Source organism: Miscanthus floridulus, chromosome 19 (genome assembly GCF_019320115.1).
Source record: "Miscanthus floridulus cultivar M001 chromosome 19, ASM1932011v1, whole genome shotgun sequence".
NCBI classification, from domain to species: Eukaryota; Viridiplantae; Streptophyta; class Magnoliopsida; order Poales; family Poaceae; genus Miscanthus; species Miscanthus floridulus.
In genome coordinates this window covers 13,481,317-13,553,405 of record NC_089598.1, presented here as the reverse complement: position 1 = coordinate 13,553,405, position 72,089 = coordinate 13,481,317, and the positions used below count along the sequence as shown (strand labels likewise).

General features: G+C 47.8%; 1 protein-coding gene, 1 non-coding gene and 1 pseudogene across 2 annotated transcripts in view; 2 read left to right on the top strand and 1 right to left on the bottom strand.

The window, feature by feature from the left end:
* LOC136527581 (translation factor GUF1 homolog, mitochondrial) overlaps positions 1-3,944 on the top strand; it is a 6,731-nt gene extending 2,787 nt beyond the window's left edge. The window contains exons 5-12 of the mRNA XM_066520363.1: positions 420-487; positions 562-666; positions 768-839; positions 928-1,041; positions 1,492-1,632; positions 1,908-1,967; positions 3,200-3,471; positions 3,559-3,944. Of these exons, the coding sequence (XP_066376460.1) occupies positions 420-487; positions 562-666; positions 768-839; positions 928-1,041; positions 1,492-1,632; positions 1,908-1,967; positions 3,200-3,374 (735 nt within the window). The 3' untranslated portion in view covers positions 3,375-3,471; positions 3,559-3,944. The remainder of the gene's footprint in view (positions 1-419; positions 488-561; positions 667-767; positions 840-927; positions 1,042-1,491; positions 1,633-1,907; positions 1,968-3,199; positions 3,472-3,558) is intronic.
* Positions 3,945-4,087: 143 nt separating this feature from the next.
* TRNAG-GCC (transfer RNA glycine (anticodon GCC)) lies at positions 4,088-4,158 on the bottom strand. The gene has a single exon. It is a non-coding gene; the product is annotated as a tRNA-Gly (tRNA).
* A 20,909-nt stretch (positions 4,159-25,067) lies between these two features.
* On the top strand, positions 25,068-36,359 carry LOC136529126 (carboxypeptidase SOL1-like; annotated as a pseudogene).
* The last annotated feature ends 35,730 nt before the right edge of the window (positions 36,360-72,089 follow it).

Here is a 72,089-nt window from a genome sequence, read left to right as displayed (position 1 = left end):
TCTTGATATGTTGATTTTTTACTGTTGCATAATTTGTACTCAGGACACACAATACATCAATTGATGTTGAAAAATTAATTAAAGAGCTTCATTCCTAATTATTATGCTAGTATCTCAAGGAAATTTGTAACTTTGAGGTGCTGCTTTTAGAAGGATGAAATATTTTTTGCAGAAAAAACTAGAGAATATCTTTTTTCATAAGGTTAACGGTCCTATATATTTTACTATTTTTAAGTAGGTTGGTTACCTGTGTCAGCCTAGAAACTCTTCCATTCATTTGAACATATGGGGGGGGGGGCGGGGGGAGGGATTGGAATATGATGGCAAAAAAGAGGAAGTTATAAGATGTGATATAGTGTACAAAATTTGTGTGACCTTTAAATTGCCTTGAGGTTCTGATTGTCACTGCGTTTATTTAGGAATATGGAGCTCAAGTCATATCGACCATACCAACAGTACCTTATATTTTTGAATATGGTGATGGAAGGTGTGCACTCACAATTGTATTTGCTACCTCCGTTTTCTAGTAGGATACTAAAACTTTTTAGGTTATTTTATCAGCAAGGTGCAAGTTGAGAACCCTGCTGCTTTGGCTTCGAATCCTGGAAAGCGTGTAGCAGCCTGTTGGGAGCCCACAGTTATTGCAACAATCATTATCCCTAGTGAGTAAGACCCGCTTCCTTTATCACCTGTTTTCTACAAAAAAAAATTTCAATATTTGAGCATTACAAGTAGAAATTTGTTATCATGCTCAATCACCTTTTCAGGTATGTTGGGCCTGTCATTATGCTTTGTTCAGAAAGAAGGGGCGAACAGCTAGAATATACATTTATCGATGCGTAAACCTTTTTTGCTTTCAAATCTCTCAGTTTTGTTAAGTGCTCGTCAATTCTTGGCTTTTTATTCATATGGCTATTTTTGATGCAGCCAAAGGGCTCTGTTGAAGTACCGGTTACCATTGAAGGAGATAATTGTGGACTTCTACAATGAGTTGAAGGGCATTACGTCGGGCTATGCTACTTTTGACTATGAAGATTCTGAGTAAGTCCTATTGTGAATGCAATAACAAGGCATGGTCGGGCTACACCTTTTTTTATTTCTGGAATTTACACATGAGAAAAATATCATGTTTTTATTTCACTTCCTCATATGCTTTCGTCATTATTATTATTATTTATTTCCAGTCCTTTATATTCTGAAGGTGTTAGTACACCTTCCTGAATGTTTCTTTTTCGAATCTAGCCTATGACTAGTAATTACATACACAGAGAGCACTTGTCTTGTGTGTACAAGGTTTTCGAAACATTCTTTTGATCAGACCTGGGATTGTTTGACTTATTAAGTAATGCATCCATCATCAATTTTGTGAAAATTACTCTTTAAGTGGCTTGCAAAAATCTGTTCCAAAGTATAATCGATGATATGAAGAGAAAAATATACCATAAATTTATGTAGCTTATCATTAGTTTATTCCCCTTTTCTCTTTGACAGATACCAACAATCTGAGCTAGTTAAGATGGACATCCTTCTTAATGGTCAACCTGTTGATGCTATGGCAACTATAGTGCATAACCAGAAGGCTCAGCGGGTTGGAAAGGAATTAGTGGAGAAGCTCAAGAAATTTATAGAAAGGTATTCATCAACCTCCTTTTCTTGAACATGTGTACTGTGCTTGAGATATGAGCATCTGTTTAAGTACATTACTTTTGGGTCAATATTAGTTACACTACAAAAGTGCAATTAGCTGCAAAGGGAATGGACTTGCAAACGAGAATAAACATTAGAGCAGTTTTTTTGGTGACTTTTGCAAGGCTTAGAGCAGAATTTTGCTATAGGCTCATGTTGAATTGCGACATGATTTACATTTGGTGCCGCGTAACATAATTTATTTCATTCTTTTCATGCAGGCAAATGTTTGAGATCACAATACAAGCAGCAATTGGTTCAAAGGTTATTGCAAGGGAAACGTAAGATCTTCGAAGCTGCTATTAGTTTTCTGAAGTATATTCTACTTTTGGCATTGTTATTTGGTTGAAGATTATTCTTTATACCAAACTGCTTTGAAATTGTTATGTACATTTAACTGAATCTACGACAGCACTGCTATCCATTCATCCAGAACATTTAAGACAGTAGTCTTGACTCTTGAGCAATCATTGCTCTTGAGCATTTTCTGTAATAAACTAACTAAATTTCTAGCAACTAAGGGCCTGTTTGGATGGACTAGGACTAGTTGTTAGTCTGGACTGGGACTAGACCTAGTTATTAGTTGGCTAATAGTTAGCTGGCTAAAAATTAGTCCTGTGCTGTTTGGATCCTAGGACTAATGTATGGTACTATTACTACGCAAAGACCTTTGTGCCCCTTGCCTACCTGCTGTTATTCCCAAGCAAAGACTAAGGAGGGGTATTTTTGACTTTTTTGAGGTTGGTTGCACCTATTAGTCCCAATTAGCTTGGTTTTGCCAACTAGTTGTGGGATGAGCTAAAGTTTAGTCCACCCATTGGCTCACCTGTTTGGATCCTTATGGACGATAAATTTGTCAAAAGGCCCTGTTTGGATGGACTAGGACTAACAATAGTCCTATTAGCTCCTATCTATGGACTAATGGATTAACAACTAAGTCTGACTAGTGGACTGGCAATTAGTCTGCTTGTTTGGATCCTTAGAGACTAAAAATTAGTTAACTAGTTGTTAGTCGTATGGATCCAAACAGGGCCAGGTGGAAAGGGTTTCAAAACTTTCCAACTAAACCTTTCTGTTGGCCTAAAAGATGTACCTGTTCAGTTAATATAAAATATTAAAATTACTACCAATCAGCCTTGGGAAATTGCGCATTTGAGAAAAAGAAAGCCTTGGGAAATCATCTCCAGTCTTACCCTATCTGGTTGCAGCATATCTGAAAGGTTTAGCTTTCAACCTGCAGGAAGTTGGAAGCTGTCCTAGTTTTAGCGGCATTGTCCTTCGGCACAGTATGAATAAATAAATACATTGTTCATTATCAGGTTAACTAACTGTATCTGAAAAGCCATGTAGATGGGAGGTAAAGAGTTGAATAATATGTAAATCCATTGTTCGTTATCAGGCTAACTAAGTAACTAACTGTATCTGAAAAGCCATGTAGATGGGAGGTAAAGAGTTGAATAATATGTTGCTGTCACACAGGTTTTGCTTATATGCTCTCTTTAACCATTTTCAGCCTGTCAGCAATGAGGAAGAATGTTCTGGCCAAGTGCTATGGTGGTGATATTACTCGGAAGAAGAAGTTGCTAGAGAAGCAAAAGGAAGGCAAAAAGCGCATGAAACGTGTGGGATCTGTCGACATTCCTCAGGAAGCATTTCATGAGCTACTGAAGGTCTCCAATTCAAAATAGATGGGATCCACTGCAATGGTAGTTTTGGTAGCTGTCCTAATTTTAAAAGTAGCTGTGTGGTGATGGCTAGCAGCCTCTTCTAGTCGTCTTCTGACAGGTGAGTTATTTATCTGTTCTGCAAATCATTATGTTAAACCGTCAGTAGTTTCTAGAGTTGAATCTCATGAGTTATCTCCTGTCACAGGCCCTGACAGAATTATTCCATTGAGTACATAATGGCACCTGCGCCTGCTAAATTTTTTTCCTGCTGACCTATGAGCCTTGTGCTGGAAGTTGTTCCTCCTGTGGACTGTGGTGATATACACAAGGCTTCTCAGCTGGTGCCAACGAATTTCCCATAGCAACACAGTAGAGCCGCCATCATTGTATTTGTTTATTGATTGATGGAGAACCATCCTTGAGCACCTTGCTGAACACAGTTTTCGCTGCTGACTTGATAATCTGCCGTGTCACGTTACACCCCATTTTGTCTTAGATAATGTTTTGGAGCAAAAACAATAGATCATACACCTCAATTGGTCACTGAAACAGTGTGGTACATGTAATAAAAGGAGTTGAATTGAATAAAGATATCTCATGTTTTTGGAGTTTCGGGAGATCGTGCCCGCCTTGTAGTCTGGTTGTCCTTTTCATCCTGAAATGAACGCGCCCCTTGTGGCTGAGAGCATTGTTTAGCTCCAGACACACAAGTTGAGAAAAAAAAATAAAAAAAATGCACCAGCCGGGAATCGAACCCGGGTCTGTACCGTGGCAGGGTACTATTCTACCACTAGACCACTGGTGCTATTATGTTTTGTTTTGACGTGACACATCTGTGTGTTATCGCAAAAGTGCAAAACAGGCTAGAGGCCATCATAACCAGCGACTACAATTTATAAGACATGTCCAGCAACATTATCTAAAACTCTATTTGGGCCATCCATTTTCATACTCCCTGAATTTTGGTCTCAACTTTCGTCCTCTAGAGAATGACATGTGTGTCCTACATGTCGTCCTCTTCCAAGTGCCGGTCTTAGGATTATAAGGGCCCTCCGGCGATCTCGTCGTAACGCCCCATCTTCACCATGTATAAAATCTTATAATATATATGCGCTAATTTTACTTGCAAAACGAAAGCAAATTCAATAACATATTTTTAATTTAACATGTATGATAATTATCGAGGAACAATATAGATTAAGGAATATATTTGTAGATGTATGATAATTATCGAGAAATAATGTAGATTAAAAAAATAATATATTCATTTTCTTTTCTCACCCATGACAAATGTTTCTTATGTAACATTATAAAATTCTAACATGTAAATTAGAAGAAAAATATGACTATATGGGTATAAAGTACTAGAAGTCTGGAATACTATACAAATAATTAATTTGAATTAAAAATAAAAAGAAAAAAATACATTAGGCCTAAACAACAAATCGGTGATCGCAATTCATAAGAAGAAAAGAATCAAGATGTCGTCGTTGTGGAGCCCTGTCTGGTCGCCGTCCTCGTGCGCCGTGTCCGTGTCTTCAGTAGTCTAGCTCTTCACGGCGGCGCGGCTCGCCAGCTCCGCGCGTGTAAGGCGCACGTCCCGAACTCACGATCAGAGTGTGTTGTGTGCAGCGTGACTCCTCGCCTCCTCTCTACCCGAGGGCCATGGGGAAAGAAAACTAGAAAAGAAATGCTAATTTTGTCTTTTTAGACCGTCTAGCCAGTTCTATGTCTCTCTTCTTATTAGTTTGCTAATGCTTAATGGACTATAGGACCTGAAGATTTATATATCTGGGCTTGGGCTCCTCCTCCGCTTGGCCCTCGGCCGTCGCACCTCGTGGCCTACCTTTAGGGCCGGCACTGCCTCTTTCCTATCTCCCCATCATAGATGAACTCGGCCATGGCGGAGGAGGGGCACCTGCAGGGGAGGGGCGCGTCGGACGGGGTCGCACAGGCCGCCGCCGATGTACGGGGAGATTCCGGCCCGCCGAAGCGGATCTGGTTGGCACGCCAAGGTGGAGATGCGCTCGGTGGATGGCGCATTCGTGGCTGCTCCATGAGCCGTCTGCAGTGGGGCGCTTCGGGTCGGTGTTGGCGTCGAGGCTCGGCGCAGGCTCCCGACAGCGGACGGTGCGGCGGCTCGGACGGCAGGTTGGAGAGGTGGCTCGACCGCAGATCCGGCGGAGAAGGGCCGACGATGGCGGCGGGCTACCTTGTGGCGCGTTGGACTTCCTGCGCCGGCGTCGGGCTCTCCTACGGCGCGGCCACGGCGGCGGCGGGCTCCCTGCGTCGGGCTCAGGCGCGCGGGGAAGAAACAAGCGAACGAGAAATAAGTAGTCTCTGGTGGTTCAACAGGAATGGGTAGTGGGAGGGGGATTTGGGTAGCCAACAAATTTGTTGGATCTAGGGAGCCTGCTGGAGTTGATTTTTTCACCGGCACTACATAAATTAGGGATAGATAGTCTGGAGATGCTTAAGGCACTTGACTTGACTCCAGTTCACTTTCTTGCCGATTCACGTCTGTGTAGACCCACTCCGAAGACTGAACGCCCAACAACTCCAATCTTGATTACGCCTTCGGAACTCGGCCGATTCTTGGTGGTTGATTCGCCCACTCGTCCAGCTTTTGTATAATAATCTCTATCTTCACTTCCAACTCTTGATTGAACGTTGGCCTCCAATCTTCTGAGAGTCTTGACAATCCAAATCATCACATCTCTCTCTCCCATCCATTCCATGCCCTGAAAATAAATTTTATTAGCGAGAGAAGCTACCGACTCAAAAGTCCAAACACAACTATTCCATTGAGTACATAATGATTGCACCTGCTAAAAAGATTTCCAGAGACCGAAGCACTGCAGCCTTGTCTTGCTGACCTATGTGAGCTGAGCAGTGCTGTTGAGCCCTGTGCTTGAAGTTATTCCTGTGGTGACATGCACAAGCTAAGGCTTCTCATCTGGTACAGACGAATTCCTGTAGCAACCCAGAGCTGCCATCTTTTTGCATTTGGTGATTGATGGTAAACCATCCTGGAGTTTGGAGTACCTTGCTGAACGCCTGAACCCATTCTTAGTTGCTACCTTTGTTCCGAGTTATGACTTGGAGCATCTGTCGTGCCATGGTTACACCTCATTTTTGTTTTTTGGGTTTATTTGAGCGAAAACAATGGATCATATTCATACACCTCAACTGGTCACTGAAACAATGTGGTACATGTAAAATGCAGCGAGTTGAATAAAAATATTCCATGCTCTTTTTTTTTTTGCAGAATGACGTGCGATCGAGCCTGGTTGGACTTTTTCCGTCGTGAATTGAATACACGAGAAAATGTGTCGGGTTCATAAACCCAGGGTTCCTTGGGGACCGGCTTCCACGCCAAGACTCGGCCCAAGCAGGCAGCACACAACTCATGGGCCGGTCCAAGGATCTAAAACAACAGACCGAAAGAGCGGTCCAGTCACCGACCGAAAGGTCTGGCCGAAGAGGAACAACACCCGCTTGTCGACTACTTCGGCCCACCTCTCCGACCGGAGCTCTCGCTTCGGACTCCAGCCGCCTCCGGACGGCCTCTCCGATCGGAATGCTGCCCAAAGCGCTACTTCTGACTCCGACCCTGCGTCTCCGACCGGGGTTCGCAGAAACCCTGCTCACCACTCTTCTCCGACTGGCGCGACCAGGACCGACTGGGGCCATCCGACTAGGAACGCCCGCTCGGAAGGAACCAGGAGACGAACGGAAAAAGCAAGCCAGGGCGCACATAGTCAAACCACGATACCAGGGACCATATCCTGTACAGTACTCTGCAACCACCCTGACACGAACAGTATTGTAGGCGTCGACATTTCCTTCTACAGTATTGTAGGCGCCGTTAACTCCTATACGGTAAGGCCCTCCACATGCCTCTGGACATCGATAGTGTTGTGGACGCTGGGATTTACCGTACCAGGTGAACGTGGTGAAACTCCTCACATGCCTCTAGGCATCAACAGTGTTTTGCAGGTACCAACATCTGCCATTTCTGAAGAAGGCAACGCAACCTCCCACGTACATCTGACACTCTACAGTGACGACCAACAGTGTTGTAGGCGCCGACCATTATCTTATACCCGTCGGCATGGGCGACAGAGCCCAGTAGCATACGTACCCTCATCCTCTTACTTATAAAGCCATCCCTTTTATCTATAAAAGAGGATGCGCTCCCTCCAACAAAGGAGAGCTTCTTTAGTCCTTTTGAGAAAACCAACATCGATCGAGTTCATCAGCTCACAAGCACAGAACCGCCGGGTTCGTACCCCAAGCACACGCTTGAACACTTAGCTCATAGCGTAGCTCCTAACCGGAGCCGACCGGACCTCTTGTACACCCCATCTTTCTCCTTCTCGTTTGTAACCCCACTGCAAACTTCGAGCACCTGGGCTTAGGAATAAAGTCACTGACCGACCCGAACTGGACGTAGGGCACGTTGCCTGAACCAGTATAAACCCTGTGTCATTGAGTGCTAGGCCACCTCCGATCACAACGTATGGCAAAACTACAAAGATTTACTAGTTGGTCACATTCTGCACCGACAGTTGGCGCCGTCCATGGGGAAGACGCTGAACGTTCAACACTTTTTGGTCATCGGATGGCCCACTTTTCCGCCACCTCACCGTGGCCGGCTCGGGTGATACTATTCGCTTTGGCTCGTTGGAGTTTCCCGCGCTCTCGTTGGTCATCGAACTGCACCTCCGCAAGGAGGCTCACGTCCCGGCACCCATCGGAGGGGCGCCCTCCATCAACTCCGGGACACACGACTTCGACGACGCGGCATCTGCGCTTCTTTTCGAGCAAACTCTCTGCTCAAACCCCACTGTAAGTAATATGCGTACTATTATTTACTCTTCATTTACTATCCCCCACCGATCACCCGGAGGGACTGTATCGCCCACGCCACAAACACCGTACGATCGATTCCCCTATGGCCTTGCGTCCACCGCGGATGCATACGCTCAGGGGCTCCGAAGGATGCTGGCGCCATCCCCCCTCGCAACCGAATCTGTGGGAACGGCAGGCTACGCTCCTGCCGTTTTCCACGAACTCATGGATGACGAGGGCGAGAGCGACGGTTCCAGCATCGGCGACATGGCACCCCGCCACTGTCCGTCCCGGGAGTGCGCTATGGCGGACGCTCCAGAACAGCCGCCGGTGGTTGTGGAGTCTGCGCAGACTCACACCCCTCTAGACCCATGCGCATGGGCCCTCGTGTCTACACGAGCGCACGCTGAGGAATTACGACAACGGCGGCAGAACTAGCCGCCGCCTGCGCCGGCGCATTCGGTGCAGCACGTTGCGCCGTATGCACATCACCCGGCGGGTGGCGCCCGGGGCCGCGCCCGCCAGGTCCAAACACGACATCGTGAATGATGGGGAACGATCCCCCACAGTTCGCTCAGGCTAGCCAGAACATTGCCGATGTGGCGATGCTTCTGCATGGCGTTTCCCGAGCCCGTCGACCCTCGAGAGCGGGAGGTCTACTGGAACCTCTGGGTTCTGGTAGAAGCTACCACCGTTCAATAGGCGGAAAAGCTCCGCCATCGTGACTCCGACACACGCCCTCCCTCCCCACCGGGGGAATGGGGACACGTCAGACGGATCGCTCCATTCGCTCACCGCTATAGCCGCCAGGTGCGGCCCAAGGGGCGGCAGCCGCATCACGGTCTGACCTGGCGCCTGCCCCGCATCGACCGCCGGTGCACGAATGGACTTGTTCGCACCAGGATGCTCGCAGCATCGTCAGCAATCGGCATCAAGTCCGGCACGATGATGACACCCGCTGGGCGGCGGTAGGAGCAGACAACATAGGTCCCGGACGGACCATCGAGGGGAGCGGTGAAACACGCCCTAGGCGCGGTCGCCGACCGAACGACCGGAGTCCTAGCCTTGAGGGCCCGGGACCATGGGCCTTCGCCCGATGCATCCGAAGAGCACCGTTCCCACAGCATTTCCGACCGCCCACCAACATCACCAAATACTCCGGGGAGACAAACCCAGGCATTTGGCTCGAAGACTTCTGGCTCGCCTGCCGGGCCGGAGGAGTGGATGATGACTATTTCATCATTCAGTATCTTCCTATTTGCGTGGGGGAGCATGTTCGGGCATGGCTTGAATTCCTCCCGCACGACAGCATCCGCGACTGGGCAGACCTCAAGAGGGTCTTCGTCAGAAATTTCCAGGGGACGTATGTCCGCCCTGAAAACTCCTAGGACCTCAAGAGCTACTAGTAGGAGCCCAGCGAGTCCCTGCGGGATTACATCCACTGGTTCTCCCAATGATGCAACTCCCTCCCTAATGTCATCGACGTAGACGTCATCAGCGCGTTCCTCTCTGGGACGAACTGCGAGTTCTTGATCCACAAGCTTGGCTGCCTGAAGCCCTGTACCACCTGCGACCTGCTCGACGTCGCCACTAACCATGCCTCTGGCGAGGAGGTGTTCAGAGCGGTCTTCAACGGAGGCCGGGACAAAGTCAAGGCCAAGCGTGCGGACTAAGACGAGGGCCCCTCCATACAGAGGGGCAAGAAGAACAAAAAGGATTGGCACCGATCAGACAACACCATGATGGTCACCGCGGCTGATCGCATGGGCAAGCAGCCCCAACAGGGGCTGCCTGACCACTTCAACAAGCTCATGGACAGTCCATGCACCAACCATGCCTACTCCGTCAAGCACCTCTTCAAGGACTGCGAGCTCCTCAAATATTTCCTCCGACAGGCTGGCGGGCCAAAGGAGGGAGACAACAAAGAGGCGGCGGCCAAGAACAACAAAGAGGCGGCGGCCAAGAAAGGAGGCGCGACAGGCAAGGACAGTGACGGCTTCCCCGAACCTGAGGAGTGCATCATGATCTTCGGCGGGTCCGACGCCATCTGGACAAAACGCCAGCACAAGGTGCGCTACAGGAAGGCATGCGCCGCCGAGATGGCTGTCCCCTCCTTCCTCTGCTGGTCGGAATCTCCGATCACCTTCTATTAGAGGGACCATCCCTCCCATGTCGCAAGGCCAGGACGCTACCCGCTCATCGTCGACCCCATCGTCCGCAAGAAGCGCCTCACCAAAGTGCCGATGGACGGAGGCAGTGGCCTCAACATCCTATACGTCGACACCCTCGATGCCATGAGCATCCCCCGATCGGAGCTCCACCCAGCAGGCTCCCCTTCCATAGGGTAATCCCGGGAGTGCAGGCGTACCTGCTCGGACGGATCGATCTACCCATCACATTCAGTGACCGGTCCAACTTCTGCTCGGAGGTCCTCACCTTTGAGGTGGTAGACTTTCCAGGGTCCTACCACGCCATCTTGGGGTGGCCATGCTACGCAAGATTCATGGCAATCCCCAACTACACCTATCTCAAGATGAAGATGCCGGGACCAAACGGCGTCATCACCGTGAGTAGTGCCTTCTCACACGCCTTCACGTGCGACCACGAGCACTATGAGCTCACCACTACGGTCGTCAACTCGTCCAAGCTCCCGCGGCTCGGGGAGTCATCAACCCTAGCAGTCCTAGACTACAACAAACTGACTTCCTTGATGGCCTTCCGCCCGCTCGAGGAAACCAAGGTGGTAGGTATCGACCCCGCTGACCCAACCAAAACGCTGCGGATCGGAGGACCCAGCTCCCGGCCAAATAAGAATGCAAGCTCGTCGACTTCCTACGCGTCAATCATGATGTCTTCGCATGGCAGCCTTCTAACATGCTGGGCATACCACGAGAGGTCGCCGAGCACGCTCTGCGCCTCATCCCGGGCTTGAAGCCAGCCAAGCAGTGCATGTGTCGCTTCGACGATGAGAGACGCAGGGCCATAGGCGAGGAGATCGCTAAACTCCTGGCAGCCGGGTTCATCAGAGAGGTTTTCCACTCCGACTGGCTTCCCAACCCCTTTATTGTTAAAAAGAAGACCAGGAAGTGGAGAATGTGCATTGATTATACTAGCCTCAACAAAGCATGTCCAAAGGATCACTTTCCTTGCCACACATAGACCAGATAGTCGACTCCACCTCGGGTTGCGAGATCCTCTCCTTTCTGGATGCCTACTCAGGCTATCACCAGATTGCGATGAAAGAATCCGATCAGCTCGCAACCTCATTCTTCACCCCGTATGGTTCATACTGCTACGTGACCATGCCTTTTGGCCTGAAGAACGCTGGCGTCACCTACCAAAGGTGCATGCAGCACTGCTTTGCCAACCAAATCGACCCACTCGATCAGCCTGATCGGGCCGAGCGACCGAAACCAACAATTGCCGTCTACATTGATGACATCGTGGTCAAAATGGCTCAAGCTTGCGACCTAATCACAAACTTGGCCGCAACATTCGTGAACCTCCGAAGGTTCAACATCAAGCTGAATCCCGAAAAATGTGTTTTCGGGGTTCCGAAGGGGAAGTTGCTTGGATACATCGTGTCCGAGCGCAGCATCGAGGCCAACCCCGAAAAGATCACGGCCATTTCCAACATGGGCCCCATACACAATGTCAAGGGCGTACAAAGGCTCACCGGCTGTCTGGCTGCCCTGAGCCGCTTCATCTCCCGGCTCGGCGAACGGGGGATGCCGCTCTACAAGCTCCTAAAAAAGACGGACGCCTTCGTTTGGACTGAGGAAGCCCAACAGGCTCTAGAAAGCCTCAAAGCATCCCCGATGTCGGCCCCAATCCTCGTCACTCCTGAATGGGGAGAACCCCTCCTCCTGTACGTCGCGGCAAGCAACCATGTCGTGAGCGTCGCCCTAGTCGTCGAAAGGGAGGAACCAGGACACCAGCTCAAAGTTCAGCGACCCATATACTTTGTCGGGGAGGTACTCACCGACCCAAAGGTCTGGTACCCCCAGGTGCAGAAACTCCTGTATGCCGTGCTAATGGCGACCAGGAAGCTCCTACACTATTTCATCGACCACGAAGTTGCGGTCATCACTTCATACCCACTCGGAGACATCATCCGCAACCGTGATGCCGCGGGACGAATCTCCAAGTGGGCGCTCGAACTCATGGGCCATGACATCAGATATACCCCTCGCACCGCTATTAAGTCTCACGCTCTCACGTATTTTGTCACCGAATGGACAGAGGTCCAGCTACCGACCCTAGATGTCACCCACGAGTACTGGACAATGTACTTCGACGGGTCCGTAATGGCCAACGACATCCACGAGCCGTCCTCCCACATCCTAGAAAGTCTGATCCAGAAACACCCAATGCCCAACCGGTGCTCAGGGGCTCCAACCCCAACGCCCAGCCGGCGCTCGGGGGCTCCAACCCCAATGCCAAGCCGGAGCTGAGGGGCTCTGATCCTAGTACCTCTATGATGACGTCATCCACAAATGTCGCCGTATTGGCACTCGATCCAACCGACTAGCGAGTACCGCTACTCGCCTACCTCCTCGAGGAGGTTCTCCCGCCCGAAAGGACCAAAGCCCAATGGATCGCTCGACACGCCAAGACCTTCATCGCGCTTGGTGATGAGCTCTACAAATGGAGTCCGTCAGGGGTACTCATGAAGTGTATCCCCACCAACCAGGGGAGGCAGCTCCTCCTCGAGGTCCACGCCGGGATTTGTGGACATCACACGGCCCCACGGTCGCTGGTCAGAAAAGCCTTTCGCCAAGGTTTTTACTGGCCCACCGCGCTACGAGATGCAGATGAGGTCGTTCGCAAGTGTGAAGGATGCCAGTTCTATGCTCGGCAAACCCATTTGCCAGCATAGGAGCTCCAAACCATCCCATCACCTGGCCATTCATGGTCTGGGGCCTTGACATGGTGGGACCACTTAAGAAGGGCCCAGGCGGTTTCACTCACCTACTCGTAGCAATCGATAAGTTCACCAAGTGGATAGAGGCCAAGCCCATCACCAACATCCGCTCAGAGGAGGCAATCAAGTTCTTCCTCGACATCATCTACCAGTTCGGCATTCCTAACTGTATCATCACTGACCACGGGACCAACTTCACCGAAAAGAAGTTCCTAGACTTCAGCGATGGATATGGCATCAGGATCGACTAGGCTTTGGTCAGACATCCACGGACTAACGGTCAGGTTGAACGTGCTAATGGCATGGTCCTCCAAGGACTTAAGTCATGCATCTTCAACCAACTCAACAAATACGCCGGGCGATGGGTTGCAGAGGTCCTAGTGATCCTATGGAGCCTAAGAACGACCCCAAACCGATCCACAGGGTTCACACCCTTCTTCCTGTCCTACGGAGCTGAGGCAGTGCTACCCTTCGACCTCAACCACGGCGCCCCAAGGGTCAAGGCCTTTGACCACGACCGAGCCGTGGAGGCTCAGCAAGATGCGGTCGACCTGCTCGAAGAGGCCCGTGAGACGACCGTCATCTGCTCCACCCGCTACCAACAAACCCTCCACAGGTACCACGAAAGGAAGATCAGAGGGAGGATACTCGAAGTCGGCGATCTCATACTCCGGAGGACCCAATCAATGAAGGAAAAACACAAACTCTCTCCACCGTGGGAAGGACCCTATATGGTGACCGAAGTAATCTGACCGGGCACCTATCTACCAGAGGACAACAACGGCAACCTTCTCACCAACACTTGGAACATTGAACAGCTACGTCATTTCCCCCCCTAAAATTTGGTCTTACCGATTTCTTAGTCAAACTTGCCCTTGTAAAAGCACCCCAGCCCGAACACTTTCAGCCTGGGTCACTCTGGGGCTCCATAAGGGTATAATACTGAATATTACCTCTCTTTTTTACTGTCATACGGTAAACAAATGCCATCCCCGAACGGAAGCACCTTCTGTTCCTTTGATTGCCCTACATGACTCTGTTCTCACTCCCAGCCGAACGCACCCTGCCTTTTCCTACGGTCATGAGCAGCTGAGCCGCACGGGCCACTCCCTAGGCTCCCAAAGTTGCAGCCTACGGACAAACGGGTAGGTACAAAAAAGAAAGGATAAAAACAAAAGTTATGCCAGGAAAAAACGAGGAACTGATAGTGGTTCTATCACAAGAACAGAACTGATGAATCCATTGACACAAAAGCTGTTCACACGGGAGCTCACCCACAACCATTACATTTTTCCCTAACTACTTCCATTCCAAATACTACTACGGCCACTCGACGACATTGCATGACGCCGAAGAAAAATGGCGCTCACCGCCGGACATAGCTCCTGCTATAGGGCCCCGCCCGGTTCCGCTCACTCGACTTCGGCGAGCACAACAGATACCTCAAGGGACCTGCCCGGTTCCGCTCCATCGACTTCGGTGAGCACAATGGGTGCCTCAAGGGCGCCGCACCCATAGATGCTCAGTAGAGGAGCATGGGGCTACGAACCTTCTCATGCAGTCGAGGTAGCTCCTGGACAGGGACGCCGCCACCGAAGTATGGCCACCATGGCTGGAAGAGATCTCATGAAACTTTATGAACTGGCCAACCTGAGCAGATGCAGGCGTGGAACCCTCCACCATCATGATCCTGAGCAACTTCCCCTCCGACAAGGCTCGCCTGACAAAGATCCACCGAAGAAAGTCCACACACGGCTCCATCCCGAAGAAGGCCTTGCAAATGAATCTAGCACCGCCCCAGGCAGCCTCCAGCTCAACATCATGCTCTGGATCAATGAAAGGATATGTAAGTCCTCCCCCTCGCTCACCCCCTCTCTCACTTAGGAACCGCCACGGCATACAACCACTCTCGGTGAGATGGAAGGAGGAGAAACAATAGTTGGCGAACAGGCAAAGGACTGCGACGGAGAGCCCTCTCCCTCCCCCTATTTAAGGAAGAAATGCGGTAGCCAAAGAGGGGCAAAAGATCAGAGCAAAAAACTCTCTCCATTCCCCCATTCAATGCGGATGGGAAATGATAGGACACACACTGACCGATGGCACGACGCCTGGTCAGGCAGAGCGCCACCTGGTGAGGCAAGATGTGGCCTGGGTATGGCCCACCACTATCGCATGGCCAGGCATGAAAACCGAAGCATCACCACCGCACGTGGGTAGCTCTCCGCATCCCCAGGCGGGACTTGGAAAAATCTGAAATGGGATCTCCGCTGGGAGAGACCATCGGGCTTCCCAAGTCGATCGAATAGCTTAGGAAGATACACCGAGACACAGGAAGGAAGCGAAGGGACGCCCCATGTAGGCCATGCCAACTCCATCACGAACGACGAGCATGGGTCCCGGTCAAACATTACTGACTGAAGCTCTCTGAACCCCGTCACTCAAGTCATCAAGGTGAACACTACCAACCCCCTCTATTTCCTTATAAGCATTTCATACATCCATACGCACATTCATTCCATACGCCCGTGCCTCCCGGACGATTCGGGCCCTAAACCGCTCAGGGGCTCGGGAACTAAGCATCGCACGTGCAGCGAAATGCATCACAACGCTCTGTGTTGTGTCACGAAGCGGCGGTTGCCTCATTCGACATAAGTAACCAACAGAGCCAGGGGAGAAAATCGTAGATGAGCCCCGTGCAGCCCTCGCCTGGTCTGGCAAACTGGGTCATCTCAACCTTCTCGTTCAATCCTGAACCTCTCACCAAGACCATAGAATCTCTATCGAGGGAAGGCCGTTAGGCCACCCGGGTCGGTCTCTAGAACAACCCAGGCATCTGCCGGGTTGCACGTAAAGGAGTAGAGGAATGTCACAAGAGGGCTATGCCGACCCCGTCACGAACGACGGATCCGGATTCCACTCGATGACACCCATTAGCGAACTCACCGAGCGCGTCACTCGAGCCCGAGCGATCGGGACAAGCGACAAAACTCAGCCCCTCCGGTTGTGAGGAACCGAGGATGGGGTAACGCACACAACTCACACCGACCCCTACTAAGGCCCAATGAGGCTCGGGGGCTCAAGACATAAAAAGCCTGGGTCTGCGACCCTGATCTCGCCCCATCTGGCTACGCTTCTGACTACGCTCCAAGGACACCTGGGTCTGCGACCCTGATCTCGCCCCATCCGGCTATGCTTCCGACTACGCTCCAAGGACACCTAGGTCTACGACCCCGATCTCGCCCCATCCAGCTACGCTTCTAACTATGCTCCAAGGACACCTGGGTCTGTGACCCTGATCTCGCCCCATCTGGCTATGCTTCCGACTACACTCCAAGGACACCTGGGTCTACGACCCTGATCTCGCTCCATCCGGCTACGCTTTCGACTGCGCTCCAAGGACACCTAGGTCTGTGACCCCGATCTCACCCCATCTGGCTACGCTTCCGACTACGCTCCAAACACCTGGGTCTATGACCCCGATCTCACCCCATCCAGCTACGCTTCTGACTATGCTCCAAGGACACCTGGGTCTGCGACCCCGATCTCGCCCCATCCGGCTACGCTTCCGACTGCGCTCCAAAACACCTGGGTCTACGACCCCAATCTCGCCCCATCCGGCTACGCTTCCGACTGTGCTCCAAACACCTGGGTCTATGACCCCGATCTCGCCCCACGGCTCTGACTCAGCCGATCCCACGGCGTGCATAGATGCTAGGATCAGTGAGCTTCGTCTCGTCCAAACTAACTTCCTCGCCCGATCCCATGACGCGCACCGACGCCAGGATCAGTGAGTTTTTTGTCTCAAATCTCTCAAAAAACACCTTGGCTGCACAACGACGCCTTGGTTAAAAACTCCATCCCAACTAAACATGCGCACACACGCCCGCTACTGAACACCCCCCAGACGGTTCTGCCCGAACCACCTGAGGGCTCGGGGGCTACACCCATGGGTGTGCTCGCGCGCACCCACCGACAACATAGAAAACCCCCTAGACGGTTCTGCCTGAGGGCTCGGGGGCTACACCTGCGGGTGCGCTCGCGTGCATCCGCTGTCAAAAAATAAAATCCCCCAAACGATTCTACCCGAATCGCCTGGGGGCTCGGGGGCTCCTGTCGGGTTCATAAACCCGGGGTCCCTCGGGGACCGGCTTTCACGCCAAGACTCGGCCCAAGCAGGCAGCACACAACTCATGGGTCGACCCAAGGATCTAAAACAATAGGCCAAAAGAGTGGTCTAGTCACCGACCGGAAGGTCTGGCCGAAGAGGAACAACACCCGCTCGTCGGCTACTTCGGCCCACCTCTCCGACCGGAGCGCTCGCTTCGGACTCCAGCCGCCTCAGGATGACCTCTCCGATCGAAAGGCTAGCCCAAAGCGCTACTTTTGACTTCGACCCCGTGTCTCCGACCGGGGTTCGTAGAAACCTTGCTCACCACTCTTCTCTGACTGGCGCGACCAGGACCTACTGGGGCCATCCAACCAGGAACGCCCGCTCGGAAGGAACCAGGCGACGAACAGAAAATGCAAGCCAGGGCGCACAGAGTCAAACCATGATACCAGGGACCATACCCTGTACAGTACTCTGCAACCATCCTGACATGAACAGTATTGTAGGCGTCGACATTTCCTTCTACAGTATTGTAGGTGCCGTTAACTCCCATACGATAAGGCCCCCCACATGCCTCTGGGCATCGATAGTGTTGTGGGCGCCAGGATTTACCGTACCAGGTGAATGTGATGAAACTCCTCACATGCCTCTAGGCATCAATAGTGTTTTGCAGGTACCGACATCTACCATTTCTGAAGAAGGCAATGCAACCTCCCACGTACATCTGACACTCTACAGTGACGACCAACAGTGTTGTAGGCGCCGACCATTATCTTGTACCCGCTGGCATGGGCGACAGAGCCCAGTAGCATACATACCCTCATCCTCTCACTTGTAAAGCCATCCCTTTTATCTATAAAAGAGGATGCGCTCCCTCCAACAAAGGAGGGCTTCTTTAGTCCTTTTGAGAAAACCAACATCGATCGAGTTCATCAGCTCACAACCACAGAACCGCCGGGTTCGTACCCCAAGCACATGCTTGAACACTTAACTCATAGCGCAGCTCCTGTCGCTCTTGGCCCTTCTGACCGGAGCCGACCGGACCTCTTGTACACCCCATCTTTCTCCTTCTCGTTTGTAACCCCACTGCAAACTTCGAGCACCTGGGCTCAGGAATAAAGTCACTGACCAACCCGAACTGGACATAGGGCATGTTGCCTGAACCAGTATAAACCATGTGTCATTGAGTGCTAGGCCACCTCCGATCACAACATATGGCAAAACTACAAATATTTACTAGTTGGTCACATTCTGCACCGACAAAATGTGTTCACGAAATGAAATGGATATAAATGTATAACATGAGAGGAAGTTGAGGAACACAAAACATAATAATAAGGTAAACAAACACCGGAATGAAAATGGATGGAAATGTATAACATGAAAGGAAGTTTCTTTTAAACAAAAAAATCAAAGAAAGTTGAGGAACATATGAAAATAATAAAAAACAAAAAAGCACCAGCCGGGAAGTGAACCCGAGTCTGTTCTGTGCCATGGCAGGGTACCATTCTTCTACCACTAGACCACTAGTGCTGTTTTGCTAACGAATGGCATGACGATTTTGAAATCCAAATCTCCGTCGGAAGCGGATCCTACGTCCCCTTGGGCTCTCGGCCGAATTTTTTTATTTTTAGCCATTTTTTTGAAAGTTCTTCACAAATACACCCCTGGAGGAAAGATTTTAGAATCTGGACCCTTAGCTCGGTGCCATTGATGCTAGCGCCGAGCTCTTGGGCTGGAGACCCACGTGGAGGTGACATGGCAGGGAGCTCGGTGCCAGCACCCTGGCGCTGAGCTCGGCGCCAAGGTGAATGGCGTCGAACCTTTATTACGTATGGGCCCAATCCTTTCTCTCTTCCTCTCCCACCTCTCTCTCTCGCATCTCCCCTGCCCGAGCCGAGTAGAGCACCGCCGCCGCCTCGCCTGGAGCCCGCCACCAGCCGCCCAAGCCCGCGCGGCCTCTCCCTCGCCCTCGCCGGCGCACCCCAGAGCCCACCACCGGCCGCCCGCGCCACTCCTGGAGCCCGCGCCGGCCGCCGTCTCTGCCCTGCGCCCACCCCGAGCCCCACGGCCGTGCTGGCCCCACCCCGCGCCGACCCCACGGCCGCGCAGAGCCCCACGCCCGCGCTGGCCGCCCTTCCCCCCTTCCTCGGCCGCGGCCGTGGCGGCCACCGCGCCGGGCCTGTGCCCCATGCCACACCAGACCACGTGCCCATGCCTCGCCCGCGCCGCGCCGCGTTGGCCCCGTGCCACTGCCGGCCGCGCCCGCCTTGCGCGCGCCGCGCCGTGCCGCGCCAGCGCCGTGCCCGCCGTGTAGTGACCGTGCCGTGGCCATGTCGTGCCCGCGCCGTGCCGCTTGGCGCCCGCCGTGCCGTGCCGCGCCGCCCGCGCCCGACCTCGCCTAATTGGCTGCCCATGCCGACGTCCGCAGATCAGTCATTGCAAAGGTAAAAATTGTGAATATGCAATGTACCTACTTAGTTGGCATTTGTTATTTACTAATTAATGTACCTACGTTAGATTCTTGTACAAAAGAAAACAAAACATATTGCTATCTGTTCAGAAGTATTATTACTGAGAACTTTGTTGCAGGACAATACACTCAAATGCTCCGTTGAAGAGATTGAGCGCATTCGGCCGAGAGTCAGGGACGACTACATGCTTAGCTTCCTAGACATAAGATTCAAAATATTCTTTCAAACATATTATTAATACGTTAGATTCTTTCAGTTAACATAATTTTGTATAACAGAGACTATCACGTCGGCTATGCTGTGCGGCTGCTCGTTGTGGTTGCAGGACAGACACGACGCAAGACGTGTACATTCCTTCCATAGGCAGAGGAGGCTTGGGTTCCTCTAGCCAAGCAGCTACAGGGGATGGGAACAAGGACGAGGACGACGATGATGATGTGGACCAGAGGCACGAGGAGCTTGGCCCCTCTCAGCTCCATGACGCTCCCTCGACTCAGCCTACACCGCCTCTAGGCACTAGGCGACGCCATCCGTGTGACCCTTACACTCTAGGTACGAGCGCTCTCGGTCACAAGGGTAAGGGCAAGAGTAGGAGGCAGCGAGGGTTGTGGTAGATGTTAGTATGCACTATTATGGATTTTGTATTTACTTTCCTATAACTATTTGGGACTGTATGGACATTGTGGACTATTTGGACTCTACAGGACATATTATATTGGTTGTGATGTTCATTGTGGTTGCATTTTGCTCCTTGGATGATTAAATGTTTGGAATATATAATGATGTCTCTGTTTGTAACTATGGATGCTCCTGAAACAAGGGAAACTCTTGCGAATTTTTTCCATGAATCATTAATCATACTACACTGCTAAAAATACACAAATGTAGTACACAGATTAAATATAAATTTATTAGAACGTGTATAGTCTAATCGTATCATACAGACACTTTGCAGATGAATCTAGGGTTACCAAGCAACAGTGAACGAACCTAGGCTTTTCAGACAATAAAAATAGACTTTTTAGATACAAGGACAACAACGATTTATCACTTCACTGACATAGTACTGGCATGCAAGGAAGCACAACTCCACTCCATCTCCACCATCCATCTTATGACTATTTGATCCAAGGGTTGAGGTGAAGAGGCACACGGATCGCTGACATGGCACATTAAGAGGCCTCCATTCCTCCTCTCAACATATAAATAACCCCTCACTCCCTCTCATTCACACACAAAACAAGGAAGAAGAGCACTCCTCAGCAATTTCTTTTGTTGTAGTACCAATGTCTGGAGGGTCGTCCAGAGGGAGAGAAAAGGAGAAGGGAACAACCATTAGGTGGGAGGGTCCTCTTGGTCCTGATTTCTTTGAGGAAGCTCTTTATGAGAGGTTCCCAGTTGAGAGCAAAAGCGATTTCACCAAAGAGGCACCACTGAGAGGATTCGATGAACGAAAAGAAGAGTGGCCAAAATGCATGCATTGTGAGGACTGCCTAGTGCAGATGTTCACCGAGGGAATAGATGGAGGTCGTCGTTTCTTCAAATGCCCACGAGCATGGGTGCTTGCTATTAGTATTTGTTTCTTTAATATGTTCCTCGTCTATACAACTTACATGACATACTTATTGTAGTCTTTCTTGGCCAAAGAAAACTATGGGTTCACTAGGTGGGTCAATCCTCGACCTATTTATCCACATGTGGAGTACATCTACTACCTGTAGGACCGTATCTTCGATCTAGAAAGGAAAGTTAGCAGCGGTTACAAGGACAACGGATAGGATGACAACAACAACGATGCTGATTCACAGGAGGCACTTTGCAATGATCCATATTGCACCTGCCCTAATCACAGGATCAAGGGTCCTCTGCCGCCACCACCGCCACCACCACCACCAACAATGGGAGGCTACTTTGGAGAAGGTGCAACACAATTTGCTATGTGGCCACACTACTAGGATGACTTTATCTTATTCACATGACACATCTATGTATTTGTTGTTTGGTTTAATTACCTAAGGCATGTTAGGTTTAGTCGAAGGAATTCTATAACCTAGTTCGTTACATGATCGCACATGCCATTTCATGTGTTTTGTGTGTTGAAAAGGCTCAAATCTAGTACACAGATTAAATATAAATTTATTAGAATGTGTATAGTCCAATCATATCGTACAGACTTGGGTTGGGAGTCTCGACTTGGGTTGGGACTTCTGACTATCGGAAGTTCCGACTCACGCTGGGACTTTCGACGGCCACAATCACTGCGTAGGCTAAGTGACTGGGCATCAGGACTTCTAGCATGAGTCTTGACTTCCGACTATCGGGAGTTTCATCTTACGTTGAGACTTTCGACACCAACAGTCACTGAAAAATATTCTACGTGCTCGTGGAGTGCTAGGGTGTCTCTCTTTTGATTTTATTTTTATGCTTGAGCACTATATCTTCCTCAGATCAACTAAGTTTGCATCCCTCTTTATAGTGCGGCGGATCCTAAACTCATAAACAAAAATAAAACCATTGGAGAGCGCATAATGAGTAATAGCTGCGACATATCTCATTAAGATCATATTAGTCCCTAATTTGGATGTCATCAATACACCAAACCCCACATAGGGGGCAAATGCACTTTCAAATCCTCAGTCTAAAACATACTGAGTAAGCAACTCATCATCTGAGTACCAGTCCTCTACCACAACCCTGTTACTGTGGCTAGGCTCACTTGCGTTGCTTTGACCTGCCTGTCGCCTATAGTAAACGACCTCTGCTTCATCTGTGGCCGCTATGGCCTGAGTGAAGAATGCGTCGTCATCCTCCTCCGTCTGCAAGCCTGCCTCTGCTAGAGCGATGAGCTCGCTCAGTCTACCAGTTTTGTCCTCAGCCTCCTCCGTCTTCAAGCCCGCCTCTGCTAGAGCGATGAGCTCACTCAGTCTGCTAGTATCATCCTCAGCCTCCTACGCCTGCAAGCCCACCTCTGCTAGAGCAATGAGCTCACTCAGTCTGCCAGTGTCGTCCTCATCCTCACCCCCCTCATCAGACAATACAATCGGTGATTGAACGGTGCGACCAGCTCACGATCTATGCTCATCTAACTTCTTCTCCTCATACCTTGCACGAGCCACCTCTGCAGCATGTTCCTCGCTGCAACCAATCCCTTCATGTATAAAATACAATCAGTTAGCAACGTGATTATATTATATTTAAAATTAGGCAACGAAAAAGGCTTTCAAGCACTCACTATCACATAATGCAACAACATGCTCGTTCAAGACCTACATATGTACTCTTGTCTCCTCCCTTGCCTCCTTCCTTGCCCTCTCCTCCTCTAACGTCATCCGCCTCTCCAATCCCTATTTGTTAAGCCCAACATCGATCGGGTTACAAATATCGCGCTGTCTAGTAAACTCACGCATCTTTTCTTTGTGATGTTTAACGAATAGGTTAACGTAGTCAGGTCCATATCCCCTCTTCCGTGTAATTACTTGCCTCCCCTTTAGTTCATCCAAGAACTTAGCTTGACCATCATAACATTCCCACCTGCATTTCCTAGTGCTCTGTTCAAAAGAAATATTATATCATATATGTCTTAGCAAAAGAAACAAAATACGATTTCATGTTTACCACAAAAATAACTAACCTCATCATACTCAACCATATGGCCACAATAATGGCCTATTCCAAGCTCCGAAGGGACTAGGCCATAGTTGAATTTAACACCACATTCGCACATGACAGGAGGTGCTTTGTAAATTACCCTTTCTTTCTTTTTTTCCATAACCTTTCGCGGTTCTTCCGGCCATTGGTTCTTAGGACCATACAACCACTCCTTGAAACGATACTTCGACATTAAAAACACCTAAATAAGGTGACATTAGTACATGAACACATATAGCTCAACATTTCAACACATACACTTTGCACTTACTTCATGCTTGTTTGGACACACAAACTCCAACGTATTTTAAGGGTTTATCATAGCTCGATCTCTGCAATCGCACAGAGGAGGTTCCTCGAGTCGTCTAACTGCGGCTATGTGCTTCTCCTTAGCCGTCATTGGCGGAGGGTTAGGGGGGGTGGAACCCACCGCTTAAAGTGCTTACGTGGATGTCTCCCTCTAAACCAATCGTCGAAAAGGAGGTACCTAGGATCAAACTTGTCTGCACCGTCGATCCACTGAAGGAAAAAGCACCTCTCATGGTCCTACACAATGAGATTCCAACAAAATATTAGTAGCATACTTACACAAATAAAGAAAAAAGATAGTAGAAATAATTTCTTATATTAAAACGACTGCATGTGTAGAAGCATCGCGCCGCTGTGTCCGGATATTTCGATTGAAAAACATGGGCCGAGAAACCACAGTCACAATTGGGGGCAGGGAGGTCGGGAGGGACGGGGACATCTTTGCTAGACGCGTCGAGGTATAATTCTCGAGGACGACCCCGTTTTCGTCAAAACTCCTCCCAAAACATTTCTTGCATCTAACAAAATGGATGTAATTTAACAAACATAAATCAAAACATCACAAATAAATGTCAATGAGAACCATAACTACAATACAACCAATTTCGTTCTAAGAACCGAAAGCAATTAACATTAAACCCTAAACCTAGGGTTTCCCATTTGATGCACAACAATGAACCCATAACATAACTACATGCGCTGCGGTTACCTAGGTTTGCTTGCTTTTCTACGCATTGGCATCATCCTACGGTTGTATAATACAAATATTGAGGGATAGAATGAAACCCTAAGTAATGACGATTCTTAGGTTGAAAAATCTGACTAATATATACCAAATCGATGTGAAAAAACCAGGAGGGAAGCGAGAATACCTTGCTCTCGAAGATCTACAGATCAAATCAAAGTTTTCAAGGTCCAATATGTCGATTCGTGAGGTAGGGCGAAGTGGGAAGAGAAAAAACCCGAGAGGGAGGAGAAAGAAGAGGAAGAAGGCTCGGGCAGGAAGGTTGGGCCGGGGTTAAAACATAAGCTCTGCGCCAGTCACCCTGGCGCCGAGCTCGACGCCAATGTCACCTCCACGTGGGTCTCGAGCCCAAGAAGCTCGGCGCCAGCGTCCCTGACGCCGAGACTGATGCTGGCGCCGAGCTAAGGGTCCAGATTCTGAAATCTTTTCTTCATGAGCGTATTTTGTAAAAAACTTTTTTTAAAAAAAGGGCTAAAAAAATAAAAAATTCGGGGCTCTCGGCCACCGATTACTGGCCGTGTCCGGGTCGCCGCCCCACTGGTGCGCTTAACATAGGCATCCAGCGGCCTCGCTCAGTCGCTCCTCAGCCGGCCAGCCCCCACCTCCCTCAGTCCCTCTCTCCTGTTCCCGTGGGCGGCGTTCTCCCGTGCCCATGGCGATCTCACGCCTCTAGCCCATCGTCATACTCCTCGTGCTCCGTGCCTTCGCTTCGCTTCCCACGCAGGCCGCTGCGAGAGGCGGCCGCGATCCGTCAGGTCTCTCTCTCTCCCTTCTCTTCCTCTGACCTTGAGATGTCGAGGTTGGATATGCATTGCAATGGGGGCGATGATGCGGGTTGGAACTTATAACCGTTCCCCATCCGTGTGAAGCGGTGGGTTCCGTGTCCCACTTGGGACCCTCGGGCACTGCAGATCCGGTAGCTCGCAATGTTTTCAAGTCGTCCAGTCGAACCTAGTCGCCATGGGACCGGCCAGAAGACTAATCACGATTAGTCGTCGACCAGGACGATTAGTCGAACCTAGTCGACCCTTGGTCGTCCTATATATCAGGATATATATACCTACTATATATATACCTATATATACTATATAGTATACACAATAAAGCAAGCATCAAGAGCATCTCTGTCTCCTACTGAGTTTAGGTGGTGACTTACTTGTGGGAGTTGTTTTCTTCTCTTTTCTGCCATGTCCAGAGGTCCATATTCCTGTCCCAAACTCCATTTCTTTGCTGACTTGCTACTGGAAGCCTAAAATACCAAAGAAGACCATAATTAGCAACACTAATGTAGTCTTGATCTTGACACAACTCAACAGCAGCACTGCTGCAGTAGCAAATAACTAGCATTTAGCAAACAAGTTCAGTACACATAAGCTAAAGTGTTCAAGTTCAGTACACATAAGCTAAACTGCTAAAGTGTTCAACACAGTCACAAACATTGACATCTAATTTAACAGTCCAACAAAAGCAGGCAACTAGCCATCTAATTAAGCAAATCAACATTAAAAGTGAAGCCTCCATCTCCATCTCCAGTTGGTCCATCTCCAGTTTCAGTTGGTGCAGATTCTTCATCCTCCTCCATTGCTATTGCTGAATCTACATGCTGATCTTGGTCTTCATCATCAACTTCATCAATATCTTGAGTCGGAGTCACTGTGTTCCTTGGACGCTTCCTGTTCCTAGCATAAGTACGCCTCACAGGGGCAGCAACAGCAGAACGAGTTGCAGTAGCCCTAGGCAAGTTACGTCCCTCTAGACCCTGACTTGCACCAATAGCCTCATCCACAACAGCCCAAGTCATAGGGCTAGATAACAAGCCGGCTCGGCTCGTTTCGGCTCGGCTCGTTTTGACTCGTTAAGATAACGAGCTAGCTCGGCTCGGCTCGTTATCCTAACGAGCCAGAAAGTCAGCTCGGCTCAGCTCGTTAAAAGCTCGAGCTGGCTCGTTAAGCTCGTGAGCCAGATATAAAAAATACACAAAATATAATATTTGCATTTATCTAAAGTTTGAGAATAATAATAATACAAAAGAAATGCATCTAACAACCTTAAATCGAATAAAAAAATTAATATGCGCTAATATATATACAAGTGTAATAAAATACTATAGTATTCATGTATCTAACAACCTTAAATGATACTTTTTTTCCTAGTAGCTTGGCTCGTTTAGCTCGCGAGCGGCTCGCGAGCTGGCTCAAGTTGGCTCGTTATAGCTAACGAGCTAAAATCTTGGCTCGGCTCGGCTCGTTATCTTAACGAGCCGAGCCGAGTCGAGCCAGCCACGAGTCGAGCGAGCTAACGAGCTTTGAGTTTTTCGTCCAGCCTTACCAAGTCATAGCATCGCCACCACCTTCCTGAACTGGTTCTGGTTCACAATTTTCATTGACCCATTCATTTTCCCAATGAAATTCATCAAGCAAGAGTGGATTGCATATCTTTCCTTTGGAACCCAGCTCTCTAATTTTTTAAATCTGTTTTTCATCTTGCGGTTGTAACTGACATATACCAACTTATTTAACCTTTGGTGCTCTAATCGGTTTCTCTTTTTTGTATGGACCTACACAAAATATAATGCAGAATCACATATCAATATTACTAGTTTGCTACTATACTTAATTACTTAGCAGTAGTACACTAGCACTTACAGCAGAAAATTCACTCCAACTACGCTCGCATCCAGATGCAGCGCAACAAAGGCTAACAATCCTTTTTGCTAAACATTGGAGCTCATATGTGAGGCCACCATATGCACCCCACCAAAGCACTGTAATTTCCATAATTCCATTTCAAACATAGAATTCCATTATTAGTTCATTGCTAACTACTTTAAAAAAAAAGGGAAGGAAATAGTTATTAGAGAACTTACTATGATTTTTTCTATCTCTGTCTCTTATTGCTCCTGGCTGTGAGAAGGATTCGCCTTCAGCCCTCTCATAGTCTTCTGCCTGCTTGCTTATCTTGTTCTGCTCCTCATCATTAGTCACCATCTTCCACATAACTTGATTAAACATGATTCTCAGTCTTCCTGCTTGTCTCCTATCCTTTTCCTTTAGGGCAAAGAACTTGCTTGGATTCAAGTATAGGGCTGCTCCATACAGCTGCTGCTCCATTTGGTTTTCCCATCTGTTGTCATAGTATTTTAGTACCTCTTTGAGTAAATCTGGTTTGCGTTGCAAAGAATCCTTGATTGCGGCCTTTGCAACATCCATGGCTGCCATAATCTCAGGAGCTGCTGGTGTCTCATCTCCATCTGCTATTCTTAGAGCTACAAGAAGTGGTTGTGAAGCTCTTAGGCATAATTCCACTTTATTCCAAAATGGCATTGAAAGGATAATGTTCTCAACTCGTCGGCCTTCTTGAGTGGTAGAGAAACCGGTAGCATGCCATTCATCACTAACCACTAAATTCCTCAATCCACTCCTGTTCTTATGCAGGCTTGCCAATGTGAGAAATGAAGTGGCAAAGCGAGTTATAGCTGGCCTCACAAGATCTCCTCCAATCTTATTTCGCATTAGATCTAGAACCCTCCCATGCTTGTACATGAATCTGGTCACCTTCTGTGCCATGTTGATGCAAGTGTGGAATTCCTTGATCTTCCCAATATCCTCCAACAACAAATCCAAGCAATGGGCTGCACATGGTGTCCAAAATAGATGTGGGATCCTCTCCATTAAAAGCCTCCCTGCTGCCTTGAAGTTGGCTCCATTGTCAGTGACAATCTGCACCACGTGTTCCTTCCCAACCTTATCAATTTGCTTCTCCAACAAGTCAGCCAACATATTCGCATTTGCTATCTCACTTGAAGCATCAACAGACCCTAGAAAGAAAGTCCCTGCTGGACTGTTAGCAAGGAAATTGATGAGATGGCGGTGGCTTGTGTCAGTCCACCCATCAGACATTATGGTGCAACTATATTCCTTCCAAGCCTCCTCATGCTTCTTCCTCAACTCCGCTGTTCTGTTCACAGCTCTTTCAAGCAGCGGAGTCCTAACATCATGATATGATGGTGAGCGGTACCCAGGACCATATTGTCCAATTGACTCAAGTAAAACTTCCCAGCTTCTTGAATTAATGACGTTCAATGGAATGCGATTCTCATAAAAGAAATCGGCAACATGATCATCAACAATTACTTTGGCCTCCTTATTTTTCTTTGTGCACTGCTCAAGTGTAGGTTGACTTTGCTTGGATTTGTGCCTCTCTGCAACTACTTCTTCTGGTGACTTGCAAAGCATGGAACTCACTGACCTGGACTATTTTTTAGTTGCTGGTTTTGCTGCAGCAGATATAGTGAAAGAAGTGATGGTAGCCTGAGCAATCTTCTTCTTGGCTTGCTTAACTTTTGTTCCAGAACTTGGTACTGGTACAGCTGCAGGTTCTTCTGCACCAGCAGCATCTTGTTCATCTTCATCTTCTGTAGGTACCTCCACAAGAACAGTCCTTGAACTCTTTTTCAGATAAACAGCTATCTCCTTCCTAACTATTGCTAAAGTATTAGGACATTTTATTGTATCTCCATACCCCCTAGCAAGGTGCTGCTTGAATCTGCATATTCCGGATGGGACTACCTTCCTGCAAAATATGCACTGCACAAAGTCCTTCTTATAAGGATCTGGCCACCACCCATACTTCCATCCTGGGTCTTGAGATCTTGCCTTTCTCTTTGTGTCAACAGCATGGGCAGCAAGATCTGAAGGTAGTTTTGCTATAGCCCTCTCAATTAGGGAAGGAATATCTTCTAGAGTAGATGAGGAAGCCGTGGCAGCAGGATCTGACCCAACTGATGAATCTAGAACACCTCCTTCAAGGTCAGGCGGAGGCATGTACACTTCAACATTTGCACATCGTCGATCCACATCTGCAGAAGAACAACTTCTTAGGATGGACGATGGAGAGCCAGAGAATAGCAGAGGGACAACAGTACATCACAACAAGCAACCTAGTAGTTTAGCAGAGAGCCAGAGAGGCTGCAAAGTGAGGGATGGGGAGGAGGGAAGAAGATGGAGAGGGGAAAGGCACATACCGTCGTTGGAGCAGCTCATCACGAAGAACGGCGACTGGAGGCGCACGGGGAAGACTGGAGGCGCATGGAGCAGCAGCCGTCACGCATAGGAGAGAAGAGAGAAAGAGCAGAGCAGCAGCAGCCAGGAGAGGAGAGGAGAGCAGCAACAGCCAGGAGAGGAGAAGAGAGCAGCAGTAGCCAGGAGAGGAGAGGAGAGCAGCAGCAGCCAGGAGAGGAGACGAGAGCAGCAGCAGCCAGGAGAGGAGAAGAGAGAAAGAGCAGAGCAGCAGCCTCTTGTATATATATTACAGACCCTAGTGGGCCAAATTGGCAGCCCAACTACTCACCTGGAAGCCCAGTCAGGCAAGCCCAAAGAAGGCAGTGCCCAGCCTGGTCGTGCAGCCCTCTGGTCGGACGACCAGGTTTCTAGTCGAGCTAATCGAGTCGAAGTCTCTAATCGAGGTCATGGTACCGACCAGACCGACTAATCGCGATTAATCGGACGACTTGTAAACATTGGCAGCTCGTTTCGTTTTGGTGGGTGCTTATAGGATATTTTTTTAGGGAGTTGTCCGGTGCCTGGGATTCAGTATGTCATTTTGGTACAACCGTCGTTGATTGGGGATGAACAGAGTCGGCGCACGCTCAGTGATGCCGGGGATGAGCTAGAATTATAAAAATATCATGCTCTTCAATACGTGATGTGTGTGTTGACTGTTGAAGAATGAAGACTACGGCCTATCACGTATTTATTTAGCTTATTAAAACAATGGTATACATTTTTGTAATGGCTTGATTAATCATTAATCTGGAGTTTTGTAGTGGCTTATTTTGTCCACGCTCCATCCAAAACAGACTCATACCCATGCCCTTCTCTGATCTGATCAAGTTATTCTTATCTTGACTAACCTCATCATCTATCTGTTATTTTCATTATGCAGTTACTGACGTATCTATTATTTTGTTTGTCCACTGTGTGCAGATGATGGAGCTCATGAGTCATTTTCACGTAAACTTCTTGAAGATAAGCCACCTCAGATCATGTATGTTTAGAATTAGAACTTTTAAGGATTTTTTTAATATAAAAACAAAACAATGTGTGTCTCAGTCTCATGACATTATTGGTTGACTCTGCTGTGTATGATTTTGAAATACATTTAGAGAAGAGATGGTCCGTGGATACATGAGCAATGCTGAGCTTGAGGCTGCTGTACATGCCTTTGGAAGTCGTTGTTCTAATATCTCCAGGGTGTACAGGTACATGATGTATAATGTTTTACTTCTTTGTGATCATTACATTTGGAGCTTCTAAACAAACTTTTAAGACCATCAGTTTTTAAAGACATCTAAATGCCTGCATCATTGGTGGGTAGTCATATATGGTATATTGTAGAATTCAAAATCATTATCAATCTTGATAGGTAAAAGCAAAAGGCTAAAATAAAAAATGTCGCTTTCAAAAGAAAATCAATCATGAAATGCCAACTTATAAACATAATTATATCCATAGATACATGTATAGTTCTGTTTTACTTCAGATTGTTGAATTGTTCCATGTTCATTGTCCATGATTAGCCCTTTTTAAGCAATTTCATAAATAACAGAATAATGTGGTTTCAATCTCTTTATTCTGTTTGTTTGCTATGCAACTTCGATATTTTCCTTGATTATCACAGTTTTTAAGTGTATTACTTATTTCTTCCTTTATTTCCTGCCCTCCAGTATTCTCATATGTTCACACTTCACTTACCTTTTGTTTCCTCTCTTTGAGGGATAACACAAACCTGTTATCAGCAATGGAAAGAGTGTGAATCATTTTCCATTGGTATGTAACTTAAATGGATGTACATTTTGTATGTTTCTCTTAGTGTCAAATTTACATACTGGGGAACACTTCCGATTGTTCTTGTAGTGGGTGATTGAAATATCGGACAAGCCCAGGCAAAGAGAAGCTGAACCAGCATTCAAGGTTTGTGGTACCATTTTATTTAACGCTATTGAGTGGGGCTTTCCTTTTACGTAATTTGGAGAATGGAAATAAACTCCTGGTTGGAGATTTCCTGTGATGATCATCTCATTAAATCAATTTCTTGAATTCGACTTCCATGATGCCATACCCTTTCTTTCTTTTTTCACTCTTGTTAATTCATTGGGAACTAACTCTTTTCCCCACATCTTGAGCACAGAAATGTTACCTATGTAGGATCACACTTAACACATTTTTCTGAGTGGCAAACATGCAATCAAGTAATGCCATATTACTAACCTGAATTCCTATACTAGATCCATGCTTAAACACATGGTTTTCCTGCAACAAAGTGCATTGACAATTATTCTGCTGACTTGCTCTGTTGCTGGAGTTAATAACCTCTTATGTTCTTATTAAAATGAAATCGATGATGAATGCTCTAGGTTGTTTATCCTAATCTCAGTATTGAAGATAGCAAGAATTTATATGTGATTTAATTTGTGCTACACATGCAGATCATTGGAAATGTTCATGGTGACGAGCCTGTTGGAAGAGAGGTTCTTATGCATCTTGCAAATTGGCTGTGTGATAACTATCTGAAGGATTCACTGGTAAAAGCAACGTTCCTCTATTGTTACTTGCTCTTTGGTCACCCTGCAGTTTACCAATAGAGAACCTCTTGCAATTTTTAGCTTTGTGATAACTACTTCCAGTATTTTTGGAGTTGGTGTTCTGATGATATCATAATTTTGGTACAAATACAATAACACATGAAAGTTATTCAAAATATGAAGTATGAGATGAAATTCTAAAGGATGCTGTTTTTACTTAGTTTACAATATATTGTTCAACATTAAGATCTGGTGTTCCATGTAACTATGATGTATAGCAGAACATATTTTCACTAATCTGTGAAAATGGTTAACTGTATATGGAAATGTCAGCAGTTGAACTAATTTCTGTAGGCAACTCTCATTGTTGAGAACATGCACCTTCATATACTTCCGACAATGAACCCTGATGGATTTGCTCTTAGATGGCGTGGTAATGCAAACAATATTGATCTCAACAGGGATTTTCCTGACCAAGTGAGTACTTTATGTTGCACCTCTTTTCCTTATGGAAGCATCTACTTCCCTTTTTGTACTTCCTTTTTCCTTGTAGCCATTCAATTGACACTAGCCGAAATTGACCGTTTTTCTCCGTTAACAACGATATTGACTACAGACAGCCTGAAACTAGAGCCATTATGAATTGGGTAAAGCAAGAGCACTTCACGGCTTCTGCTAGCTTGCATGGGGTAACTATTCTCACCTACTGTGGTTATAATATCACTTGTTGAAATGAGGTTTTCTCACCTACTGCTAGCCTGAAACTATGGTTTTCTCTTATTTGAGTTTTTCAGGGGGCTCATGTTGCCAACTATCCATGGGATGGAACTAGAGACACAAGGTGTTTTCTTCTTCTACTTAATTAACATTCATTTTTTCAAGTATCTCAATTAATAGTGTTCTCTCTAAAACTTTTAAATATGTAGAAAGTATGAGAAGGGCGGGCCTGGTGCAAGCGGTAGAGTCTTACCGCCTGTGACCGGAAGGTCCCGGGTTCGAGTCGCGGTCTCCTCGCATTGCACAGGCGAGGGTAAGGCTTGCCACTGACACCCTTCCCCAGACCCTGCACAGAGCGGGAGCTCTCTGCACTGGGTACGCCCTTAGAAAGTATGACAAGCTTTTCATGAAGTATTGCCCAAAAATTGTGGTAGCTTATGCACAATAGATTGTTGTGTTTGCCTTCTTTTAATTCTTTTACTATCTTCCCATGGTGCTAATGGTTATTTGAAGTTTGGATTGCAAGTAGGTGCCTTAATCTATCTAATAAGATGTTGCTGCTGTTGGTTGCATTTTCATTCTTTGTATGAAAATGGTCTGTTTTACTATCACTTTGTCCTCTTGACACCTAAACAAAATTTTGACTCATTTTGCTCTGCCAAACTATTTAAACTGGGCCAGTTCACCCACTAAGGAAAATATTCTATTTGCTTCTCCCTGTTCAAATACTGATTTACTTTTGTATCATAAGGTATGTTGGCATCTATCAATTTGCAATTTTACACCAGCAACACAATGTGTACATGGCGAAGAAAAATCATTAGGTGGTGATTTTTTTGCCACCATGGTAACACTGAATTTCATTACGACAGCAACGAAATTACAACGTTCAAGTTTCATTAGGTGGGGGCTGTTTGACTTATTTAAAGAGTTTGGGTGACCAGTCGAAATTTTGCGGCCGGGGGAGGGGGGGGGGGGGGGGGGGGGGGGGGGGGGTTCAAGGCAAGGGTTGTCAAGTGTCGGGACATATTGCCATCAACTTCATGCCTGACCGTCTGTAGCAGCTGATTAATAAAGTACTGTGAAGTGAACCATTAATGCAGAGTTTATGAGTGATTCTGGGTTGCCACAAACAACCGGATTTACACACACACAGGGTATCTCGCCTACTCCTCTATCAAGTCTCCCTCTCTCAAAATATCCAACGATGTGATGATAAGCCTATTTTCTGAATTCTATCTGTGGTTGCTTTCTTTGATTTGCTGATTGTCACCACTGGTTTTTAGGGCCCAATGTGACTTCCTTGGTTTCACATTGTAACATTCTCAACAAAGATTTGACTTCTTACAGCAAACACTACTACGGATGTCCTGATGATAAGACGTTCCGGCACATGGCATCTGTGTATAGTTGGTCCCACTACAACATGTCTTTGAACAAAGAATTTGAAGGAGGGATAACAAATGGAGCATTGTGGTAAACAAACAATAGCAAGTTCATACTGCATATGAGATTTTCTTTATCTAGGTTGTGTATGTATGGGCTTTGAATCAAACAACATTGTTGCTGGTGGTTCAGGTATCCAATATATGGTGGTATGCAGGACTGGAACTATATACATGGAGGCTGCTTTGAGTTAACTCTGGAGATTAGTGACACAAAGTGGCCAAAAGCAGATGAGGTACCTTTGCACTTCTACTGTTGCAGACCCAGAGCATTTGATAATTATTTTTCTGTTCTGTTGTTTATTCTATCATTTTGCTACAGCTTCCTGTCATCTGGGAACACAATAGGATGAGTATGCTCAATCTTCTTGCAACCCTAATAAAGGTAATATGTTTCCACAGTAGTCTCTTTATGCACTGCAAAGGGTGATTTTTGCACTAATTGAAATGAAATGGTGTTGGTTAGTGAATTGAGGCACATGGTTGCTCATGTTTAGACCAGGGTTTGGATCATGTACTGGTAACTGGTTCATAGTAATGTTTGTAGCTATCCATTTATTTTCTATAACTAAAAATGCAGGGCAACCAAATTTTTAGAAAGCAGCTGGTTCAGGGTACCCCATTTTGGCTAAGTTGCTCTGAGTTCTGAACAAGCCCAACCAATTTTTCTTAGAATTTCTCATTGCTAACTGTCACTGCAATGTCATGAGCACTAGGAAGCTTATCCTGCTTTCCTTTTTCAACAAACCTTTCACTGTTTGTGATGGATAACTGTTCTTCTAATTGGGTCATTGGGATGATGTTTTTGCCACTACTGTCTCTAGTTCTGATCAGTATGTTTGTCTGTTAAGCCAGGATTTTGTGGGATGTTTTCTTCTTATTTGGTAAGAACAGAGTTTATCAAGTAATATTGCAGTTATTCCAATTTCAGTACAAGATATCCTTATCATTGTCTTTAAACGAAAAAAAGGGAATTCTGTTTGGACTGGAGGAATTCTGTTGAGTCGTGACTTGTGACCCTCCAAAGGTTACTTAGGTAGGTTTGATGTTATTGTGATGTGTGATCATTCTTAAGTGTGCCCCCTGAATCCCTGATGCCACCATCCATTCTTAGTCCCACAAATTTACTTTATGCCCTGTATTAATTGGAGAAACCTTGTGGTTCCTCTATCTGCTTCTGGGAGTTAACCTTTTTTTGTTCTATCTGCAAGAGTTACCAGAGTGTATCTGGCTGTCCCATCATATTGACTCTAGTTTTAGTCAGGAGTTCATGGAAGGATATTTGCAGCAGATAATGGCAGGCCTATACCTGGCTCAGTGATGATAAAGGGCATTGATTCCAAGGTTAGTTCATTTTGGCTGCATTAATTATGTTATGTTAGAATGGATGAACTGAAAAATGAATATAGATTGTTGATACGAGTTTGCAGACTTACTTAACTTTTTTTTTTCTATAGGTAAGCGCGAGCAGTACTTTCGGAGATTACCATCGAATTGTTGCACCTGGTGAGACATATGAAGGTAAATTCTTTTCATTAGTTTATCATCCCATATGCAACACAGCATTTATGTAAATTCTATTCATTAGTTTACCATCCCATATGCAACACAGAGTGAAGGTAAATCCTTTTTTTTGGTAGTAAGACCAAGTTGACCACCCATTTGATAAACAAATGAAATCAATAGCCTGAAATGCATACCATTGCTACTGTACTGTCCCTCTATAAAATCAGTGACATTTCTGCCATCATTCGTGGCAGTCGTGGCATCAATGGAAGGCTTCCGGCAAAAATCTACACGCATCATGCTGGAGCAGGAAGCTGTCAACCTGGATTTCATCTTGGACCCGGACGGAACTGATGTGCAGATGAAGCTACCCCGTAACGACAAGGGCTGCCACTGCGACAATGCCAAGCTGTTCCATGTTCAAGAAGCTCACCTCTGGTTGTATCTTCTTATCGTATCCGTTATCCTGACCCTCTATTTAGTCTTCAAGAGAAAAATGGCATCTAGGTTGGCATCAAAGTTTCTGACATATAGATACTCATCACTCAGACGGCCTGTTGCTGTATAACAGGAATTTTGTGCCCTAGGAGGCTAGGACAGTTTTGTAACTCACATAGGCTCTTACTAAAACAGCCCAGTTGTTGTATAAGTTGAAGGATGAGCAATGTACCATGGAAATGGAAGTTTTGCATCAATGGAAAATATCACAATCTCAAGGTATATTGTGTGGTACAGATGAGGGAGGATGCTGTAGTTTTTCTTTTGGGGTGGGGGTGGGGGTGGGGACGGGGCGTTGTTGTGTGACGATGCTCTACCTTCTAGGAAGCTGCTATTTCATTGGCCATTGTTGATCTTCAGTGAAAGTACAGCTAGCACTCTAGCAGGTAGTTTCCTTATGTTGGCAACAATGCGGTACCATGAGCAACAAGAAATACACGTCAATACCCACTTTGCCACGCACCTATAGGAGTTACCAAGTCAAACATGCTTATGCGTAACATGATGCCAACTACAGAAGCTATATGTGATTGGGTTGGTGTAAGCAGTCTCTGCCTTTACATTGTTGTACCACATACTACTGACTTTATTGGGCTGCTAACATGAAGAAAAAAAAACCATGCTGGTCTCCGATTTGGTCCTCGAGGATCTGCATAGCTTTTCTGCTCGGGGGTCGAGTGACCATGTTACTAGCCTAGTATTTGACCTTTTCTTCTTTTCTCCTATTGAAAATTAACATCGCGTTTGGTCCTTAGTAGGATCTGCAAAGCTTGTAGCATAGCATGGATGGAGCCGCATTCATTTTTTAACCCAAGAAGAAAATGCAGCCTCTACAAATAACAATACACAAAGATCAATCTATCTACAAGTGAAACTGGAGGCATCAAATTTTCATGTCCTGAAGAGATAGATATTTATCGGTTGCATAAATACTCGATGGACAATATAAAAAGAGAAATCTATCTACACTATGTCAATACCTCAAGTCTAAAATCTTCATGGCTTTGAAGTTTGAAGAGATATTTTGCTTGGAATATACAAAGAGAAATTTGTCTACAATATGCCAATACCTGAAATCTGAAATCTTCATGGCTTGAAAAGATATTTTGCTTGGATCTAATTTGATTGGGTGGTACCACTACCACGCGAAGCAACGCCATGTCCTTATCGCAGCCTCCTTTTCTCATATTACCCAGGTAGCTCTAGCCGGGCACGAACGAGCCCAGTTCTCCTCGGCAATAGAAGAACTAGACCGGGCCTTCAATGGTCACGACACTACTACTACCACTACAACTACAAGTCACCCCCACAGCATCAATTTGTTCTCCCTGATCATCGATAACAAGGAAAAAAGCAGCACAGATAAATAAAAGTTTGCAACGACGATATCGACCCTGCAGAGAGGGAAAAAAATATCTGCAGTTCTAGATGATGAAGTAGAGCAACAGCTGATCTCTGACTCTCTGAGCTGGCCGTGCATGCATGGCATGCACTGTTACTGTCGATGTAGGCACATATATGCACGCACCACGGTCATGCATTGGCTAGCCTGCACCCTGCAACAGTGGGTATATATGTACGTGGATAGTGTGTTGGAAAACGGTGGTTTCCAGCAGGTGGGACTAGAAGGAGGTAGTCGAAGCCTTCGCCCGGATAGGTGCCTCATGTGAAGACGTGTCAGATGGAAAGTGGGTCCAGACCAAAATAGGGTTTCATAAATGCATTCAACTACCTCCTCCCTTTACAGAGTCTATGTTCCTTTTTTATAGGGCACTGCTTGCTAATGCTACTCTTTCATAATTTTACCCCTTGACGGTTACAGTACATCCTCGGAATATTTCTATGCTAATACAAACTGCTAAGAGTAATTTGGGTGCCTTCTTCTTCAACCGCCTTTGCTTGATGGGCCGCACCCGTGAGTCCGTCTGCGGCCCACGGCCCGGCACCGCTGTCCTTCAGAAAGTCCCTCGACTCTCGGGGCCTTCGTCCGGGGCGACCTTCGCCCGTACCTGCGCACCGACTCTTCGTAGCCTCCGCAGGTGCCGCTCGAGCCTTCGCCCTTGGTTGCATCCGAGTACCTCCGGTCGTCGAAGCCTCCGCTCAGGGCGTCGAAGCCTCCGCCTCGGACCACGTTTGGGTGCCTTCACCGCATCCTCTGGTCCTTCGCCCTGATCAGCCGATCGGGCGGAGGCTTTATCTTCTCTTCCTGAACATCACTCATAAAATTCATTAATCGTTAGCTTTCATTGCTGTTGCGGTCCCTGGCCTCCGCGACTCATAACCGTGTCCCAACAGTTCCCCCCTTGAGGGCTTGGTCCGATGCTGGCGGGCCTTGCCCTCGAAACACTGTCCTCAGGCTCGGAGGCGTGGAGGCTTCCCCCCATGCGAGCCTTGCCCTTGAAACCTAGCCCTCAGGCTCTAAGGTGCGGAGGCTCTTGCGCCCGCGGAGGCTTTCCCCCCTTTCCCCCTTGGGACACCTAGATCAGACCGCTACATTGGTGACATGTCGTTATTTGATTTGCCGCGGTAGCTGCGGAACCGACGTGTTTTTGAGCGGATGTGACCGTTGGCCCCGGAAATTGAAGCGTCGCAGCGGGGCTATATAAGGGACGGTAGGTGAAGGCCCCCGTCCCTATCCTAGCCATCGCTTTCGCTTCTACCGCTTCCTGCGCTGTCCCTTTCCGCCCGACTTTCGCCTAGTTGGCTTTTGCCTTCGCTCCCCTCTTGGGTTGTTTCTGAGTTTTAGAAGTGGTTAGTCCTGTCAGTCCTCCTCCACGCCGGACTTCCTTCTTTGGGCCGTACCGTAGCCTTCTTTGTGTTAGGTCTAGTGGGTGGTCCGCGCAGTTTGAGGAGTGCATGATTGTTAGTGTGGAGGCATTGGGGCTTGAAGAGGATCTTTCTAGAGTTGAGGCCTCCGTCGTAGACTTAATCACCGCTGAAGAGGCAGGAGACATGGCTGGCACATCCAAGACATGGGATTTTGGGCCTTCGCTCATGACTAAGGACATGATTGAGGAGTTATGACAGCTGGGCTGCTTTGGGGATGCTAAGGTGAAGCCTCCGGAGGGGGAGACAATTCCTAAGCCAAAGGCCGTTGATGCCGTGGTTTTTAGGGATTTCTTTCTCTGCGGCCTTCGCATCCCGGTGGCACGCTTCCTTCGCTAGGTGTTGGAGGCGTTTGAGGTACAACTTCACCATCTAATTCCCAATGGAATAGTTACCTTGAGTAAGTTTTGTTGGCCCTGCTTGTCTTATGGCGCGGAGCCCAACGCTGGTACTTTCTGTGAGTACTACGAGCTCTAGCGCAAGCCTAAGCGAGTTGGCGAAGATCAACTGGTGGCATAGTATGGGAGCTGCGCTTTTATGCCGTGGAGGGCCCAAAAGGGCGAGAAGTTGGAGATCTCCTTCGCCCAGAAGAACAAGATGTCGAAGGATTGGATGTAGTATTGGTTCTACGTGAGGACCGGAGGCATGACATCTACCGACTCAGACGGGAAGAAGAATACCCGCTATCCGCTAGCCTCGGTGATGACTCCAATGAGGCCTTTGACTTAGGGAACCCTAGGTCCGGGGACTAAGGAGGGTCGCGAAGCATGCGACAGGGCCTTTGCTCTGGCCTGACGATACTCCAGAGGTCGCAACTTGGTCGAGGAGATGGTGGCGGCTAACTGCTGGCCCCTCGGTAGGAATAGGCCCGCCATGACCATTGAGATGGTTAGTCTGCCTGTGTTTGGCGAAGGTGTCGGGGTTCCTTTCCCGCGCTTTGGATTTGCGAAGAAGGAGGGCCGGGCTGCGGAGAAGTTGGTGAAGTCCGTCGAGGCGGGGGCACGTGAGATACTTGGTGAGATGTCTGACAGGGAGTATCTAGCGCGCCGGGGCATCGTTGGTATGATGCCCCAGCTTAATAGAGTTTTTGAGGAATTGGGGATTTACCACGAGGAACATGATGTTCCTGCGAAAGTGCACAAGTCCATAGAGGACAAGGCAAGGAAGACTGCTTCCAAGAATGTAACTACTGTGGCGGAGGCGAGGAAGAGGAAGGGGGCTACTGCGCCCAAGGTCATTACTAAGAGGCAAAAGACTAGGGCTACTTCTGTTGCCGCCTCCACCGATGCGTCAGCGCTGCCTCTGCTAATGATGATGATGAGGTTGCCGAGAACGTTGGCGGAGGCTCTGGCTCCGCTGCTGCTGGAACAGGAGGCGAGCGCTTTGCTACCTCCTTGGATCTTGGCGGCGACAATTTGGTGGATACAACCCTCCAAGGTGCGGGCGACGGCCTTGCTGCTGAACCATTCGCCATGGTGCCTATGCCCGACGTTTTGGATGATGAAACTTCTGGCTCCGAGGGCGATGGTGGTGGTGGTGGTGATGCTTCTCCACCCGAAGAGGGGGAGGCCGCTGGTATTGGCCTTCATCGACCTGCGGTAGGTCTCGATGAGGTGTCCGAGGACGTGGTGGGGGCAAGCTCTCCAGTTGCTCTGTCTCGGGGTGTAGGGTTTTAGGCCACCGATCACCACATCAAGGATATCGGAGGCCCAGGCAGTGTCCCGAGTCCTTTGCATCTTGGTGAGTTGCTTTTTAGCTTTGCTTTTCCTTTAGTGCTTAAGCTTTCTTATTTTATCGGGACTTGTATTTTATTTCTCTAGGGGGCTTGACAGAGGCCCTTGGGAGGACTGATGAAAACCCTAATGACCCTTTGGGTGTGGACCTCACTCGGATTGGCTTGGGAGCCCCTCCGAGGCCTTCGCTTGGGGTCCGACTCCTCGTCCATCCGGCGCTGGCTTGGATGGTGGTGAAGGTTACTTTTTATTTCTTGTTTTTCGTTTCTGCATTATTTTTTGTTTTCGGTCTTGCTGATTTTGTTTGCTATTCCAGGTGGCTCTGACAGCACAATAAGTGGGTGGGTAGATTTGCTTGAAGCTGTTTATAATTATATAGGAGGTTGTTATTCCTATATCTTTTATTTTCTTACTTTTTGTCTTACATTTCTTACGCTTAATTTACTGCTAGGCCACCTTCGCCACCACCTAAAAAACGTAGACTACTTCAAGTTGCCGTGGATGAACTTAGAGCAGCAATGTATGGTATGTTTCTTTTTTTGTTTTCTCGGTTGTTACTCTACTTTGCTTATGGCTGACGCTTGTTTTGGTAGAGTCGCTATCTTTTGGAGGCCATCGAAGAGCGTGGCACGCGGGAGGTGGTCGACTGCAATTTGGCCATCGAGGCCTTAAAGAAGGAGGTAGACTCTAGAGGCCGAAAAGACTCGGCTTGTAGGGGAGGTTGGTGGCCTTTGCACTATCTGTGCTGAACTGGAGGAGTTCCAGAAGAAGGTTGACTTGCTAAATAAGGAGGTTGATGGCGAGAAGGCTGTCGAGCAACTGGTTGCTGAGCGCGCCCTGAAGGCCATTGAGGTAGCCGTCAGCCTTCGGAAGGAGGTGGATGCCGAGAGGGAGTCTGGCGCTGCCTTAAAGGCGCAAGTAGATATGTTATCTAAGCGCCTTGAGGATGCCAAGTCCATCCGGCTAGCGGCGGCTGAGCATTACGTGGTGGCGCTTGAGCAGTTCGGAGGCTCTACGTCGTCATTTTATGGCAGATTAGACACCTTCGGCACAACAAGCCCCGCAACCTTAGCCCCAAATCTAGACACTTTACATAGACAGGGCTTGGGGCATCTAGGCCCTGGGGCCTCTACCATTTTGATAACACCATCTGGCCTCCGCACAAAGTATGTAGCAAGGTTGGAATTCAAAGCAACAAACAATATAGCAGAATACGAAAGCCTTATACTAGGCCTCAACAAGGCAAAGGCACTTGGAGCAAGAACACTATTGGTAGAAACAGACTCCCAAGTCATAGCTAGACAAGTTGAAAAAGAATACATGGCACAGGAACCAGAACTGGCCAAATACCTGGCCGCAGTAAGGGCTCTTGAGCGGAGGTTCCAGGGATTCACCCTGTAGTACATACCAAGAGTAGTAAATGCAGAAGCGGACAAATTGGTGAAGGCAGCAGCAAACAACTTGCCCATACCAAATAGAGTCTTTTATCAAGTACTGCAAGCACCCGCAACGCAGGCCACAATGAAGGCATTCAAAACAATCCTAGTCACTGAGTCTAAAGACTAGAGGCAATTGATCATAGATTGCCTCAACAACATGCATCACATAGAGGATGAGGCAAGTACAGCCAGAATGGCAGCGAGAGCAAGAAACTATACACTGATAGAGGGAATACTATACAAAAAAGGGGTTGTCCAACCGCTACTCAAGTGCATATCTCAAAGAGAAGGCAAAAACCTTCTACAAGAAATTCATTCAGGTTCATGCGGCTCACACATTGGTCCAAGGACACTATCTGCGAAGGCTATCAGGCAAGGGTTCTATTGGCCTACCCACATTAATGACGCAAAAGAGATTATCAAGACATGTCAAGCATGCCAGAGCACCTCCCCACACCAGTCAAAACCTTCGGCCGCTGTACAACTCATCCCACCTACTTGGCCCCTCCAAAGATGGGGGATGGACCTGGTTCAACCGCTACCACTATCGCAAGGGGGGAGCAAGTTTGCAGTAGTAGCCATAGAATATTTTAAAAGGTGGATTGAGGCCAAACCACTCGCCAAAATCACATCAGAGACAGTAAAAAGTTCTTCTGGCAGAACGTAATTTGCAGATTCAGAGTACTAAGAACCCTAGCAGTTGATAATGGGAAACAATTCAACTCGAACAACTTCAAAGAATTTTGCAAGAGTATAGGTACCAAGGTTGCCTTCGCCTCAGTCTACCACCCAGAATCAAACAGAGCAGTGGAAAGAGCTAACAGAGTGATATTCTCAGCAATAGCAAAGACTCTATTCAACCTTTGCAAAGGCAAATGGGTAGAGGAACTACCGAAGGTAGTATGGTCCCATAACACTATAGCCTCTAGAACAACAGGCTTTACACCGTTCAAACTCTTATACGATGAAGAAGCAATGCTGCCCGAAGAAGCCAAGCATCAGAGCCTCCATGTCATAAAATAGGCATTGGCAAAAGATGAAGAATACTCTAAAGAAACAATTGAGGGCACAAGACTGGAAGCAGTTGAAAACATTACAAAATACCAAGACCAAACCAAAAAATGGAGAGACAACAAAGTGATCAGGAAAACATACAAGATGGAGACCTAGTCCTCAGAAGGAGACCTAATGCTGAAAATGTTGGAAAGCTCCAACCAAAATGGGAAGGCCCTTATTTGGCGAAGGCCGCCGAAAGACCTGGGTCATTCTACCTGACCGACGGCGAAGGCAGAACAACAACGCATAACTGGAACATTGACAGTTTGTGTAGGTTTTACATCTAAATGTAAAAAGGTGGCCTCCGCGGAACTATAAGCGAAGGTCACCAAGTTTCTAGTTGTCGCATTTTTACATTTCATGCAAAAGGGCTTGCACTCTTTTCCTCACAAAGGGGTCTCCTAATGAAGGTGAGGTTTTTAATGAGGCAAGTTCCATGTAAAAACCTCTAAAAATATAAAGAGGAATCCCCCCCCCAAAATACCATAAAAGGCGAAGGTCGAAAGTGACTAGCAATGCAGCCACAATATTCGACGATAGCATTACAATAGAGGACCCTCCAATGCTTTTGACGAAGCCTCTAAAGCATGGAATGACCCCCTCGGCTAAAGTAGCCTGCAACCTTGAGAAAGACCTGTCCATATTCCGGCTTCAAGGATTTATCAAAACGACCAAAAGGCCAAAGCTAACCTGACAAAGACCTACCTTCGGCGTTGGCATCGGGGAGAGGCTTATCGTTAACAAGCTTCAGTTAACTGCCAAAATTAATAGCTAAAGTACAATAGCAGTAAAGGCCAAAAGATATGCCAGGTATAGGGAAATCCCAACTTGAAAACATATCCAAGCAATAAACACCGCCCAACCACCAAGAGTTATTAAAACGTACAACTGTTGCCCATTTCCCTATTCTTCCAGATGCTTCTTTGTTGTAGAGTATGTCCCCTAACGGTTGCGAAGATGGTACTGTGATTTCATGTGTTTGGAAATAGTGCTTCAATTTCCTTGAGGGGATCAACACCGCATATGCTATTTTTTCTATCTCTGTATAGTTCAACTTTGCTCATGATAGGGCTTCTAAGATGTAGTAGACTGGCTACTGAATGACCTTCAACTCTTCTTCTTTCTCTTGGACAAGCACCCCACTGACCGCATGGTCGAAGGCTACAACACATAATAGCAATGGTGCCTCTGGATCCGTCACTATTACCATGAGTTTGATAGCCAAATAATTTTTGAGTTGCCGGAAGGCCTTTGATTGTTCTAGCCCCTATTCCACTTTATCTCTGCCTCTCAAAGCTTTGAAGAATGGGAGGCTACGTTCTGCTGACTTTGAGATGAATCTGTTCAGTGTTGCTATTCTTCAGTGAGTTTTTGGACTTCCTTTTTGGTTTATGGTTCCACCATTGAAATTAGGGCCTTTGTTTTGTCTGGGTTGGCTCTTATGCCTTTGGGTCCTATGATATACCCGAACATTTTACCTCTGCTTACGTCAAAGACACACTTTTCTGGGTTGAGTTTTAGCCCGTCCTATCTTAGATTGGTGAAGGTTTCCTTTAAATCTGCTATGTGGTCTTCCTCATCCTTACTCATCACCACAATATCATCAACATAAACTATGATATTTTTCTGCAGCTGGGGGCCAAGGACTTCCTTCGTCATTCTAGCGAAGGTTGATCCAACGTTTTTCAATCCTTTGGGCATTCTTGTGTAACAATAAGTTCCGAAGGGGGTAGTGAAACTTGTCTTCTCCTCATCTTCTTTTTTGAGCTAGATCTGGTGATATCCTGAGAAGCAATCCAGAAGAGAGAAACACTTGCATCCTTCTGCCTTCTCAACGGAGGTGTCTATTCTTGGTAGTGGAAATGAATCTTTCTTGCATGCTTTGTTTAGGTCTGTGAAGTCTATGCACATTCTTGTCTTTCCATTTTTCTTTGGCACCAGTACTACATTCGTCAGCCATTCTGCGTACTTGACCTCTCTGATGATGTTTGCATTTAACAACCTTTGAACTTCGGCTTTTGCTGCTAAAATTCTCTCCTCCAATATTTTTCTTTGTCGCTGCTTTTTCGGTTTTATTCTGAGGTTGATCTCAAGGGAGTGTTGTATAATGTCCCTGCTGACTCCTTTCAGGTCGGAGGCTGACCAGGCAAAGACGTCTTTGTTTTTGGCTAAGGTTTTATGAGCTCTGCTTCCTCTTCTTTTGATACGTTGCCTCCGATTGTGACCTTCCTGTCTGGGACTGTTTCTTCCAATGGAACTGTCTTTGTTTCTTCCTGATCCTTAAGATCTGTTTTTCCCTTTGGCATGTTCGGAGGCTCCATTGAATTAGTTCTAGCTGCTTCGATGGAGTTGATGTTGCGCTGCGACTTGTAGATGTCTCTTTCTATATTTCTTGCTTCCTTCTGATAGCCATGAACTATGATGATTCTGTGCAAGGCTAGCATTTTCATACATAGATAACCCATATGATTGGCTGCATTGAATTTGTTTGCGAACCCTCTTCCGAAGATGGCATTGTAGGGGTAGTAGAGATCTACTACGTCGAAGGTTGCATATTCTGTTCTTGCGTTTTCTTGACCTCCGAAGGAGACTAGGAGGGATATTTTCCTAATGCATCTATCCTTTTCCCTCCAAAACCAATTAGTGGTGAGTCCGAAGGCTGCAACTGACTCCTGCTTAGCTTCATCTGGTCAAAGACATTTACAGAGATAATATCTGCAGAGCTTCTAGAATCTATGAGAACCCTATTGATTTCCTATCTTGTTCTAAAAAGGTGATTGGCGTCTTCAACCAATCTGTGTAACGCACTGGGCCTTAAACTGCTATGTTGTTGACCAACCTAAGGTGATCCTTCTTCTACTTTTTAGTCTAGAATTCCATCGAGGAGCCCCCGGCTATAGGCATTATCATGCCGATGGTTGAAAGCTGTGTGTGAGGGTTGAGTTGGTTCTCTGGGTTAGGTTCATTTTTAGGTGTTGCAAGCTGTGTTGTTGGAGGTGGAGGCAATGCCGCTAGTTGTCATTATGTATTTGGGATGGTTGGTTAGTCTCAATGAATGTTATGTGCGGAGGCCTCGGGTTTATGTAAGTGAGGTTGGCCTCCGCCCGTTAGTTGTTAGACAGCCCCTGCTGCTGAGTACTTGGTCTCCATGCGGGTAGGAAGTTTGTGTAGTAGGCAGCAGCTAAAGTGGATGGGTGAATTTGAGTGGAGTTTAGGCTTGGGTAAATTGGGCAGTATTGCTGCTGAGATGCTGTGAAAGTATTGTTCACCTCTCTCGCGAGTTGTTGTGGCGGAGGTGGCATATTTGCTCTACTTTTGATCCTTTCTTGGGTCTCCTTGGCATCTGGGCAGTCCTTGGTTGTGTGCCATTTGTTTTCTCTATGAAAAAAATAATACTGCCTTCGCTGCCTTTGATTTTGGTTTATGTTCCAGTTCCTACCTTGTCTATTTCCCTTGCTTTCAGGTTGTTTTTGGACGTGTCGTTTGGGCCTACCTTCGCTAGTTGTTGCCCTTGTTGGCTATTTCCTCGATGTTCTATGTTGAAGATTTGCCGGTTTTGCTCTTGCCGTGGCTGTGGATGACCTTAGCTTCTGTTGCCCTTCTGGGCGTTTCTGTTGTTGCCCTAGAACTGCTTTCTTTGGTTTTCTTTTTCTAGTCTTCTACGGAGATCATTATCAGATCTGCAATACTTCTCAAATTCGTTGTAAAGGTCTTCGATAGTCTGAGGCTTTTCCCTCGCTAGGTGAGCTATGAATGGACCTATGCGAAGGCCTTTGATTGCTGCTTCGATAGGGACGTCCTCTGGGACATTGGGTGCTTTTGCCTTCATTTGCACAAATTTCTGGAAGTAGTCCTTTAGGGCTTCTCCATGATTCTGCTTGCATTGAAATAGGTCCATGGAAGTCAAGGATTCACTTGTGAACCCCATGAAATTTGCTAAGATCTTGTCGCGAAGGTCTTCCCATAAATAGACAGAACTTGGCCTTAGAATTGAATACCAGGCTAGTGCATCGCCTTCAGCTGCGATGATGAAGGACTTGGCTAGCACCGCTTCATTTCCACCAGCGGAAGCTACTGTTGCGTCAAAGCTCATTATGAATTGTCGTGGGTCTGATCTTCCATTGAATTTGGGCAACGTGATGGGTTTGTAGGAGGGGGGCCAGGGTGAGCTCTGGATGCCTTCGGATAGTGGTGATTTGGAATCGATGGTTCTGTGGGTTTGTGGTGAAGTGTAGGATGTGCCGAAGGTTGGTTGTGCTATTGAACGTGGCCGGGGATTGGGTCTGCTTTGGTTTGCTGAGTGGAGTTGGTTGGACGTGTTGAAGTTGGATTGTGAAGGCTGCATACTTTGTATTTCGGCCTGTAAGACGACTAGCTGCTGCCTGATCTCTGCTGCCTGAGCTGATGCTTGGACTGCTCGTTGATTGTCGGCAAAGGCTGCTACGACCTTATCCCTTTCCTGTTGCATGCTCTGCAACTGGGCCTATAACTGTTGAAGCTCTTGTTCTGGAGTGGGACTTGGGGCTTGCTACTCCTCGGATGCCGGAGGCTGGTCTTCGACCGTGGGTTCTTCTCCAACTTGATCTTTTGGGGCTGTAGCAGAAGAGCTGCGGGCACTACGCCTGGGTCGTCCTCTCGTCGAGGGCTCTGCGGGAACCCTAGTGGAGGCTGCTCTCTTTCTTGCCATCGTGGGTCTTGCTTGGCCAACATGCGGTGGGCCCCAATGTTGAAAAACGGTGGTTTCCAGCAGGTGGGACTAGAAGGAGGCAGCCGAAGCCTTCGCCCGGACAGGTGCCTCGGCGAAGGCGTGTCAGGTGGAAAGTGGGTGGAGACCAAACTAGGGTTTCATAAATGCATTCAACTACCTCTCCCCTTGTATAGAGTCTATGTTCCTCTTTTATAGGGCATTGCTTGCTAAGGCTACTCTTTTATAATTTTACCCTTTGACGGCTACAGTACATCCTTAGAATATTCCTTTGCTAATACAAACTGTTAAGGGCAATTTGGGTGCCTTCTTCTTCAACCACCTTTGCTTGATGGGCTGCAACTGTGAGTCCGTCTACGGCTCACGGCTCGGCACCGCCGTCCTTCAAAAAGTCCCTCGACTCTCGGGGCCTTCGTCCGGGGCGACCTTCACCCGTACCTGCGCGTCGACTCTCCGTAGCCTTCGTAGGTGCTGCCCGAGCCTTCGCCGTTGGCTGCATCCAGGCGCCTTCACTCCAGTCGCCGGAGCCTCCGCTCATGGCGTCGGAGCCTCCGCCTCGGACCGCGTTCGGGTGCCTTCGCCGCATCCTCTGGTCCTTCTCCCTGATCGGCCGGTCGAGCGGAGGCTTTCATCTTCTCTTGCTGCACATCACTCATAAAATTTGTTAATCGTTAGCTTTTATTGCTGTTGCGGTCCCTGTCCTCCGTGACTCGTAACCGTGTCCCAATAAAGTGCCTCCTAAATAGGTAGAACGGCTAGCTGTATGGGTCGTCCACCATCCAGGGCACGCAGATCGACTGCAGAGCCTGCAGCCATTAGCAACAGGACATCCAAAAACGACCTGCATTATCAGGGCAGGGCGGATCATATCGACCGATCTCTTTCGCAGTGAGAGAAGCACGAGAGAGTTGTGCAGCTATATATGTGCTAGCTAGGCAAGTGCTCTACCCACTGAGGAGGCAGCGACACGTCACAAAAGTGTGCAGCCCCTGCTGGGCCTAGGTAGCCACATGCGCTTTGTTGTTATCGTCTGGAACACGCTTATTAATAACTACATGATCAGTCAACCAGGTGGTAATCGCAACAGAGCAGTACCACCAGTTGATCCCATCAATCGAGAGTGATGTTGTCACACATGCGTTCATACTATATATATTGCTGTGTACCATAGGCCCCGTTCACTGGTCTGAAACTTGGCTGAAACTGACTGAAAAACACTGTTCCGGCTGAATTGTTATGAGAGAAAAACACTGTTCCGGTTGAAAAAAGAAGCTGAATAAGCCGAATATGAGGTAAGCCGAACAGGACCTACGACTACTCGCAGGAGAAATAAACCAACGGCCATTAGCAGAGTTAATTAATCATCATCTTTTACCACCACTTCATTATATATATTGCTGTGTAACAGAGGTCGTCAAAAGGCAAACTGGATTCTTCTTCTTGTTGCAACATATAGTATATATAATGGCAGTCAAAGCATATATATAGAGGCGAGACGAAGGAGAAGCTAGTTTAGCGTTGCTAAATAATGCTAGTTTATTTATTTATTAATGTACGTAGCAGCCTAGCAGGTCATCGTCATGGAGTGGATGGCTCGTGGTGGATCGGCCAGAGTGACTGACTGAACGGCGAGACCAAGCGGCAAAAGAAAAGGCAAAGGCAGCGGGGACGAAACGGACGGGAAAGAAAGAGGAGGAGGCCGGGGCAATCGTCGGAGGGACGACGATGGTGCATGATGCAATGTCGGAGGAAGTGCGCCGGGGATTATGCCGCGAATATCCGCTCGCCTCGATCGGCGGCCGGCTTGCGTTGCACACTTGGACTTGACGGATCAGCATGCAGGCTGCCCGGCCGGGGAAGGAAAGGAAGGGCACAGGAGGAAGCTAGAGATCCCCGGCGCCGACGGCGATATGATATGCATGCAATGCAAGCCAATTGCCAACGCCATTGATGATGCACCAACCGATTGAGCGAGGCACCGACCCGTGGTTGTTACCGACCGACCGCGCCGTTTGCATCCACCTCCCGCGCACGACGCCTTTGTCGACACGCCGCTTCAGCATATGCGGAGCGCAGCTGCTTCCTGCTGCCTGCCTGCTATATACGTAACATAAAGAGACTTGGTACATATGTGTGATGTAACCATGCCAGGTATCTGATGACGACGGGCATTGTCCAGTCCGGCCAGCTGCTTAATTTGGTCCATGAACACTCCATCAGAATTCAGATCTCTCTCGGTGTGCAGTGTCGGGGCAATTGGAGATATGCTAAGCTGTGTTCCGGCGTTTGTAGCCAAACCCACAGAGTGTAGCTGCGGCCTGGACCACATGGCTGCTACCTGATGCTCTACTAGCTACGTACTTTCGCCATGCATGATCGTGGAGAATCGCGGTAGAAATCTCCATGTTGTATGCCCTGGTCTCAACTGAAATATAATGGGCCGGGGGGAGCATTTCTTCAGACTACTAGGGGTGTTTTGTTTTCTTTTTCTTTTCTTTTTGTAACTCGTTATTACAGTATATATATTACTCGTTCACATCTATCCCATCAGTGAAACCAGAGTACATATAAAACTCAGGGTACGTACGTAAGATCGATCGCCTAAACGACATTACAGCAGCTGCTGAGCAACAGAAGGTACGATGATGAGTAGGACACTGTTGGAGCGTCTCACAGAACTCATCTAAAACCGTTGGTGAAGAACTTGCATGCTGTTGGATGATGACACAGAACTGTGAACTCCATGCACGATGAGGGGCCACGTGAGCACCACACAGGTGATCGATGACGTCATCAGCAACGTCAGGTTCTGATAAGTCGACATCAGTCAGGAGTACGTCGTCCAAAACATCAAGGATCCTGAGTTTGTTAACTTGTTGCAAAACGCTAGCTCCAAACGACCATGCATTTTAGGTGTGCACGCACGCGTGGATGCAGCTAATAGCTGGCGCGTACGCCGGCCTGATGGTAATTGTACGTATATATCAACGAGGAATAATTGTAAAGGACGGCCGGTTTTAGTCAATTTTGTGTATTAGCCTGCCTGTCAGTCTATACTAGTGAACTTTGTGCCCAGGGAAAGCGCTCAGGGAGCAACGCGCATGAGGGTCTCCTACGTCGGCGACGGCGGCGGCGGCGGCGTCTCGGCGAGCCAACCAGGTGAGCGGAACATGCCACTTTAATTTGCACGCGGCGCAGACGGGGCCGGCCGGTCGGAACGACCACCACCGAGATGGCACGTCCCAGTCCAGTCCACAGTCCCGCGGCGACCTCCATTCGCTCGGTGCATGTGCTCACGTACGCGCTATATAACCCTCCCACTAATCGTAGCGTCATTATTATACTATTTCCGCATGTAATTAGCATTAACCCACGGGTTCCTGCCTGCCTTCCTTGCTGGTGTCGTGTCATACGCGCTACATATCGCCCGGGAACTGAACCTGCCTGCCTTTGACTCTTGTTATCCGGCCGCCGCATATGCAGAAGCGCCCGGCCCGTCCGTCCAGCCGCCGAAAAGGCCTAGTAGCTAGTGGAAGGCGAGCACAGACACTGACGATGCGGCAACGACGGCAATCGGCATGGACGCATGGTGCTGTGCAAGTGCGCTCGCATGGCCGGTGCAGGCCGACATGCCGGAGGGACGGACGAAACTGAGAACGTGCCACGCGCTCCTCCATCTCTCTCGCTGTTCTGACAGGCCGGTTGCATGGGCCGGATGGCGCGCAGCCGGGTTCGGCCGTGTCACTCGCTGGCGGCCGTAGCAACCTTTTGACCTGCCTGCACTAGTGCCTGCACGTACGTACACCGACGCGGCAGGCCGGCCGGCCGGCCGGCCGCCAGGCTCCGATCGATGCGAGATGATCGAGATCCTCCTCGATCACGTGGAATTAGGCCGCGCTGCCGGCCGGCCCCCTCGGCCGTCGCTACGTACGCCGTGCTGGCGCTGTGCATGGCGGACGGATGGACGGCATCGCGCGCGGGCCACCACCGCTGCTCGCTTCTGCAACCTGCACCGCACCGCACCGTCCCTGCAGTCTGCACCGCACCATCGATTTGATTGGGAAAAAGTAAACCTGTCGTTGGGGAGGGTATGGACATACCCGGGCTTACCCATCCCCAAATTAATTTGTGAAATTATCCATTCTTATCCTCCCCGTAATTCCCCATACCCATTGGGTAATAACCTGATACATCTAAACCAGGAACATGCGCTTCGACTGTTTACATTCGCGTGCTTGAATCAACGCAATAAGCGATGGAAACCAAAATCAATACACAGAGTGAGGCCCATGCCGGCGTGCCGGGAGGAGTCTTCCTTGCAGCCACAGAGGACGGACGGAGCAGTGTGGGGGAAGCGGCGACAACGCCGGCCAGGAGACGAGGAGCGCATGCTGCTAGCTGACGCGGTATTCGCCGCGGCGCCGGCGACGAACCTCCAGCCCGCTCCACGGCCGGGCCACCTTCCACCTACTGCTGGTGCCAGAAGCTGCCGCGGTGTCCGCGGACGGAAGGGCGCAAGCAGTCGCCGCAGTGTTCGCGGACGGAAGGGGCGAAGGGCGCAAGGAAGGAGATGGGATTATGGGTAACGGGGATATCCGTACCCTACCCTTAATCCATCGGGTAGCAGAAGATTTACCCATATTCGACCCAAAATGACTCCAAGTCGGATCACCGCAAACCCTCTTCCCCACCTTTCCCCAAGGTCTCAACAGCCAGCTTCAGATCCACTTCGTCCTCTATCCCCAACCCAAATCCTCCCACGGTGAAACCTACTTTGAGAAAATTTGTTGGTCATATTTGGAGAGGCTCGTCGGCAAGATCCTACGCGACCACCGTGAGAGCCGAGCCGGCTCCCACGGTCCTGGTGAACATGAATCATGGAGGGGGGCCATCGGGGCACGGTGTGAGCGGTTGTAGGCAATTCATCGTGACGAAGTGTCAAAGAATCCGTCCGTAGAGAGTATTTAATCTTTGCGCGGATGAAGGGAGAGAAACACCCTTATGCGGGTGCTCCAACGAGGACGAGTGGGGAGTGACGACTCTTCAATACCTCAGAAAAATATCGCCGCGTTTCTCTCCTTCTCTTTACTTTAAACATTTACATTTAACCAATTCAATTCATGTCTTTACATTCTTAGAATTACCATGCTAGAGTAAGATTAGAAACTATGGTATAAAACTTTTGTGCGATATAACAATAGAAACACTTCTAAACACAAGGGAGTGAAATGGGCTAATTGTAGGGTTCAATTATTGAAAGAAATTTAGAATTAGATCAATTAACCCCCTGTTTACACCAAAATTTGGAAGAAAAATTGCAGGGACTCGAAAACCCTCAAGATCATGCCGTCAAGGAATCGATTGCATGAAGATCGGTATCAGCTGATTCGAATGCAACACTGAAATCGACTTTCTTCAGATAGCACCAGCAGATAACGACAAAAGCTACGATCGGCGTCGGAAAAAAACACGTTGGACTCTACAAAAAGGGAAAGATTAGGGTCCAAGTTATCTTAAATTAAGAATATTTTCTCTTATACCAAAATTGTGATGAGTCGTGCTTAAGTAGGATTCGTGCGTAGGTTCCGGGTATAAATATTAGACCCTGGCTATTGTAAAGGACACACAATCAATCAAATACAAGTTCCTTACTTTTTTTTTTGCTCCGGCCACCCCCTTAGGAGTAGGAGTAGAGTAGATCTCGATGAGTTCTTCAGCGAGCGGGGCTGCATCGGTCCGGCCAACCTCCGGTTTATCTGTAAGTACCGTCATGGTTTATACTTCTATTTGTATGGCTGCATCGATCCGGTCGACCTCCACTGCGACTCTGGTATAAGCTAGTTATTGACTCTTGTTTAGCTCAAGTACGACTGCATCGATCCGGTTGACCTCCACTGCTCGAACTATATTAAGGTTAAGTTATCGGCTCTATCTAAGGGTAACGTCCTTCGGATAGATTCATCAAGCTACCGATATTGCTTATTGTTTTCATTATTTATTTAATTATAGCAATATCACTTCGCCCGATTGAGATTAATCTAGATCGGCCTTATATCCTGTTTAACCCATCATTTGTTAATCTAAACTGATCTAATCTGCATCTTGAACGATGAGTTATGTTTTATCAGCTATTTTATGTCAATCTTGATTGTGCATAGTATGCGGTTAAGGCATGTCTGATCTCGAATAGATCTATCAACTAACGAAAATCGTTCCATGACCCGTTATCACTGTGTGTGTGATTCTGTCTCACATCCCACTGTTAGCACTATGGAGTGGGGAGCGTTATTTGGTAGATCTGTTCTTGAGAGGGCATGATCTTAACTGTGCGCTATGCTTGAATCGACTGTTTTAGCCGATATCAAGTGCTTTCACATATGTAGTTCGCGTCACGAGACCGTTGAAGTAAAGATATGTTGAAAGATGTGTTAGCCCTATGATCTTATTATTGTATTACGGCCTGCATGATTCTGCCTCATGCCCCACTGATATTAGTAATAAGTTAGGGTCGTCGAATTTATCGCTGTTTCTATAGCTTGCATGATTCTGCCTCGTGCCCCACTAGTCATAATAATAGATGAGATCTAATATATTTATTAGATTTATCTTTATTAAATGGTTAAATAATGATGAGCTGCTTCTTTTATATAAAAAAGGGATTCGGTTACTTGCAGCCATTGGCTTAGCATAAACTGATTATTGTTGACATCCTGAGGTGTACGCTGCGCCGATGTCTCCCTGACCCAAGCTTGCTGCCACCGCGCATCAGGTACGTTGCGGCCACCAATAATGGTTCGGTTCACTTAAAAGACCATCTATACAATCGGACCGGTAAAAACCGTTGAACCAGCTGGTTTGTTTGGAACCCGTGAAAAAACCGTGCATTGAACCGGCCGGTCTGGAATGGTGCTGTGCTGCTGTGCGTGCAGTATGCTCTGGCTGGTGGCGTGCATCCGCTGTGCACCTGCTGCGATGGTCCCCACAGGGCCCCACCTGTTGTGCACGCGCTCACGCTGGTGGTTCGTTGATTGGACTTTCGGAGTACTGGACCTTCACGTGTCTTTTAAATTTTAAAAATTCAAAACTTTTTCGTGGGAGCTTCAAATTAGAGAAATAATATATCCATTTTGATTATCTGAATGACCTCTTCACAATAGTGCACTCCATTTCAGTATTTGAGATTGTTTTACAATGTTGAATATTTAAATTACTATTTAGTTTTTTTACCAATTTATAAATACTCCATATATTATCTTTTCATGCGCATTTTATGTTTCTTTATCATCTAATTTGCATATGTGATCAATTATTCAATTATATGTTATTGATTATTTATTGTATATTATTATATTACACCGGTTCAAAATATTTGTGGGCGGTTCAATTCATTCGGTCCAAAACTATCGAACCAGCGGTTCAACCGGTTCTTAACGGTTGGATTAGTGAACCAGTGAACCGATGGCCTTGCCGGTTCAATCTCCGGTCCGGTCCTAATAACTATGGTTTGGTCTGGATGTTGCAAAAGTACATTTGAGTATTGCATATGTTGCAATGACAATATACGCATGTTGCATGCGTATGTTTTCAAGTGTTTCAGGCGTTTTTAGACTTTTGTTTGAAGTGTTTTATCTATATGTTGCAAAAGTAGATCTAGATGTTGCAATGATAAAATACGCATGTTGCAATCCTGTGCTTCAAGTGTTTCAGATGTTTGAGACGCGTGTTGCGAATGTTTTATCTGGATGTTTTAAAAGTAGATCTTGGTGTTGCACATGTTACAAATAACTATACACGCATATTTCATTCGCATGTTTCAAGTATTTCATCTGTCTTCATACGTATGTTGCAGATGATTTATATGAATATTTCAAAAGTAGATCGGGTGTTGCACATACTACAATGGTGCTGGTGGCTGGTGGACAACGACCTATCGCAGGGCTTCGCTTCCTAACTCGTGCGTTCCTCGCACAGTGCGCCTCATCCTGTCCTCTCCTCTCCCTTCCCTTCCCTCCATCTCCGGTTGCAAGTTCGAGCTCGGCCGACGAGCGCACGAAGTCGCGGACGTCGGGTAGGCGCAACAGCAAGTGTGGGGGCAGGCTCGGCCGACGAGCGTGCGGAGTCGTGGACGTCCGGTAGGCGCAACAGCAAGCGTGGGGCGAGCGGGCAGACGCAGCAGGTGCAGCAGCTTGTGCATAAGGCGAGGTAGGCCCGGCGCGGGCATCCGGACGTCCGGACGCTAGCCATTCGGGATAAGGAATTTTCAGTCTAGATAGACAAGGTGGTGTAGTAGTTAGCTACTCCTTTCCTGTAGCACAGAACCAATTGAGACGTACTCTCTCTCCAAAAGCAAGGATAAATATATAGATTTTTCAAAACGATGGGCAACGAGAAATTCGCAAAGGAATCGCGCACGTACGTACGCACTGCAGCAGAGGGAACAAATTCAGCACACCGATCGGCAATGATAGTAGCATAAGAGTTGTCCCCTTCTTTCAAAACGAGGGAGGTAGCTAGCTTTACGATATGCTTAGCTAGCTAGCTAGGTTATAGATGTCTAAGAGCAAGTATAATAACAGACTGTAAGCCGACTAAATATTGAGGTGGAGGAGAGAGAGGAGGAGAGAGAGGAGAAGCGGGCTGTAAGCTTACAGCCGGCTTAGGCACAAGAACCAAGAAAATATGTGAGAGAGACAAGTGGGCCATGTATTAACTGTAAAGAGCTAACTACTATATGAATAGGCTGAAAGAAGACTACAAAGAACCTTACAGCCAACAAGCCAGCTGTATTATTAGCCTTGCTCTAATAGGGTGTCGCGAGGACCAAGGAACAACATGATCTGAGATGAGAAAGAAAGGGGGGCCAGCCGGCGAGGGAGACCGAGGGAATAAAATTTGCAAAGGCACGTCAAAGGCCGGCCGCTCGCGTCTCCTACGCCTACCACTCGCCGCTTCCCCCGAAAAAGAAGCCGATCGATATGATTTTGCACTGCAACAGTAAAGGAGATTCTCCATTCGACGGCCATTGGTATGGTGGACGCATGCACTGTCACATCCAATGGAGTATGGAGCTCTCCGGCCATCTCTCTTCTCAGTGGCCGGTCTGCTTTGGTCGCCCATGTGTCAACGCGTTTGGCCTCGGGCAGTAGAGCTCCTTTTCTCCTAGCGGTAGCTACTAGCTCCACCGTACCATCCATCTTTTCTCTGCCATACATGCATAGGAGTACTCTCTACCTTCCAAAAAGAACAGAAATCTGGCTTCCAAGTTCAAACAATCTCAAATACAACTATACAAAGATACTTCCATTATTCTTTTTGGAACGGAGGGAGTATGCATATATAATAAATCGAACAAGTCAAGGCAGGCGATGGATGTTGATCGATGCTTGCAGTTGCAGATCAGAGTTAATGCTCATGCCTAGGTGCCTAACACAGTCATCAATTCCGTTTTTTGACGGCAAACACAGTCATCAATTCCGTTACTCCTCAGTTGATGGATTCTTTTTGGTACAAAGCAATCAAGACTTTTTTTCCGGTGATGATTGGTAGTACAAGTACATACATACATGTTCTCAACGAAAGGAATAGTACGTATACTTACTTATGTTAATTGAGTGGTGGTGGTGCGTGGGCGTGCTGATCCAGGGAATCAGGAAAAACAAAGCGCCAGAAATGCGTGCAATCTCGCACAGATCATGACAGCGACGACGACGACGCGGGCCGTTTGCGTCGTACGCATGCATTTGTTCGGTGGGGGAGAGTTGCTTGTGCGCTATCCGTCCTTGCTTGGTCAGTTAACCTAGGCTGGCACACGTGATCGATCGAACCGTATTCTCTGAAGGAAGGAAAACGATGCAACACCCGTGACACTTCGTGGTCAAGCTCAAGCATGCATCGATCGAAGCGTACGACGACTCTCGCACACACATCGATCACATTCTTTTTGGCAGCATATTTGTTGTTGTTGAGAGAGAGAGATGGATCCGATCCGGACGAGCAGCTAGCACATGCATGCAATGCAATGCAGCACGAGCAGTCTGTCTCCAAATATCTCCAACGCGTGCCATCATGCACGGTCGATGAATACAACAGCTGGCGAGCCTGAATATATGATGATGATATGATCGTCATAGCTGAGAAACGTACGCATCGATCACTCACCATTATATTGGTGGTGATGGTGATGGTGATGTGCATGCGTCTGAAGTGGCTCCAATCATGCATGCGAGCTGTACAGTGGCCAAATCCTAACCTACTAGCAAAAAGCACACGACCACAGGCACCAGCCGATTCAGGCTTTATTAGCTGCTGCGTTGCCGTTGCGTCCAACGTCCATCCATCATCACACAACAAGCTAAGTGAGCGCCGTCGTTGACCTCATCCGTCCGTAGTGGCCTGGCCGGGAAGATTAATTAGCTAGCTAGCGCACCGTACCAGGCCAGCAGAAAACTTCAGTCGTTTCAGCCATTTCATCCTGGAGCAACGGGAGGCCGGTGTGGGCACGCATGTCACGTCTCGTGGTTGACCTGCCGCCCGTGAGTTCAGGAATGGACCAAGATAGAATGATAGATGCGGGCCGGTACAGTGGTCCAGGAGCAGGGTAAAAGGGGTGGTGCAGAGCTAGCTAGCTAGGTAGGCGCAGATGGTGAAAAAAGCAAGGCCTGCTGCATTCACCACGAGTGGAGTGGTGCACCATGCATGCATGGTCCTGCATTCGGTCCGTCTGTGTGATTTACACAGCTGGAGCCTGGAGAGTGTGACAAGTCAAGTTGCACCTGGCCGGTAGATACGAATGGGCCGGGTACACGATGGGCAGTTCCAGGTTATCACTTTAGGCTTCGTTCGGTTCCGTGGGAATGACTCCCAGCCACACTGTTCCTTCATTAATTTATAATAGCGTCGGAATGATTCCTGGCCGTTCCACGCCCGGAACAGGCTAACCGAATGCACTATGGGAAACACGTGATTTGCCGAGTGCAAAAATCTTTACCGAGTGCCAAATTTTGGACACTCGGCAAAGACCTGCTTTGCCGAGCGCCGCACTCGGCAAAATATGGCACTCGGCAAAGACGTGCACTCGGCAAAGGCAGACACTCTACAAAGATTGGTAGGAGCTTAACGGCATCCAGCGGCGTCCTCTTTGCCGAGTGCCCCCCGTTTGGCACTCGGTAAATAATTTATTTTGCCGTTTTTTTTAAGCTTTAGTACACTACCACAAACAACATGTTTAAATTTGGGACATTTTCATTGCCTTTTGGCATATTTCTATAGTTTATTTTATTTTGTTGACTTTTTTCAGAAAATGTAAGTTTGAACTGCAGGTGCATCGAATAATGGATTACATTCGTTCAAAAAATGTTATCCTTGTTTCTTAGTGTAAATTTAGGCTAAATCCAAGAACTGTCTCAAAATTTTGATCAACGTGCTCACAGGGCAACGCCGCCAACTTGCGTGGGAGTGGTTTTTTAATTATATAAAATGCGAACGAATTCCGAAAATCATGAAACTTGTCGAGTTGTCGCCGTATCGTATGCGTATGCCGTGGAAAAAATTTGAAAAAGTTTTGAGCACGTTGTCACGTACGATGTTCACAAACCAGGACATCTCCACATGTTCACAAACTTTCCAGTGGCTTCCCCGAGTGCCAGTTGCACTCGGGGAAGGCCCAGTTGCACTCGGGGAAGCCTTCCCCGAGTGCAACACTCGGGGAAGACCCTCTGGCTAATCCTCATCCGGCAAAGGCGTCTTTCTCGAGTGCCGAAAATCGTGCACTCGGGGAAGGCTTTGCCGAGTGCCGTGCTGGCACTCGGGAAAGATTTGACGTCGTTGGCCGACGGCCGACGCCATTTTTTTTTCTTCCCCGAGTGTTGCAGCTCAGGCACTCGGCAAAGAAATTTGTTTTTTTTATAAAAAAAAACCCTCTTTGCCGAGTGCCGCAGCTCAGGCACTCGGGGAAGCCACCTCTATTTTTTTTCCTTTTCCATGTAAACAACAAAGCATATATATATCACAAACCACAAATCAACAACAATATATCACAAACCACATTTATATATCACAAACGACCAAATTTGTCCGAAATCCACAATATATTACAAACCACACGTTCAAAAGTACACACTATTCCAAGTTCACAAGTTCAATACATAAAAACGACTCCGCAGGGAGCTCACGGCGACTGTGAGGGTTGGGACGCCCCAGGGTGCGATCCCGGCGAGTGTCCAAGTGGGGATAGCCCGACGTGTGATGCCGGCGACCCTCCGACATGGTTCGACACCGCCCCCGATTGATGCTGCAAAAAAGAGAAGAGATTGCACGTGAGTGACAAGATAAAAATGTAAGGAGTTTAAAGAAAAGTTGAAAATTTCGGCAGCACCTCCCCTGCACGGGGAGATTTCCAAAACCTACAAGAAAAACGTCAGCACGAAGGACGACAACCACATTTCCGGCACGAAGGCCATCACTAGGTTTGACACTAAGCATGAGCAAAAAAAGTAAAACATCCGTACTCATACTCACCGGAGCAGACCCGCAACACCGACGAAGACGATCGGGTCGCCTAGGTCCCTCCGACGGGTCCTTCTCCTGCATAAAAAGATAATACATTAGTGTCAATTGAAAATTTCGACAGAACCTCCCCTGCACGGAGAGGTTCCCAAAACCTGCAGAAAACATAGGCACGGATTAACTATCGATGACGATCCAGTAAAATGTAGATTCATATATAGTACTGATCTTCATCAGCAAAATTGTTTCCTAAAATAGTTTCCTAACATCAGCAAATCACCTAGTCTTTGCGTGCAGTTGGCAGCAGTTTATATATAGTACTGAACTTCATCCATTCCTTGACTAGACGTAGATTCATGAAAAAATTAACAAACCTGAGTGCAGCAAGGCTCTCTCAGTCTCCTACTAGATGTGCAGCTAGATTAACTGAAGACACCACATATCAGCTCAAAGCCTGAAGATGTGAACATAAACACCGCAACAATATAATTCAGCAAAGGAACATTAGGTTACATGATTTCGCACAACCTCTATAAAGAATTTCAGATATCACAGGATTTGACTCTAAGTAGATGCCTCTACATAAGAGATCACCATGGAACCAAATGACTAGAAATGACAGGCTTATTACCTGAACCATTCTGATACATGTTATCTGCTAAGTTTAAATTTAAGGTCACACATCTGTCTACTAAGTAAAAGCAAATGGGTTTTAATTTAAGATCAATCATCTGCCATGATAATACTTTAACAAGGTATACATTGCATAAATTCAACTAACAAATAGTTCTTACTTGATTTACTTCACAAAGTAAGGTGATAAAGATGGGCTGTATTGAAAGTATTAAATTGAAGCAGAAGCAGATGCATCCTCTGCCGAGAACTAGAGTAGAAATTTATATGCTAACCATATTATAAGCAGAAATGCTACACAAACAAACAAAAAAATTTATATGCTTTCAGTTAGTGCTTAGTAGTTCAACCATTGCCGCTTCATTATAGGGTAAATCTAATAGCAAAGCCAAACTGTCTATGGATCAGTCAAAATATATATTGTGATGCCATTGAAAGCACACTACAGCTATCTGTATAAGAATTTACATAGAAGTTACAAAGACAAAACACGAAAATATCACCTTAGTTGCCGTTAGTTTATCCAAGCACATGGCTGAAACCTTTCATAACACAATTAAGGTTTGACATAAAAGATAATTGTAATCTAAGTAGTCTTTCTAACGACAATATAAGCACAAGCTAAGCTCAAAAGGGTCAAAATATTATACTATTGACCAAAAGAATCACAACTATGCCTAATTATTCAGTCTGGAAGTGTTGAGCAAGTAGTACAAGTTAATTAGGTACCAACATATAATAATTTTAATAATATTAGTGGAATCTCAAGATATATATGCAGACAACATATAGTATTTTAGTAGAGCAGATATATATAGCATCCTTTCATATGATTCTAGCTGGAAATATAAAGAATCACTCAAAGAAATAAAGCTACTTTATTATCTACTAAATTGTTACGGTTTATAAGAATATAATAATGCACTGAAAATAGATAGCTACTTAAAAGTTATCACCAATAGCTAACTCATGAAAAGGATGTTTCCTAAAGCTAAATATAGCTTTTAATTATTAATTACTCTCAGTTGTGATAGGGGTACAAGCAGCAATAGGAATGTAGAACGTCTCTACTCCTACTATATATATAATAGTCACTGCTATACTATTTTATTATTTTCACTTGAATGCTGAACTGCTACTTGTAGTATTGTGATGTGCATTCTAAACATAAAACTTGAAGCATGATTTTGCACATTCATAGGATACATGATTTACATCATGGAAAGAACCACTCAACAGAAACTGCTCATGCAGCCATTTCAGCACAAATGTGCAATTCTTCACTTGGTCCATTAAGAAGATTTGGCATGGGTACCTAATTACATGGATCATAAACCACTATTACCAGCTACTGATCATTAATTAGTCAAAACTAACATGAAACAAACTATAAACACACCTAAGCATGTGGACAAGTTTATTTGGACTGAGCCTAATCATCACCTTAAACTTGCTTCCTCTAACACACAACACACATCCCAAATTGTATGCTAGGGGTGGAAACTCTTGCATGTCCGTTTTGTGTGGCGTGAGCTACTTCCGGAAACTAGCCATTTTATCTTGCGTAGCACCATAACATGCACTCTTATTAAATTGTATGCAGCAGTCACCAAGCGTTTTTTCCCTTCACCACTCCATGCATAACTGATATGTAATCATGCACATTGGCGCAAGATAAAGCTAATGGAGAACATGGATAGCAGAGCAGGTGGCTGCGGGAAACAATGGCTGGTGGGCTACAAGTAAGGCTGGACGAAAAACTCGAAGCTCGTTAGCTCGCTCGGTTCGTGGCTGGCTCGACTCGGCTCGGCTCGACTCGTTATGGTAACGAGCCGAGCCGAGCCAAGATTTTAGCTCGTTAGCTATAACGAGCCAACTCGAGCCAGCTCGCGAGCCGCTCGTGAGCTAAACGAGCCAAGCTTTCAGGAAAAAAAGTATCAAAACTTGTATTAGTTTTTGTATTACTTCATGTCTTGCACTTTACAATTGACTGGTAACTGGTCTAGACCCTATAAATTGACTGGTAACTGATCTAGATGTATTTCTTTTGTATTATTATTATTCTCAAACTTTAGATAAATGCAAATATTATATTTTGTGTATTTTTTATACCTGGCTCGCGAGCTTAACGAGCCAGCTCGAGCTTTTAACGAGCCGAGCCGAGCTGGCTTTCTGGCTCGTTAGGATAACGAGCCGAGCCGAGCTAGCTCGTTATCTTAACGAGCCAGAACGAGCCGAGCCCAAACGAGCCGAGCCGGCTCGTTATCCAGGGCTAGCTACAAGGACAGTAGCGAGCAAGCTGCCGGGCTAGGAACTATTCCTAGAAACAGAGCAAGAATGACGTACGCGACCCTAGCTTTATTGATTTGGCAAAGAATAAGACTATGGGTCGCAAAGTAGCACTAGATCAGGACAAAGCAAGTACTAAAAAACTGGGGGACCAAGCCAGATTTGGAGGATAAAAAAATCACCTTTGAAAAGCACCTCGGTCGGGGAAGCAGGGACCACGCGCACGTGCACGGGAGTGAGGACCAGCTAGCAGGACTCCCATCGTGACCTTGAGGGAAAGCACGCGGTCACGTCGGGGGCCGCCAGGCGCGCGGACGCATCGAGCGTCAGCCGCACGGGCGTTAGCTGCTGATGGGATGGGCCGCGGCGCAGACCGAGCGGGCGCTGGCAAGCGGCCGGAGCGAGAGCCGGTCGCACGAACGCAGCACGCGGCAGGGTGGAGACGGCCACGGCCGCGCGTCAAGGCTGGCCAGGTGACCATCGCTAGCTGTCGCTGGCTAGGGGTTGGAGACCGACGCGCGGTCAGCAGGCGAAGCTGCAACGTGTAGTGGGGGCGGGTAAGAGAATCGTGGGCCCCATGGGTAAGGGAATTCGGACGCGGCCAGATCGATCTGAGCTGAACTAAAAATTTCAGTTGGGGTGGAAAAAAATTCCAGGGAAGGATCGTCTGTACGTACACCGATATTTAACGAGAAATTCCAGCTCCTGAGGACAATAAGTCCAGAGAAGTGTCCTCTATACACGATCAATAATTAACTAGAATTTCTGGCTCGGGAGACGAATAATTACAGGTAATATACTGAGAAGAAGTGAGAAAACAAGTGCCCTGGACAGTAATGACCAACAAGCAAAAGGTGAGGTTAATTCTGTGTACTTATGAATTTTTCTGTATGCTTATGATGATCTGTCAAACTTACAATTGCTATATGTTTATAAATTAATTTGGTTGTATGCTTCTGATATATAGTCCGTGTACTTATATTTTGTAGGGCCTAATTAATTAAAGCACAAACACATAAGTCATAGGACTAGTTCACAGGATATCAACTCAAAAGACAATAGTTCACAATATATGTTCAAATCACAAAAAAAGAAACAACCAAAGAATAATATATGTTCATAAACATAAATAGTTCACAACAGATTTAGACGAGCACTCATAGTTCACAACATAAATAGATGGTTCACAAACCAACACAATGATCTGGTCATACATCAACTAGGACCAACAAAAGCTCTACATTTGACATCAGACTACTTCCAGAAATTAGCGATTGTCATGCATCAGGTAAGCAACAAACTGCTTCCTGTAAGATGACGTTCGACACCATTCACTACTTCCAAATTTTGCTCATAAGACAACCAATAGCTACACATACACACACTGCTGCAATAATAACGTAGTCCTTCAAAATCTGTACTTGCACCTTCAACTGCCAAAGATCAGTAACATCACTATCACGTTTTGCCTTCATTACATCCAAATCATGCTTCAGGTCCAAATTGTGGTCGTTTTAATTGGACAGTGTTATACACAAGGATTGAAGCTGAACTAAATGTACCCTTCTGGTGACTCAAGTACTTCGGTTATTTGGTCCCAACTTGTTGGTCTGGACAAAGGTGCTGGTGAGGCAAATGGATCATCTTCCCCGTACAGTGGTGAGTCCGGTGGCGAGTCCGGTGTTAGGGCGAAACTTGAATCTCCTGATGAAGAGCCGGGTGATTGAACTGTGTAACCTGCATGACAATCCGCATGAGGTAGTTTAATAATTGGATTGTGGTTAGGGGCGATGTATAAGATGGTTGTACCATACCTAACTGCAGAAGAGCCAGTTGCTGTCCACCTCCACCGGCTTGTCCACCTCCACCTGCTTGCCCAGAAGTCCCTCCACCGTCCTTTGGGAACAGTGTGTATCGAAAAGGCGTGTTGATCATAGCTGCAATAAGAGTGAGATTTGTTAGAGCGAACAGTGTAACATTAATGTTGCAAAGGTTCTGTTGTAACTGCAGTTACCGTTCTGTTGTGCCCAGATTGCCGAGTTGGGACCCGGTGCATATCCTTCTACGTCCATCCAAATTGGCCACATGTAGAGCACAGTGCCTCTGTGGATGGCTACATTCCATGTAGAAGGTATATCTTCTCGGGATGCATATGTCTTGAAGGTTGCAGTGAGATCCTCCTTATTCAATTTTGGATACAACACAACAACCTTGTTCGCGAAGACCGTACTTAAGGCTTTAGCGACGAGCAAATGTGGTGGCAGTCCGCGAACGGTAACCTTGAGATGTTCCATAACTTCTTCTCCTCGTTGGCGTTTAGCTGGTGTCAGAGTTGGGGATGGGGGTGGCAGGCCATCGAAGGGTAGTATTGCACAACCATGCTGGGGAGTCCATGGATACGTGACAATCTTTGCGCCCCCAATGTCAATTTCTGGTGTTCTCAAGATTTCAGTGGCTTGCTCTGTTGAACTGCCCCACACCAGGTAATCTGGATCATGTCGTAGAATATTCTCCAAAGCAACATTAACCCCACAGATGTTGACAATTGCATGGTGTATCAGGATGCGATTAATCCGGTCCTGGTTTGCTGTTGTTGGGACCTTGAGAAGTATTGTGCAGCCAAACCATTCTTTCGCATCCATGGAGATCTCACTGTCATGGAAGATTGTGATGGTGTCCATCCAGTAGAAAAACGCCATCACTCTCCTCCCGCAAAATAAGGAATAAAAGATTGTCAATTAAGAAACACAACATTATATAAGTTGAAAATTTCAGCAGCACCTCCCATGTACTGGGAGGGTTCCCAAACCTGCAAGAAAAACGCCGGCACGAAGTCTGACAGCCACATTTCCAGCACAATGGCCCACACATCAACATTTGCGGCACGAAGGCCAGCAACGACATACACGGCACGACGGCCGACAACCGGGGAGGGAGGGGGGCTTTACCTTGGGTGGTGGTGGAGTTGGGCGACGTGGAGTCAGGATCACCTTCGTCTCTGGCTAGACGCGGGGAAAACGGCGTGGACGACCGCGGGGCGTGACGCACGGGCGCGGGGGCGTCACGGTCGTCGGCCTCTCCTTCTCCCCTCCTCTTCTCCCTTCCTCTTCTCCCCTCCTCTCTTCTCCTTCTCCTCCTCCTCTTCTCCCCTTGTCCTCCCTTCTCCCTGCTCCTCTTCTTCTCCCCTTATCCTCTCTTCTCTCTTCCTCCTCCTCCGCCGCTCTGCAGAGCCGGGCCGGTGCGCGCGGGGCCGGCCGGGGAGCGTGGCCGGTTGGTGGCGGGGGTGGGCCGCCGGGGAGCGTGGCCGGGGGGCGGGGACGGTGGGCCACCGGCGAGCGTGGTCGGGGGGCGGCGGCGGTGCCCCATAGCCGGGCGAGGCGGGGCGGCACGTCGGGCGGCGTGGGGCCCGACCGGGAGGGGCAGCGCGTCGGAGGCCGGCGGCGCGGGGCCCGACCAGGAGGGGCGGGGCCGGGCTCGGGCGGCGCGGGGCCGGCACGGGGACGACGATGGCGCTCGACGGGGCGGGCCGGGGCAGGGGCCGGGAGGGGCTGAGGCGGGGGGGGGGGGGGGGGGCGGGGACCGGCGGCGGCGCGGGCAAGGTGGCCGGGAGCATGAGAGTGTGAGTGTGTGAGTGTGGGTGTGAGTGTGTGAGTGTGGGTGTGAGTGTGGCCGGATGAGTAGATGAGCGTTGGCCTTGGACGAGGCCCCGAAACGACCGTTATAATTTCCTCCGCGCGGGGGGTTTCTTTTCGCTCGCTCGCTCCCTCCCGCCCACCTGCGCGCCGCTAGGGTTCGTCGCGCGCCGCCGGGGCTTCCCTCGTCCGTCGCCCACGCGCGGCGCCAGGCCGCCCGCCACCCCGCCTACGCCTCCCCAGCCGCCCGCGCGGACGCCCTGACAAGTTTCGTGATTTTCGGACTTTGTTCGGATTTTATATGATTTAAATACACTTTTCCTGCAGGTACCTCGTCATGTTACGTCAACAAGATGCTCGATATTTCATGTGAGTTCCTGGATACGGCCTCAACATACACCAAATATCATGAATATCATTTTTTGAATCACCAAATTCCATTATTTCATGCACCTGTAGTTTAAATTTGAAGTATGCAAAAAAAATTCAACGAAACGAAAAAAATTAACGAAATATACCAAAAAAAGTCAAAATTGTCCACAATTTGAACAAGGAGTTTTAAATAATGTGAGAATGCCTCACAAAAAAATAGGGCAAAAAAAAAACAAAAAAAAAATTCTTCCCCGAATGCCTTCCCTAGCACTCGGCAAAGAGGTCATTTGCCGAGTGCCATGATAGGGCACTCGGGGAAGCCAGCCTCTTTGCCGAGTGCCAGGGTGCGACACTCGGCAAAGCAATTTTTTTTAGTTTTAACGGCGTGGGCGGGCTGGGCCGTCAAGTAACATTTTTCTTTGCCGAGTGCCGCTCTTCCCCAAGTGTTGCACTCGGGGAAGAGGGCCTTTGCCGAGTGCCGCTCTTTACCGAGTGCTAGGCACTCTGTGGCACTTGACAAAGACTATCTTCCCCGAGTGCAACACTCGGAGAAGATTGGCTTTGCCAAGTACCTGATTTTTTGCACTCGAGAAAGCCAGCGACACTCGGGAAATTTTACCTCTCCCGTAGTGGAGCAGTCTGTCTCCAAATATCTCCAACGCGTGCCATCGTGCACGGTCGATGAATACAACAGCTAGCGAGCCTGAATATATGATGATGATATGATCGTCATAGCTGAGAAACGTACGCATCGATCACTCACCATTATATTGGTGGTGATGGTGATGGTGATGTGCATGCGTCTGAAGTGGCTCCAATCATGCATGCGAGCTGTACAGTGGCCAAATCCTAACCTACTAGCAAAAAGCACACGACCACAGGCACCAGCCGGTTCAGGCTTTATTAGCTGCTGCGTTGCCGTTGCGTCCAACGTCCATCCATCATCACACAACAAGCTAAGTGAGCGCCGTCGTTGACCTCATCCGTCCGTAGTGGCCTGGCCGGGAAGATTAATTAGCTAGCTAGCGCACCGTACCAGTCCAGCAGAAAACTTCAGTCGTTTCAGCCATTTCATCCTGGGCCGCGTTTAGTTCGCTGCGGAATCGTCGTTTGTACAGTGTTCGATGTGACGGCGTACACTGTAGCAATTCGTTTGTATTTAGTAAAATAATTGTCCAAACATTGACTAATTAGGCTCAAAACATTCGTCTCGCAAAGTACAATCAAACTGTGTAATTAGTTTTTGATTTCGTCTATATTTAATACTCCATGCATGTACCATAAATTTGATGTGACGGAAAATCTTCTTTTTTTTGCATAGTGCCAAATTCTGGAATCTGGGGAACTAAACATAGCCCTGGAGCAACGGGAGGTGTGGGCAAGCATGTCACGTCTCGTGGTTGATCTGCCGCCCGTGAGTTCAGGAATGGACCAAGATAGAATGATAGATGCGGGCCGGTACAGTGGTCCAGGAGCAGGGTAAAAGGGGTGGTGCAGAGCTAGCTAGGTAGGCAGATGGTGAAAAAAGCAAGGCCTGCTGCATTCACCACGAGTGGAGTGGTGCACCATGCATGCATGGTCCTGCATTCGGTCCGTGTGTGTGATTTACACAGCTGGAGCCTGGAGAGTGTGACAAGTCAAGTTGCACCTGGCCGGTAGATACGAATGGGCCGGGTACACGATGGGCAGTTCCAGGTTATCACTTTAGGCTTCGTTCGGTTACGTGGGAATGATTCCCAGCCACACTGTTCCTTCATTAATTTACAATAGCGTCGAAATGATTCCTGGCCGTTCCACGCCCGGAACAGGCTAACCGAATGCACTACGGGAAACACGTGATTTGCCGAGTAAAAAAAATCTTTGTCAAGTGCCAAATTTCGGACACTCGGCAAAGACCTGATTTGCCGAGCGCCACACTCGTCAAAATATGGCACTCGGCAAAGAGGCCTAGCCCTCGGCAAAGACCTGCACTCGGCAAAGGCTATCTTTGCCGAGTGCCTAGCACTCGGCAAAGGCAGACACTCGGTAAAGATTGGTAGGGGCTTAACGGCATCCAGCGGCGTCCTCTTTGCCGAGTGCCCCCCGTTTGGCACTCGGCAAAGAATTTATTTTGCCGTTTTTCGAAGCTTTAGTACATTACCACAAACAACATGTTTAAATTTGGGACATTTTCATTGCATTTTGGCATATTTCTATAGTTTATTTTGTTTTGTTGACTTTTTCCAGAAAATGTAAGTTTGAACTGCAGGTGCATCGAATAATTGATTACATTCGTTCAAAAAATGTGTCTGACATCGAAAAATGTGGAGAAACAAGGATAACATTTTTTGAACAAATGTAATCCATTATTCAATGCACCTGCAGTTCAAACTTACATTTTCCGGAAAAATTCAACAAAACAAAATAAACTATAGAAATATGCCAAAAGGCAATGAAAATGTCCCAAATTTAAACATGTTATTTGTGGTAGTGTACTAAAGCTTCAAAAAAATTGGTGGTAAAAAACCAAAAAAAAATTATTTTTCCGAGTGCCTAGGGTTGGCACTCGGCAAAGTTATTACTTTGCCGAGTGCTGCCCAGCTGGCACTCGGCAAAGAGCTGTTGATTTTTTTTTAAAACTTCGCCGAGTGCCAGATCACGACACTCGGCGAAGAAAATTGACTTTGCCGAGTGCCGCCGATCTGGCACTCGGCAAAGAGCTGCTGAAATTTTTTTAAAACTTCGCCGAGTGCCAGATCACAACACTCGACGAAAAAAATTGGCTTTGCCGAGTGCCGCCGATCTGGCACTCGGCAAAGCCGCCTTATTTCACCCGCGCCCGGCCGGCGCGCGCTCTCTCTCTCTTTCTCTCATTTCTCTCTCCCTCTCACCTCTCTCTCCCTCAGCCGTCGCCACCGCACATCGCCGGCCCGCGCCTCCGCCCCGGCCCACACCTCCGCACATCGCCGGCCACCGCGCCTCCCCGTGCGGTGGCCCCTCGCCGGCCGGCGCCCTCAGGCCGCCTCCCCACGTGGGCCCCTGCGCCGCCGCCGCGCGCCCCGTCGGCGGCCACCGCCCGCGTCGGCCCCCTCGGCGGCCACCTCCCCCACCTGCACGCCCCCCTCGGCGGCCAATGCAGAAGAGAGGAGGAGGAGGCGCGCCACGGCCACTGCCCCCGCCCGGCCTCCACCGCCCGCGCCAGCCCCCTTGGCGGTCACCTCCCCCGCCTGCGCGCCCCCGTCGGCGGTCACCTCCCCCGTCGGCGGCCACTGCAAAAGAGAGGAGGAGGAGGCAGGGGAGAAGAGAGGAGAAGGGGAGAAGAGATGAGGAGGGGAGAAGAGAGGAGGAGAAGGAGAAGGAGAGGAGAAGGAAGGTGCCGGCCTAGGCCCGTCGACCCTCACGCCGCTGCGGTCGTCCCCGCCGTCGTTGCCGACCCTCGTTGTTGCCATTGTCGTCACGAAGGTATGCCCTACACCTGTAGTAGTTAGTAGTAGTAGTACTTAGTAGTGTTAGTAGTAGTTAGTAAGTAGTAGTAGTTAGTAGTTAGTAGTGTTAGTAGTATTGTTAGTAGTAAGTAGTGATAGTAGTAGTGTTAGTAGTAGTAGTGTTAGTGTTAGTAGTAGTAGTGTTAGTGTTAGTAGTAGTTGTAGTGGTAGTAGTACTTGTTGTACTACTTCGATACTTTCATCTGTATGGAATGAGAACTAAAGTACATGGCTCGTCTTGGTATATATATGTTTGTTGGCCTTGGTGCCTATGTTTGGTATATATGTGGTTGTTGGCCATCACGCCTACGTTTCTTGCAGGTTTTGGAAACCTCCCCGTGTAGGGGAGGTGCTGCCGAAATTTTCAATGGATTCTAACCTATTGCCTTTTTATGTAGGAGGACCCGTGGGAGGGACTCGGCGACCCCGATCGTCTTCGTCGGCGCTGCTGGTCTGCCTGCACCGCATTGCCTCACCACTGCACCGACACGCCACCGCCCCGCTAGCCTGACTCCACCGCCACCCTAGGTATAACCCCCTCCTCCTTTGCATGCATGTTTTATATGGTCACGTAGCCCAGTTAGGCGTCTCCCGTTCAAAAGAGATACGGTTGGAGGTATGCAGATCTTTGCATATTTGCGACCGTATCTCTTTCGGATTGTCCACGTATTTTGGACAGCCCGCAGATGCGTAGATGAGGTTAGTTTCCATGGTTCGCTCCGGTCCGAGACAGACTTTCGGCATCACCTCCCTGTTGTTCTCCGGATACACACTCTCCCTTGCAGGACGTGTATCGGGAGAACAGCGGGGAGGTGCTGCCGAAATTTTGTCTCGGATAGGAGCATTGCATCCAAGACATGATAGGCAGACTTCACCAAAAACTACCCTTTATTGTCAAAATGCCAAGCTAAAACATCCTCATGGTCTGGATTGGTTGGTGTTGCTAATATATATTGCACGTCCTCCTCCCAGAGTACATCACGCACCAGGTCTTCATCCCATCTCCCCATATCCGGATGCAGCAAGTCTGCAACCCGGGTCAATACATTTGCTGGCCGACAGTTTCATGTTGCCAAATTGGCCTCTAATATCACATCCTCGGTCACCACGATTAGGGCTGCCAACCCAACGATAGGCGCTATATATGTGTATGCATTTCACATGGTCATCCACTAAGGTGGTCATGCATCTTTCCTTACCTTCATTCAAAATGTTCCTCAAACGTTTGCAAGAAAATGTAGGACAGTAGGTACATAGGGGTCACCTTTGAAAG